This window comes from Solea solea, chromosome 6 (genome assembly GCF_958295425.1).
Source record: "Solea solea chromosome 6, fSolSol10.1, whole genome shotgun sequence".
Classification (NCBI taxonomy): domain Eukaryota; kingdom Metazoa; phylum Chordata; class Actinopteri; order Pleuronectiformes; family Soleidae; genus Solea; species Solea solea.
In genome coordinates, this window is record NC_081139.1 from 25,618,363 (window position 1) to 25,683,075 (window position 64,713).

The 64,713-nt window shown below is 41.0% G+C and overlaps 3 protein-coding genes across 23 annotated transcripts in view; 1 reads left to right on the plus strand and 2 right to left on the minus strand.

The window, feature by feature from the left end:
• pcsk1 (proprotein convertase subtilisin/kexin type 1) overlaps positions 1 to 818 on the minus strand; it is a 17,417-nt gene extending 16,599 nt beyond the window's left edge. Inside the window, exon 1 of the mRNA XM_058632790.1 lies at positions 273 to 818. Coding sequence (XP_058488773.1) covers positions 273 to 461 — 189 coding nt within the window. The 5' untranslated portion in view covers positions 462 to 818. The remainder of the gene's footprint in view (positions 1 to 272) is intronic.
• A 5,395-nt stretch (positions 819 to 6,213) lies between these two features.
• cast (calpastatin) lies at positions 6,214 to 58,093 on the plus strand. Of its 21 annotated transcripts, none has more exons than XM_058630661.1 (44): positions 8,741 to 8,901; positions 9,834 to 9,899; positions 32,826 to 32,894; positions 35,239 to 35,343; positions 35,698 to 35,808; positions 36,790 to 36,912; positions 37,324 to 37,455; positions 38,548 to 38,592; positions 38,672 to 38,773; positions 39,040 to 39,120; positions 40,177 to 40,215; positions 40,993 to 41,079; positions 42,185 to 42,250; positions 42,362 to 42,487; positions 43,094 to 43,156; positions 43,243 to 43,347; positions 43,451 to 43,567; positions 43,800 to 43,877; positions 43,970 to 44,071; positions 45,969 to 46,055; positions 46,134 to 46,238; positions 46,318 to 46,434; positions 46,522 to 46,599; positions 46,698 to 46,793; positions 47,914 to 47,994; positions 48,073 to 48,177; positions 48,257 to 48,373; positions 48,461 to 48,574; positions 49,431 to 49,538; positions 49,621 to 49,659; positions 50,076 to 50,162; positions 50,241 to 50,345; positions 50,425 to 50,541; positions 52,036 to 52,149; positions 52,927 to 52,989; positions 53,063 to 53,164; positions 53,310 to 53,435; positions 53,667 to 53,759; positions 53,870 to 53,905; positions 53,991 to 54,104; positions 54,556 to 54,642; positions 55,390 to 55,419; positions 55,686 to 55,795; positions 56,714 to 58,093. In XM_058630661.1, the coding sequence occupies exons 1-43, from the start codon at positions 8,872 to 8,874 to the stop codon at positions 55,785 to 55,787; spliced, it is 3,870 nt and encodes a 1,289-aa protein (XP_058486644.1). In that variant the 5' UTR covers positions 8,741 to 8,871; the 3' UTR covers positions 55,788 to 55,795; positions 56,714 to 58,093. The 21 variants fall into 21 exon arrangements, with proteins under 21 accessions (XP_058486647.1, XP_058486656.1, XP_058486661.1 ...); XM_058630658.1 differs by having other exon boundaries at positions 8,742 to 8,901; positions 53,988 to 54,104; XM_058630664.1 differs by lacking the exons at positions 8,741 to 8,901; positions 9,834 to 9,899 and adding an exon at positions 6,214 to 6,374 and having other exon boundaries at positions 53,988 to 54,104.
• Positions 58,094 to 58,365: 272 nt separating this feature from the next.
• cd8a (CD8a molecule) lies at positions 58,366 to 60,741 on the minus strand. Its single transcript, XM_058632109.1, has 6 exons — positions 60,505 to 60,741; positions 60,066 to 60,389; positions 59,889 to 59,984; positions 59,695 to 59,805; positions 59,509 to 59,548; positions 58,366 to 58,906 (listed from the first exon to the last, which is right to left on the minus strand). Exons 1-6 carry the CDS (start codon positions 60,551 to 60,553, stop codon positions 58,855 to 58,857), a joined length of 672 nt encoding a protein of 223 aa, XP_058488092.1. The 5' UTR covers positions 60,554 to 60,741; the 3' UTR covers positions 58,366 to 58,854.
• Between the last annotated feature and the right edge of the window lie 3,972 nt (positions 60,742 to 64,713).

A 64,713-nucleotide genomic window follows, 5' to 3' on the forward strand; every position in this document is an offset into this window, starting at 1 on the left:
TATATAGCGAGTTTAAAAACACCCACGGTACGTTTAGTAATATTAGAAATGTCATACCTCATACATGTACATATATAATCCAACATGTGTGCATATACTTTTGTACAGGCCTGTGTATTTATATATATGGACATTTTTAGAAGTGGACATTCAGTACTTTTGCGTATACTTTAATGAGATTATATCAAATGAAATGTGTCATTAGGAATATTAATTTCCGTTGCATCCCAGTGACACTGGTGATGGACGGGTGGGGTGTAGGCGCTGCTCACCTGTCGGACCAGCTGATAGTCCAGCTCTTTGGCGATGGCCTCTGCCACGGACTGTCCTCCGGGGATCTCCACTGCCCACTGGTTCACATACTGTCTGTCCGTGTAAGAGGAGGCGAGGGAGCGGGGCAGAGCTGAGCACAGGGCGGCGAGGACACAACACATCACCGCTGGACGACATCTCACTTCCATTTCAGAGACTCTGTGTGTGTGTGTGTGTGTGTGTGTGTGTGGTGACGCTGCTGCTGCTGCTGAGATGATGTTGATGATCCCGGGAGAGAGAGAGAGAGAGAACAGCAGAACAAGAACAGCCTCTCTCACACACACACGCTCTCTGTGTAAGTGTGATCAGAATAAACAAAAATCTCCCGGTTGATGCTGTTGTTGCTGTTGCTGTTGCTGTTGCTGTTGTTGTTGCTGTTGTTGCTGTTGTTGCTTATTCCTGAAGAAACAGCTGCTTCTGAAGGGGAAGCTGACGTGACAACTGCGCGGCTCTGCGCTGTGAGAGGAGATGATGCTGATTGGGAGGAGGGTTGGTGCTCTGTGAGCTGTGGGAGTGGGAGTGAGGGTGGGGTGGGGGTGTTCACACGTCAGGTTACTGGTGCTCTGACGTCAGTTCGGCGTCTACCTCTGTTGTAACGTGTTACTTTGAATCCCTGAAGGAGAAAGTCTAAACGGGAGGAGGAGGAGGAGAAGGAGAAGGGGACTAAAAATATTCCACTGTTCGTCTCAGGAAGAGAAGGAGGGAAAACAGAATCTATCTATCTATCTAGAGAGATAGAGAGAGAGGCTTCTTCAGCACCACGGACAGCTCCTCTCCTTTTTCTCATCATAAAATAACCCCTTGGCTCTGCCTGCAGCAGCAGCATCAGCAGCTGACGTCAGACCTACAGATATTTCAAGTTTTCACGTAGAAAAACACGTGTTCATTCGCTGTAACCGCTGATGAATATGGAAAATAATGTCGATGTTGTTTTAAAACCTATAAGACAAGACAGGGATCAGCACCTGACGTTCACAACCAGACACATGTCAGGAGAGGAGCCAAAATATAAGACCTGGCCTGTTACTTTATAAACGAATGACTGACTGAATGAATGAATAATAACAATATCATAATAGCTTTACTTATAGAAGAGCTTTTAAAGCCAGAGTTTACAAAGTGCTTTCACAGACTATGAAAGCCAAGTAAAATGACAGGCGAGAAACAAACACATGTGACAAGGAATAAAAAGCAGCACAGCAATAATGGAAATAAAAGATTCAAATGAATGATTTTTATTTTAAAAAACCCACAGAGATTTAGACGTGTAAAACAATAACAACGGTCAACACAAAAGCTAAGGATAACAAATAAATAAATACATGAAAAGACAAGGTCACAAGAGTGCCAGTCTATGGAACTGGCTTTTAAGGTGATAAATGGATGAATGGATGAATGGATGAATGAATGAGTGAAAATATATACAGAAAAAAACAGAAAGGAGCTTTTCACTTGGTTCCTGCTCATTTTCACCCTCTCACTACTTATTAATATAAACATTGATGCTACATATAACTCAACATAAATATAAACAATTAGATTTTAATTTGTGTAAATAAACAGCAAAACATGAGCTTTGAATCCTCTGTTTGCTTTCATTAACAATAACAAATGATGTGATATAATTACATTTTAGGCAGAAATGACATTCAGAATATAGATAAAATACCCAAATATCATTTTATCATTTCATAATGTATATTGTGCTAAATTAAAATATCTATACAGTGTAATCAAACAAAATGGTTCACAGCTGCACACCAGTGGTGTTAATGTCTTTAAATGAGATATGAATGACACATTCTATACAAATAAGTAAACATTAAACAGATCATAATTGATGACATTTGTCCCCCCCACGAGGATGATGCTGTAGCTTTAAATGAATGGATGGATGGACTGTTCTATTATTATTAGCAGAAAAAGATAAAAATCTATAAACAGATGTGTGGTGATGGACTGGAGGAGCAGTATCAGATGTGATTTTCCAGTGTTTACAGGCTGTGATTTATGGCGATGATATTGTCGCGCTGAGGTGCCGCTCACATGCTTCACTGACGGGAAGAGTGGGAGGTTTGCTCTGAATGAAGGTGAGCACAGTGATCCACAGATAAAGATGCTGGAAGTGAGGATGTTCTTTTGTTTTCCTCCGGTACACAATGATGGAGCAGTTCATGACTGACAACGTGGAAATAACAAATAACAGCACTACATCACACCAAACAACTCTCCACACACACACACACACACACACGCGGTGGAATAGTGAATCATTGTGACTGAAACTGTGTGTGAACTGATGATGTCTGAGGCCTTTGTTCATCTGGCCATGTGCAAACAGGTCTGTGCCAGATCTGTGCTATAATCCACCCTTACCTAGCAACAGCTGTTTGCTTTGACCAACATACACACACACGTATACACACACACTCTCAAGCTACACAGAATTATTTACAAGATGGACCGATCTGATGGAGGAGGAGGCTTCAAGATTGAATAAGATAGATGGAGAATAAGAAATAAGAAGGAGGAAGATAAAATTAAAGATAAATTAAAGCATAATTAGAGATATCAGCCGCTGTTAAGTGACCAAATGATAATGCACAGAAACGGATTCTATCTCTGTGATGTGTCAGTGTTCACTGTAGTGGACTGAGATCACTTATCCAGCACGCACACACACAGTCGAGGTCAGAGGTCCAACCGTGTTTGGTCAGCTAATTATTTTTCCAGCTGCACAGACGGACGGTGAAGGAAAAGCCACAGGATGACGCACATGAAGAACACCAACCACGAGAGAGTTCAGCTGCACTTCCTTGTTTAGTGGTTCAATGACTTGAAGAATTACATGTCCTGGTTTTGTTTGTATGATACTATAGTGTTTCATATTGTATATTTTTCATATAATATTTTTATTATAAATTAGAAATATTTGATATACAGAATAAACACTAATTACACTGCTACACCAATATCACAACGGAACACATTTCAAATTCTATGAAATTATAAAAATAAAAAAGTGGAGGTTAAAATGTTTTTCTATGGCTGCATTACAAATATCTACTATGAAAACTATCGCTCATCTTTTATCAAACATTCACCATGTGTAATATGCCAGTAAGCTCAATTAACCAGGTCTTAAACTGAGGCACAGTCTCTGATTTCCAGTGCCACAATCACCATTTTATACATAACAGTACCTGGACCAGGGTCAGACACACACACGGCCGTATACGTGTCAGAAAACCACTTATTGCACCAAAGGTTATACAACTTTGGACAAATCCAAAAGAGGTGGGTGAAAAAGTCCTCTGCAGACTTACAACAATCATATGAAAGTGAAAAAAAATGCTGTGTAACTTGGTTTTGGAATAGTAGAGTCTGTGCATAACCTTAAATTCAAATTAAATTAATCGCGCATGATGAAGTCATGTACCTCGTTCCTCTTCCAAGGCTTTTTCAAAGTTTGTGTCGTGTAGTTCACGTACAGAAAATATCGATCTGAGACATGAGAAGTGAAAACGTATTCTTCAACTGAGTAAATGATGCAACTTTGTTAATATGCAAATCTTTCAGTAACTATACACTTTGTTCTCTATCTGTCAAAGGACATACAATGGATGGAGGGAATGCATGATTACAATAGGCTGAGGCATAAATAGAAGTGTTAGATAATCTGCAGGATTATGTCACATACTGTATCTTCAATCGCGATAGCTAAACACTCCAAAACGTCTTTATTATTGGAGAAATAAACACCAATGGTTAAGACAGTATTTCATTCATTCATTCATTCATGTCATGTCATGTCATGTCATGTCGTGTCACCAGAGCTCAGTCAGTGGTATACAAATGTCACCTGTTATCAGAAGCTGTAAAAATGTCGCCGTGGTGTCACACTGATTGCCATCACTGTGCCAGTGATAGACCGATGTTCGTACTCTTATCAGGAAGTGGGAAGGTCACATGGACTGACGGGCATCAGAGGGACGCACACGCAGGCGAATGATTCACTTCCTCCGACCTGAATCACTGACAGCGGGGCCACCATGCAGTCGTGATCCACTTGAACTCACTTTCAGAGGTTTCTGGTGAAAACTTCATACTTCATACTTCCACTTACTTTATAAATGAAGTTGATTTTATTTTGAAGTTGTAGTTGACACCCGGTTAGCGCGAGGTCAACTAATCTGCACATGCTCATTTGAAATTTGTCATGGCAACCGGCTGCAACGGGGTTTCCCATGGGTTTTCCCAGGAGCTCCCTTCTCGAAAGTTTGGAAAGTTTGCGTCAGCGACTTGGCTAAGCGTAGATGAAATGTTGTATTGAACAACACTCTTGTTGTTATGTCTAGATTTGATGTATTTTAATAAATATGTCGTCTGGTCTTAATATTAATATTAAGATTAATATTGTATTAAAAACTGCTAATGTGGTATTGTGATGTATCAATCATTAAGTTAATTATTAATCATGATCCAAATTGGTAATTGGTAAAGTAATTAATATACTATAATGAATTAATTATTCATATTCAATATTCATAAACAATCACGTTGGTTTCCCCAACAACAGTGAGGTGTTGGTTAGTGTTATTCATGATCATCTTATATTGGCTCATGGACTATCATTTAAAAATGTATAGATGATTTAACAACAAACATGGTTGAGACTGACTTTAGATGTCAAAATAGTTGAATATTCAGCCATCAGGGGGATAGATGTGCAACATCTATCTAGGTATGAACACGCAAGGTGGCACTGGTGATTATTAATTGTTACAGTCCTTGATTTGAAAAGGTTAACACAGATTGAGAGGTTAGGAGGTTGGGAGATGTTAGGAAAATCATCAGTTGGGAGTGGTCATTAGATTAGATTAGAATTTATTGATACCTCACTAGGACAAAAAAGACAGAGAATAAAATAGAGCACAGTGAATAAATTAGAACAAAATTGCATAAAAAACAATATTAGTTGAGGCTTCTAGCCAATACATTCCTTAAAGGAAAGGGAACATGAAGAGAAAGGACAGATGAGTGTGGACAGGTAGTGAAAGAAAGAAATAAAGCTCTGAAAAACTTCAGAGAACTTCTGAAGAAGTTTTTTTAGACCTAATTTTCAGAACGTAATCATTTATAAACTAGCACAAGCAAAGGTATAGGGGAACAGGATTAAAAACAAAAGGGAAAGCTGTCTGATCCTGCATACACACACACACACACACACACACACACACCACATGTTGCCCACTATAAAAGATAGGCGTGTTTTGAAAATGTGATCTTGAGCAAGTGACACCTTTAAGCAGGTAAGCCACCAGGTGGTGCTGTTGTTAAGGACTGCTTTGTAAAATACTAAGAATGATTGGCACCAAAGAGACGAATGCATTCATCAGTTCGTGCACCGACGACAACCTGCATTGACCACTAGGGGGCAGCATGGTGCTTGATAATAAAGGCCGCTCAGCGAGAAGAAGGAAAAACATGATCGGTGACTCAACTCTTCCCTGAGTGTGTGTGGGGTGTGTCCTCCAAACTGTGGCAGGACTAAAAAAGAAACACTCTAGCCTTTTTTCACGATCAAGTTTTTCACGTCTGTTTGAAACACTAAACTATTTAAGTCTCTCTAAATAAACATGATGTGTTTGTGCAGTGTGACACTGGGTCTATGATGATGATGATAATGATGAAGAAGACTCTTCTGTGATGAAGTTAGAGTCAGATGTGTGATGCAAGAAGCTGGACCTGATCATAAAACATTGACCTGATAACTTAATGCAACTCTAAAAGTCTTAAAGACAGACACACACACACACAAACACACACACACGGAGTTAAGTATTTGCTCCTGGCATCAAAGCCAAAAAGTTTCTCTCAGCGGGAGGGGCAACGTATTTTGCTGCGGGGTGCAGATCGACAACTTTCTGACTCTGATTTGCAACAGACTGAGGACACACACGCAGCTGTGACATTCACCTTTGTTTGTTTTGAAGATGCCTCACAAGAAGAGAAGCCACGGTCACCATAAAAACACCAAGGAGGCGAAGGAGGCGGCGGAGGTAAGTGTCGTGTTTTACTGCATCTCAGTGTGCGCGGACTCAGGCAGACACAGCCACAACTCCGTGTCTGTGACGTGATTGTTCACATCAGCCGCTCTTCTGTTTATACCGCAGCTATGATGTTGTATAATGTCTGCGCCATTTACGCCGCGTTCCATCAGAGGCCAGAACGGCAAGTGACGTCACGCCCGAGTTGACGTCGCCAGTCTCGGGCTAGCCACTGTTAGCCATCGTTAGCCACTGTTCAGCCATCGTTAGCCACTGTTAGCCATTGTTAGCAATACCCGACACAAGCAGCACAGCAACATGTCACATTTAAAAATGAAACAAATACAAATAGAACAGAAGTGATATTAATGGTAATGGATATTAAAGTAACAGGAATGGAATGGTGTTAGCCATCTTGGAATGACACAGATCCCGTGTCCCATTTACATCGGAACTCGGAAGTCTGAGCTTTCAGTTCATAGCCTCTGAGCTTGTTGTGTTCCGGAGAGAAGTTGCTAAAAAAAAAATAACGGACAAAAACATATCTCGGGGTTAGCTCTCTTGTTCGCAACAGCAGGTAATAACAACATTCTACATGGTATTTTGTTTATATTATGTGTACGACTGATTTGCTGTGAACCACACCCAACAGAAGTCGCACAAATTACGTCAAGTTCATATGCGTGAACTTGTGAAATTCCGAGTTTGACCACAAATGGAATGCACCATTACATCACAACAGTCATGGAGCATAACGGTCACAGTGGCGATGGAATGTTGTCCACCCCTGATCTGTGCTCCCCATTCATTTTCAACACTTAGTCATGACTTTCTTATTCAGTCTAAATCAAATCATTCCTGCTTGAACCACATATTTTCATATCATTTGTCGGGCTTTTTCTGAAAGCTGTGGGACGAGTTTCACGACAACATTCGGGCCGGAGAGGAGGCCCGGGGAATATTGGTCGCTGCTGCTTTGATCTTTCACTAATGACAAAATGGTAATCCTGAAGGATTAATGAACAGGGAAAGATTAAGGATGAGAATGAAGGGCAACTTCGAGCAGTGTTAAAGAGATTTGAACTGTGATTGTGAACTTCAGACTGTGGAGGGCAGTATTGCACCTCTTAGTGTTCAGCCTGCCGGGAACTTATTGAATGAGAAAGAAGAAGAAGAAGAAGGTGAACTCTTAGTTGTGACCGCAGATTGTTTTGGGGCTGTTTTTGCAGGAGGGCACAACAGCATGTTGTTGCTCCAAAGAAATGATGTGAGATGCTGCAGCAACAGGCTGCTGGGGTTGTGTTGATCAAACCAATTGCTCATCTCTATAGAACAGCAAGTAACTGGTGACTGAGCACCACAGGGTGCGTGATGATCGTGACAGCAAGCGCAAATTGCAGCAGTTGCAGCTTAGAGCTGCATTCAGCGTGAGACACACGCATTTCAGTGACATGAAAATGTAAACCGGATGTTTTATTTTTCTACTTCCTGTCCTGAATTAATGTGGCTCTGCTGCGTCATCTGGCATCCTCACCATGGGGGTGTGGCTCGAGGAGGACAGTTGTAGATGAAGCACCGGGAAGAGCCAGCTAATATGAAAATTCAAGTTTAATGGGAGGTGTTTATCCAGAGAAGGCGGTACATGCACCCATTTTTAACTACCAACAGTTGGACCTGGATCAGTGAATAATATTACTAGATAACCATATACACTAGTTTCAACCTGACAAAAAGTGGTTTAAGGGTTAAGTTACTCTTTAAGTAAAAAAATGCTATGCTAAACTGTTCCAGAAAGAAATGATGGGTTAATCCTCAATCAAATCTCTGATACACAGGAGGCTGCAGTAGGATCACTCCCCTGACTATGGTCCACATTCCACATTTTACTCACTGCCAAAGGAGTCATCATTGCAAAATGATAACCCTTCCATGTAGGGCCCCACCCAAGTGCATGCCGCTCAGGGACACACAGTAGAGGTCCTTTTAAAATGCCTGTGGGAACATTGAAAGTGAGGAGAAGGAACCTCATCATGCTGCACTCCCCCGTACTGCTCTGTGGAAAAACTGAAACCATGACAGAGTTTATCCACTTCCTTCTTGGGAAGTCTCCCTCTCTTACTCTCTTCTCTCTCGAAGTGTGTGTGTGTGTGTGTGTGTGTGTGTGTGTGAGAGGCTGGTGGTTCACATACCGTATGTTGAGATCAGTACTTGAGGAAGAAGCAGTGATCCTGCTGGGAAAGAATGATTTCTTTTTTTGGGATGGTATTATTTCTATGAAGTGAGTAAGTGAGACATGGTGTCCTCCAGCACAGACATCATCTTTGTGTGATGTTGCTAATCACCTGAAGTGTGTGTGGGAGTGGCACACACACATACACACACACACACACACTGTTTGGAGAGGAATGACAGCAGAGATCGTGCAGTGAACACAGCGAGGGCAGGAGCGAGAGAGAGAGCGAGAGAGAAAGAGTGGAAGCGCTGTGTTTCTTCTCTGCTTTCTTCCCTCATGGCGTACGCAGCGTACTGGATGCACCTTGTAAGTACATGTGCTACTTTTCTTGTCTCCACCTCGACCCTCTGGCGATATTCATTAAGAACAGCTCGTAAATGACACTTTATAGACCAGCTGCATGTGTGTGTGTGTGTGTGTAACAACGCTGCACCCAACAAGCACAACTGGTGTGAGGGAGTCAGAGCTGTGCTGAGTGTGTGAGCCAATAACTGTGCAAAGGCTGCAGATATTTCAAGTTTTTGAATGAATTGATAGACTTTTTTCAAGGGCTTTGACCATATTCTGTCTCACGCCGTTTTTGCTGTAAACACGAGGGCGTGCGACTATTTGAACTGAGATAAGCTTTACACACACACACACACAGAGAGCTTTAAATGAAGGTTAGATGTAGACAACTCTGCAGCTTTTCATTCATTTCAAGCATTGTAAAACATTCACATGTACAGGGCTGCATCAATTAAGCGTCGATTAAGCTTCGTCAAACAAAAATGTAACATTCCTGCTTTTCTTAATCAAACAAACCAGGAAAGAAAACTATATTTTTAGTCTGTGGACAAAACATGACATTTGAGGAGGTGATTTTAAAGGTTTGGGAAAAATACATCCACATGTTTTTTGTGGCTAGTCGATAAATGAAGTAAATCATGGTCAGCTTGTTTGTTGCAGCCCCAGACATGTATTATTGCATAATGGCACACAGATTTAGAAGCATTACTAGATAGAAAGGCTTAAATACTAACATGTCAAAACAGGGGATTTAATCTTAAGTGTTAAAAAGTACTTGTGTAAGTGAGGTGTTCTTTTTTTGCAAGATGTTAAAGTAATTTACTCACACAATAGGTGGTAATCACTGCTTCCTGTTTCAGCCTTTCCATTGAATTTAATTCCAAAACGTGTGTGCAGCTTTCACTCTTACAATAACATGCGGGTGTGTGTGTGTGTGTTTGTGTGTGTAGTATAAAGGAGCAGTGGCCTACCTTCCCTACGCCAACTATCCCATTGTGGGCTACTACTATGTCAAGGTACAGACGTCCACTCTTCTATCTGTTTCACAACAAGAAGAAAAATCTACATGTTTTCCCTCCATTTATTTATTTAAAAAGCTTTCACCACTTCTCTTTGGTCCTTGTTCTTATCTTTCTACAGATTCTATCACATTATATAATAACCTGAGCCTCAGTTTCTCAACCTTGGACTCAGGGGTTAAAGCAGATAAAGGTTGTGGTATTTATGTCAAAGACAACCCTATGTGATGTATGTGCTTTTCATGTGTGTTGTTTTTCCAGCTTTAAAATGATAGCACGGGTCAGGAATGTGAAACAAGCTTGACGTTCACGGTGATGAGTGCATTATTGTCCCTATATGTGAAATGCCTGCGGGGAAGTTTGTGTTTGTCTCCCTCTGCTGGGCGCAGTCGTCTCTGCGCTCTCAGGCGTCAGATAATCAGAGCTGCTCGTCGGCCTGTGAGACCGTTGTTTGCTCTCACGCATGTTTATGAGAAAGTGAGAGACACACTAACACTCTGTGTGTTCACCTGCCATCATAGATCATCAATATGTCATATGGTTCATGTGAGTGAGTGAGGACGCTGCACAGTCTCATCTGCTGTTGTGCTCACTGAACCCTCATTGTAAATATAACCCTTTATCTTTACTTAGATTGAATGAGGATTATTATTACAGCTTTTTCCTCATCTATTTTAAACATTAATGAAAGTACATTTTTTTCTTCATTTTTCCTTTAGAGCAAAGTCGTATGAATGTTCATGAGCCAAAGACGTAACTGTGGTAGTATTAAAAGCAGGTGTCAAGTAGCAAAAATAGACAAGGATAGACTTTGACGGTTCTGAAACTGAAAACAGACAAACTTGTACTGCGAGCAATTTGCTCCACCATCTCAGCAAAAAATACGAGGACTATATGCGCCTAACAACCTGTTCTTTAAAATGTTCTGGGGGAGGACACTCAGCAAACCCCCCCCCCCTTCTCGTCTACACGAAAACGCAAGAGTGGGATTTTGAGATTTTCCCACTCTAGGACCTGTTTTCAAAAGAATAATGCTTCTGTGTGGATAAAATGCAGATACAATAAAAAAAAACCTTCATCTAGACTCATTGTCGTGTAGACAGTCCCTGAATTTGTCGTGCCGTCAGCTTAAAGAATCAGATATTTTGAAGTTAACAGATGGTAGAAAGACACAGGATGTCGTTCAACATTGTACCAAATAGCCACTTGCTAAAGGTGTTTTGGTCTGGCCCCAGTCACTTGGGATACTAACAAGCTGAAATGGGGCATATAGGAGCCGAATGTGTTTGATTGTGTTATGAGGTTTGGTGTAATTCACTCAATGTGTGTGTGGGGTCGCTGTGCTCTCAGAGGGGGGAGCTCAGGTGTATATAGCCAGCATTATCACTGTCATTGTCAGGTTTGTGAACCGGAAGGGCAAACGGTTTTCGACCGCTGTACCGCGGAGGCGCTTCTCATAACTGTTTTGGATTGTTTGATGGAATTTCATTATGCAAAGAAAACGCACAGCAATAAAACCAATATATTGCAACGAAACGAACAGCGTGGACATTCAATCAGAGTTCAAAAGAGCGATCGCCAAGGCAAAGCGCGTCAACAAGGTCATTCGGAGTCAGAAACCTCAGTAGCGGAAGTTTGAGGCTGAGCTGCTATAATAGGGCATATCGCCCCCTAGTGTAGCGGAGTTGGACACACTTCATTCAATCGATCAGTTCCCCGCTAGTACTCATCATATACTGGAACAAGGACAGTCGTCCACTTGTGTAGTGAGTGTAGGTGAAGCAGTGTGTCAGGTGGTGACGGGCAGAGTGTGTAGACGTCTTGAGTCAGTGTGTGGAGACAGTGGTGACTGTCGTATGACATGAGTCTAAATATAGAGACGAGCACCAGTTTAGCAGACGAGTCCAGTTACATATACATACTCCTGTTCATACACTGTTACACCTAACTAACCTGAACCCACATAGAATGTCCTCATTCATTTCCATGATACCAATGCATGCTTATAATTGCAAATGATGGATTAAAAAAACAAGCCATTTGCATCATAATGGTACAACCCCATGTCGAGCAATTCTTCAGAAGCTGTGGCACAAGACATTACTTGTTACCCATGGTGCACCAGCTGGTTTGACAGGCTGGGTGAGTTGATGCTTCACATTGCCAAAGGTGTGTCTTCGTCAGGGAATGTGCCTTAGATGGAAAGGACTGCGTGTACATGTGTGCACATATGTGCACTCAGGACCATTACATAAGAACACTGCAGCATGAACTGCACACATGCTGTAGAACCATGATGTTTGTGCTTGTACTGTACTCACGTTGTTTGTATTTCTCAAGCCGAGCGATGTGGGGAAGAAAAAGATATGGAAATACAGACTTGTAAGACTTCATTCCAGTGTGATGTGAGCGTAGTGATCTGATGTGACTGACACTGGGATCCTCCCATCACCTGAACTCCTAACGGCTGTAGACGTCTAATCTGATTCCATCACTGTATGTCCTCAGGTACTTTCACTAAACTCTCCCTCTGTGCGAAGAACCATCTTAAGACACAGATGCTTGGGGAAAATGTAAAAAAAAGCACTTAACAAAAAGCTCAGCTAATAAAATCAACACCCACTTAAGTCCACAATGTCTCGTGCATCATGTATCTTTTATGTTTGCTGCTTTTCTAAACGTTAACTTCCTGCACCAAAGTCCAAGGGGAAATCTAGCAATTTTACAACTTGGCACACATGACCTGTTGATCCACTGCTGCCTTCATCAATCAGTAAGTTTAAATGTGTTATTTTGTGACTTTGGTGTTTGAAAGTGACAGATTTTCATGGACTTTGGCACAGGACAATGACAGGTTTACAAACTTCTGTTTCCAGTTGGAAAGCAAGATACTGTGGCTGTAGAATTTATCCGATGAGCCTTTTGTAAAGTCTATTTATTATTGTGCCATGTTTTTCTGCACCGTTACTGACACGCCCCAAATAAAAAAGAGAAGTTAATAAAAGTATAGTCAGAGAGTGCCAGCAGCACTATATGCAAAGGAAAAGATGAGTTGTGTGAAGGTTTTACACAAATTGCAGCTATTAACTATGAAGGGTTTTAAAGTGAATTGCCCCCATGAGCTGTCACCACCATCATCGCTGCTGCTGCTGCTGCTGCTGCTGCTGCTGACTGTGATGGTGAGACGAAACAATGGCTCAAACTACAATATACTTTGTGCAACAGGTTTATAACCCTGATGTTTTCAGAACAACTTACACCTCAGGCTGTTTTCACCCTTCATCTCTCCTCCTGTCTGTAAAACCCTCATGAACTTTCATTTAGAAAACTCATGGAAAACAAAACAGGAGCTCATAACACTTACCTCAGCTAAATGCAGTGGTGAGTTTTTAAATCAAATCTATAAAATGTATATAAACTGCTTCTATAGTTTTGTATTATTGAGCTACAGGACAAGAATTCCTATTATGATAGCCTTTACTTATCCAAGTTCATTGGTAATAATAAGTGATGTATGAAATGTTTCCTGTCACAATTATCCTGCCCAAAATAACTCGGATTCACAATATTATGTTGATAATTTGTAAAATTAGATCCATTAACGCAGGGGCGTCAAACTCAAATGACCTGAGCGCCAATGAATGTCTAATCTAGTCAAGAGGGGGCGGTCTAGAGAGAAAAAGTGGGAAAACACAACTGTGGTGGGCAATATGAGCTAAGACTTAACAACCCAATATTCCATCATGATGTTGCAATAAAGATATTCGTGATGATATTTCACAGAATTTCAATGTAAAAGTGCAGCATAACGACATATTTATGATGCAAAATAAATCTATGAATATCAAAAACAGAGAAACAAATCTAAAATTAAGTCAATAATAACATGGACAACTGAAAGGCTTACAGTATATATATGTAATAAATAATAATGTAAAGGCAATGCATTTAATTCTGTGATAATTACAGGCACAAGTCTTATTATTACATAAAAATACTGCTAGCAAACATATTTAGTATTAAATTGTGCTTAAACACATGTTATTAGGTGGTGGGCCACATGTAATCGATGGGGGGGGGGGGGGGGGGGGGATGGGGGAGGCACATATGGCCCGCAGGCCGCCAGTTTGACACCACTGCATTAACAAAAATGGGCAGTAAAGTGTTACCAGTATGCGTTTTATCATCATGGCTCCCCCTTGTGGCACATTTTAACAATGTTTCACAATCACGATTTTCCTGCTAATGGAAATTCCTCAGGATCAACTTGTCAAGATAACACTGTATATTCTCCCTAACCCTAGTAAATAGTTGCATTGATTCAGCAGGTTTAAAGGGACAGTTTTCAGTTTGTGTGCTCTACAGACGGGAGTTTCACGTACGGCTGGTTTTGAACATTATTTTCATATTTTGCTGAGGTGTGCTATTCTATTAGTGAAAGGCTTGGCTGTCTTATTCCTCCACCGTGACTCACTATTGTTTGTTCACTCCACCCAGGAACGGCCCATAGAGAGACAGACACTACACCCAGGTCACGCCTGAACTGCAGCCTCGGCGATATGACTGCCTGCAGTTGCACTTCGCACTTGCTCTGCAATAACATGAAAACAAAGGGGGAAACATTAATAATAATAATGGTAATACAATGGCTCCAGTTGGGCATGACTTATATGCACACGTTTCCACACCATGTGATATTTCACATGTCATTAAAGTTTGGACGTGGATCAAATGAAGTTCAAAATCAAACATCTGTCTTGAACAAATGATTGTGGGTGAAGGTTGAGGAAGCCGACACCTTTGCCTTAACATGTGCAAATAAACACGCCCTACATTCCTGGCCATTAATTCACTTTTTGCTTTTGTTGCCCCGTCTGTTTTGATGCATGGATTCATTTTGAAATATTAGTGTCACCCATCGACGGCGTTTCTCCGGCCTCAGTCAGTGGCTATTGATCGATAATGAACATGTGACCACGTGTTGAAACAACCCACGCCTGGTCAATAATCTCTGTTATTTACCAGAAGAGTTTTTGTTACTGTCACAGAGAACTGGTGGTTGAGAGGGTTCAGCTTAGCCTGATCTGTCTTTGGCAGGAACAACTACAGTCTGCACTGGTTATTTTCAGAGTTTCAGAGTGTTGCTTCACTGCTGCGTGTAGATAAGAAGTGTGCAACTGTGTGTCTGTGTGCTCAAGGCCTGTTTTTCATCACAAATCAGGGTGTGTGCTTGTTGACAGTCAGTGCGCTTCCATGCACGGTTAACATGTAGCTCGATCCTTATCCCAGTATGCATGCACTGGTGGGGATTGATTCACTGAATTAAGGAGATTTGTCCCCGTCCAGCTTGGTTATTAGTATTATGCTGCTTTCCATTTGTAGCTGGAACTCAGAATCTCTCTGTGCCCGAAGAGGGATCGCCTCTGAACTTGGATTTCCAACTGGGAAACTCATACTCATGCTCCCTTGAGTTAGGACTCCACTGTACAAACACGGCTACTTTCACTGTTGATATCACATTTGTTTCACAGTAAATCATTGATGTGTAGACACTGTTAGTGTTGTTACTGACTTTTATTGCTCGGGATGAGCCGATATGAAACTATATTATCAGTATCAGTCTAAATCTCTGGATTGGATATTTACAGATTATAAAAATATAAAATCTGATACGATCCAAAGAAAACGTCACTCCCACTTCTGACTTCTGATGTAACAGGAACGCAGCTTTAGACCGAGTTACTTATCTTTAGCTGGTGGCTAGTTGATGCCATGTCGTGTGATATTCTGTGGTTTTATTATTATTTAGTATATTATATATACACAGGATGTCCTTCCTCTCCATGTACCGACACTAGGAGTACACTGGACGTGGCCCCAGTATTATTGAATGAATATTAATATTTCATTCTTTAAGATATGGATACATGAGACAAGATATGATCTTAGATTTTGGATATTGTTATGTAATTTTTCTGGATTTAGAGGCTGTTGTATTGATAATCATCATAATATATAATATTGAATACATATTATTACATTTTCATGATTAAAAAGTACATGGAATCGACACAATTATATATTTTTAAAAAGTCACTTAATAACGCTTCTTTAAATTGAAGCCTAATGATTTGTGCTATAGCAGAATTTGACCATATTTATAGTCAATTTAATTGTTTCTAACACACGTAAATATCCTTCATTTAAATTACAGCAGCTATCATTTGGAATGAAAGGCAATAAGTGTCACTTAAGCATGTGATACAGCTCTTAAACAGTAGATTTGTTATTTCAGAGTGTATTTACAATGAATTGTCCAGAGAAACAACCTGTGTGCAGCTTTATAATCCAGCCTTAGTTTAATCCCTAATCTTAATCAATCCAAAAATGTGCTGATTGTTGTTTTCTCCATGTTTTTCTCACTCTTCTGTGCACCGCCTTCTTTTCTTAATTCTGGGTCAAAGCCCGGGGGCAGGAGCTGTTCAACATGTGCAGAGCGTCTAAACCTGTTTGGGTCCAGTTGAACATTTGATTGCAATAGTCCATCAACTCCCAGCTGTATTATCTGGGTGTGTTAGTTTAAGAAATTCTACTTGGGTTTATTTCAGTTGGACTAACATGTTTACACGTATTATGTAAGAGTCTTTTTAATCGGACTAATTCAGTCATTAGATTTTTCCAACGTCAAAGTAAACACGATGACAGTCTCAGATTAAACTGAGACTGTTTTCCAAGACTTGCACTGTAAAAAAATGTTTCACTTGGGCCATATGTGCAGGTTTTTTTCATGCATACGTGTGTGTGTGTGTGTGTGTGTGAGAAGTGACTCAGATGTGTCCCCGTCATCAGGTGCACTGTCAGCTCACCTCTCCTTATAGCTCACTGAGTTTTATGGCCCTGCCTCTTGTCACTCCCTTTTCTGAGCCTTGCCCCTCTGCTCTGCTCCGCTTCCTGACCACACCCCCCTCCTTTCCTCCCTCTCTCTCTCTCTCTCTCTCTCCCTCTCTCTCCCTCTCCCTCCCTCCCGTGCTTGGTTGAAACATGCTGCAAGCAGACAGACAGAGCAGAGGCTGACACACATACACACACACACACACACACACACATACACAGTTGGAGGCACTTTTCAGCCAACATGGGCCAGATACTGAGCTGGATCCGAGGCCCTCGGGACTCCCCGACCCTGCATGATGTGGCTGTGGAGGAGCAGGTGTGTGCCAATGTGTGTGTGTGTGTGTGTGTGTGTGTGTGAGTGTGAGTGAGTGACAGAGGTACAGAAAGTGCTTGTGTGTGCTGAGCCACTGAGGAATTCACACGTGTGCTTTGTTTTCCATGTGAATATAAAGGTGGTTGCTTGCTGTCGGTCTTGTTATTCCCATATGTTAGAAGGGAAAGACAGATATGTAGGAAAACTGTGTTGGCTACAGTCCAATTTGACCTCTCACTCCCCCTCTCTGTCTCTCTCTCTCGCTCTCTCTGCTGGAATGTGAGTCTCCTGCGTGGTTAGTCTCTCGGAGTTCAGTGTGTGTGTTTTGGAGGAGTGAGACATTAAAGCGAGGCTGGGACAGTGTGTGCAGTGTTCGCTACCAGTCGCTACAAGCACCAAACCACAGGGAAAAGTCTGGCAGAAGAGTGTCGCTGGTGTTGTTTTGATGGTGGCAGGAGTGAGCTAAACAAAACAAAAAATGTTGAGCTTTGTGTCGGGAACATTTCACAGGAGGAGATTCTTTTCTGTCTCGCCCAAACAGCATTCTCCTGAGGTAATCTGCAGCCCGGAGAGCCTGACTGGGCGTGTGGCTGCAAATTATGTTAAAATAAAGTGTGTGATGAAGTGACGTGTAAGTCTGAGACACTCAGTGATCATGGCTGCCTCACATGGCTCACCAAATAAAATGTACCCCTGCTTAAGTCTATGATATCTTAAGAATATATTCATGCCATAGACAGACTTTTCTGACTGGAAACTGAAGTTTACAGATTTACACCAGGGTCATTTTTAGCCTGCGGGACACAGGAGCTACTGGTCTATTTCTGTGTCTTTTAGTACGTTAGTGTCACGCAGAGATTTCAAAACACTGAAGTTACAAAATAACCTATTTCAACGTACTGACGGAGGCAGCAATGATCAACAACTCCTGTGTCCCAATATGAACAATTGCAGATATCCTCAGTGAACTGAAGGTAAAGACGCCCTGATGACAGACTTATAATTGCATTATCTGAGTGTTTACATGTAGTCCATAATATTTCTAATGAGAGCGTGCATGTCGTCACATCCTGGAGCCTCAGCATCATTATATGTGGCTCCTGTTTCTCGTCTGGCACAGACAGTGACTGCGTGTGATTCGTATCAGGTCAACAATTGCTGTTGCGATGCCCTTACTTTGCTATCAGGGCTGTTAGTTAGTGCTCTGAGTCATTTTATCTGCGAAAGGTTCAATGGAAAATGTGTGTGTGTTTGGGTGGAGCAGACCCCCCCCCCCCAACAAGCTCATCTTGCTCCACAGTCCTGAGGGGAACAGGAAATGACTGCAGGGATGAGAACAATCTTGAATGCCGATGCTTGTCCATCAGAACACAATGGCTGAACATGTACACATACTTCCAGTACACTTCCTCACACACACACACACACACACACATCCATTAAGAACTATAGTACAGATCATTGTTTACAGCTCGAGAGCAATACTCCTGCTGAAGTGGTTTATTATTTATGTTTTAGGTTCAGTAGTGACAACTTGAGTGTTGAAGATACAGACTCCCAACATTATGTGTAAGTACATTCAATACGGCTGAAGCAATAAACTGCTCAAAGTCGCTATATATATATATATGTGTATGTGTATATGTACATATACACATATACAGTATATATCATCTGCCATCAATAATGGCAATAATTCTGACAAAATATTTTTCAATTCTTAAGGAAATACATCATACAAGTACATGTATGTACAGCAAATATAAAAGGTTAACAGGAAGTATGACACAATATCTTAAATTAAATAAAATAAGTTTGCCTGTGTCTTGCTGTTAGAGAGACATTGAGATCGTCTTACGAACCACTCAACGTCAGATTCCAAAGTCCATAGAAAATAATCTGCTTTTAAAGAGCTGCTGCTCTGCTGCTGCATTGTTTGCTAAGTTTGTGCGACTTAACAAAAGATATTAAACACCAAAGCTGTAAAATGACACATCTGAACTCACTGGTGGACTAAAATCACAGAATTTCTCTCTGGACTTTGGTGCAGGGAGTGAGCGCTTTATAAAGTGTCACAAATGTCAGTTTCCAGTCAATAAAGGGTGTGCAACTGTCTATATATATAGCAGTGGCTTTTTCATAGGTGAAAATTGAGTTGTGTGGCTTGAATGTGTTTTTCCTTTACTTTGACTTATGTTTGGACATTTTGTAGAACAACTAATCGATTAATTGCAAAACTAACGGGCAGAGGAATAATAATGAGTTGCAGTCGTACTTATTTCATTATTCACTTATTAGTTGAATGCATGCAGGTCATTGTTGCAGCTGGAAGGTGGGACACATTTGGCTTATTCTCACTGTGTTTTCTCCCGTGTGTTGTTGTGTTCAAAGACTACAGACATGATGACATCAGCTGTATTGATGAAGCTTGGTCACGTGGAACAAACCCTCCGGCTCTATGTGTGTGTGTGTGTTTGAGGGTGAGCAAGTCGGTCATAAATACACAGTTGTTTAATGTTGACACTTCCTACACAGCTAATATTACCCTCCCACTCCCTGTTAGAAGTGTTTTTTTTAATGTTGGTGTTCATCCCGTTGGCAGGCTGTGTGATATTTCCCAGCTCTCAGTGGGATTTGTGCTGTCAGATTCCACACCTCACTCTGACTTTGGCTTCAGCTCCACTCATTATCCTGTCAGTTATGGCCCTTTTCCTCGCCTCGCCTCGCCTCGACTTGGCACGGCACGGTTTAGGTTGCATCTCCACTAAAGTTTTGCGGCTGCGTGAAACAGCAGTGTCTTTGTTTTACACACACTATATTTAGATTTTAGACATTTCTCTGGTAATTGTTGGAGATTAAGCCACAGTTTTAGGATTGTTAAGGATTGATCTACAGTTCGGCATTGTTCGGCTTGATTTTTGTGCCGGACGTCTCTTCCTGTGACGACACTCTGACGACGTCACGCCTCGTACCTGCTCAGCACGCTTTGAACCTCGCCGTGGTGAGGCGAGTGGAGCCTGTGTTATAAAGTAAATCTGGATATAAAGTATCTGTGATGACTTTTCCTGGTTTTGATAGTTGGTGCATTGATAATCATCATATTCATCATGTTGAATACATTCTGAAAATACAGTAAATATAATATATTGATTAAACAACATGAAATTGGCACGAATGATATGTAAAAAGTCACTTTAAATTGTCATTGTTTGTAACACACGTATATCCTTCAACAAGCCAAATAAATAAACCAGGTATTATGTGAACTGACAAAAAACTGTATGTTAAGATCCTGTAATACAGACCATAAACAGTATAGATGCTTTATTTTGCCGTGTCTTTTCACACAAACATCTCAAAAGAAAATGTTTATTGAAAAACTGCCTAAAAATATTGAGATTGCCTAGCCTAACAGAAATAGTCATGTGATTTATATTGTGATATACAGTATATAGATATTGAATAATATAAAAATGCATTAAGATATTTTCCCCTGCATATCGTCCAGCCCGATCATCGACCTATTACATCACAAACTGAAAATATACAGAGCATAAAGTCATCTTATCATGTTTTTCTCTACAGTTTGGGTGGATGTGTTAGTCTGACTTTAAACATTTATCTTAGTACAGTTGCACTTGGACTAACACGTCTACATGTCAAACATGCTGATGCTCGTTGCCTCATGATGTTTACATACAGGTAATAAAGACCAAAAAGCCCCACGGTTACTGGCAACTGTAACGTTATATAACGAATCTGGTTCTTCGTAACGGCACATGAGCTTGTTAAAAGTTGAAGTTGAAGGTAGTGATGACATAATATGGGCTAAAGAAAGTGTGGGAAACACTGTGCTAGACACAGTGTGATGACGTGCAGTGCTAAGTGTAGCGATGACCAGACGAGCAGCAGAGTGAAGGGTATCTATAGACCCTTTCATTGTATACCAACATTCCAAGCCTAGCGAGAATGCGTGCACAGTTTGGGGTCAGAAGACGTCACAACAGATAAGCGAATAGCATGTATGTCCACAGTCCTCCACCGAATAATTCTGAATATGTTCTTTCGTTGCTGATTAAAGACCGCTAACAATGCATGGAGACAAATTTGGGCTCAGCTGTCAGGGTTAACTCTCAGTGCTCATGCGGATCTGTGCGCAGGTTCATGTTTTTTTACATCTTCTTATGTGTTGTTGAGTCAAAGTTATGATTCATTTTATATCGCATTTTTAGTCGTGATATAAAGTAGCAATAATTGTGCAGAAGTCACAAAATAGAGCGTTTTTCTTTTCTTTTTGTTCATAAAAAACGAGCCAAGTTAACTTTGAACTGTCACATGTTTCCAAATTTCACTAATTAAATCCGATGTTAAACATTTTGAGTACTTTTTGCTCAGGTGTGTTTATATAGTTGAAAATGAAATTCTTTTTTCATCAGATTGCCTCTAGTTTGTGCTGAATAAAATGATTTAAGACACCCTATATTACACATTCTTATAGCCTCTGTATATACTGTATCTAAACATAGTAATGGATAAAGCTAAAGTGTTGTAAGGGTTAATAAAAGTGAACTGTGTGAACCAGCAGAGGCTGATTAAAGTTCAGCACAAGTTCACAAAGTTTCCCATTTTTCAACCATCCAACAATTTTGTGAGCTGGACTTTGGTGTTTGACGAGCGTGACATAAACATGACTTAAAGGTCCAGCGCGTAAAACATTTGGTGAAAAGGATAAAGCGGTAGAAGGTGACTGACTGACTGACTTTTTCATTTGGCAGAAAATGAAGATAAAATACTTTTTTATTTATTGTACCCCGTGGTTGGGGTCAATGGGAATTGGGTACCTTGCTCACAGGTACCCCGGCCCTTGCCCTGTTGGGATTTAAATCTGCATACAAGCCAAGTTCCCTTTCCACTGAGCCCTGGGCTGCCCAGATGACATGATGTCACATCACATAAGTCACATATGTCAGTAACATGAACTATCCCTTTAACATATGAACGTAACCCATTCAGAAAGTTATTCCTTTCACAGAGACTTCAGTTCAGTTTAGTCATTCATTCATTCATTCATTCATTCATTTGACTTCTTTCATGTTTCTTGGCAGCTGCTAAATATGAGTCCTTGTACACGTCTCTTCTTTTTGCTTCACTTCCTGGATGATAAGCAGTGTAGCCACCGTAGCACCTTTTCATAGACCTTCTTTATGCAGAGCAGGTGCAGTTAAACAGCCAATAGGAGCAATACCTCTCTCTCTCTCTCTCTCTCTCTCTCTCTCTCTCTCTGAACTGCTGTGTGATTGGTCAAAACCTGCCGTGATGTTACAGATTTAGTGGAGAGGCGGTTTTTAGGTCTATATAACACTGCTTTTTCACTGGTGCACCACACATGCAGAAGGCTTAGCTGTAGATGTGAGTGTGGTAGTAACTGCAGCAATGAGCACTTTACTCCGGCAACTTAGCAGCAAGCACGTATTAGAGATGCAATAATAAACATCCTGCTTACTGTACCTTTAATTAGTTTTCACTGTGTGTGGTCTCAGTTCTGGTCCTCAGTCTGGAACTCTCCACAAACACAAAGACTTTATATGATCAGTAACAGCTGTGCTTCACCTATGACAGGTGTCAAAGGTCACATTGACTGTGTTTTATCTTGTTTAATAGCTGCTCTCTTTGTTTCCTTGTGGCCAAGTCTACCCAGTTTACTGTTTATTATATGTCAGGCACTCCTCTCTAACCCTCACTGTTTACAGCTTCAGAGTTCAGATAGGGAGCTCACACGGCCAGAGGGTGGGTGGGTCTGATTTAGCTCAGTAGTTGTCAGCAAAGATAAGTGTTGCCACGGGTTACCAAGGAAGGCATTTGGATGCAGCCAAGCACAAAGTCACACAAAGCAGAGGAAAGACACTGTTGTATTGTGGAGTCAAAGGAGATTTATTTTGAAAGAAAAACAGACATGGATTTATTTATTTTTTTACCAAGGAGACGCTGGGGTAAAGAGAGCAGCAGCTAACCTTTACGTCAAAGATATTATTAGTAAGAAGCTTTGTCAGATAGGAAAACAGAAAATACTTGCTGTGACAATCCTGTGTGGTAATCATCCTGTTTAGCAAGTTTATTCATGTCTAGTGCTTCCAAGAGGAAAAACACAGTACAGTATACTGGAGTTCACTGTAAACTAACTTGTCCTAAGTGCAGGATTTTCAGCTGCCTTATTTTCTACTAAATATAGAGCAAAACAAGCTTAAACCTCGCTTTTCTAAACAGTTATGTCTTCTTTGTTCATTGTAACTTAAAATCAGAACTAAAAATCATTTTTTACACACGTGTAGAGTTATGCAGCATAAAACAACACAGCGAGCTGTCACATGACTCACTTTTCCATTATCACTCAAGTGCTATGAGTATTTTAGGACACAGGGGGGTGCTGTTTCACAAAGGTCCCCACCTTCACATGTTTCTCATGGTTTTGGGAGTGGACTTATCAACCTCAGTGCTCTGTGTGTTTGTGTGTGTGTGTTCCTGTATTTGTTGCCTCTCTAGGACCTGTAGTCCTCATCGAGACCAAAACCTGGTCCAAATGAAGCAGTTTACTAACTTACTCTCACTTTCCTGGATGACTCTGCCATCATGATCCATGTCTACACGAGGGTCGCAGGGTCTCAGCTGACATAGGGGGAAAGGCAAAGGCGGCAAAATAATATAACTGACTATTTTATACTGCTATAGTAACACCTTATTTACATTATTTTGGTAATAGGTAAAGCAGATCTGTGGATCCTGAGCCAGTGTCTGTGAATGACCATAGACCATTAAACACTGAGCAAAGGGAACAGAACATTGCTGTTTGATACAACTTCAGACATGTGCAACCATATTTCTGACCTAAAGCTGCTACTATTCATTTTTATTATCGATTAATCTGTTGATTGTTTTCTTGGTTTCTTCAGTATTTGTTCCATAAAATGTCAGAACTTGTTTTTCTATTAACAAACAAATATTGAGTTTGGTTTATGAAGGAGCAAAGAAACCAGAGCATATTCATATTTAAACGAACAATGACTTTCAGCATAACAACAATGTATTATTTTCTCAGTGAATGAGTTGGTTAGTTGTTTGGACCATAAACTGTGTAAAAATGTTGATCAGCGTTTACCAAACCTCGAAATGATGACGTTCTCAAATGTTTTGTTTTGTCCACAAACCAAAAGAATTTGCTATATGAAGCAAAGAAACCAGGAAATATTTACATTTAAGAAGATGAACCTTTTGAGAGCTTGTTTTAATTATGGGCCACACGGGTGGTGTAGTGGTAAGCACTCTTGCCTTTGCAGCAAGAAGAGGGTCTTTCTGCATGGAGTTTGCATGTTCTCCCCGTGTGTGCGTGGGTTTTCTCCCACAGTCCAAAAACATGCAATATGGGGATTAGGTAAACTGGACGCTCTAAATCAGGGCTGTCAAACTCAATAACAGAGGGGGCTGAAATGATTTATTATTTATTATTTCAACCAGTAAAATGTATTTTACTTGATAAGTGCGATACTAATCATTGAGTCAGTGGGAAAAAAAGCTAGAAAGAAATAACGTCATTATCTCGCTGGCTGAATACAATTGCATGGCGGGCCGGATGTGTCCCGCGGGCCTTCAGTTTGACACCTGTGCTCTAAATTGACCATAGGTGTGAGAATGGTTGTTTGTGTGTGTCCCTGCGATGGTCTGGCGATCTGTGCAGAGTGTGACTCCGCCTATTGTCCTCTGTCAGCTGAGATTGACACAGCAGCCCCCTGTGACCCTCCTGTGGAGGATAAAGTGGTAGAAAATGAATGGATGAATGTTTTAATTATAAGAATTGCAGCTCATGTCCAGTGTGTAAGAATTAGTGACATTTAATGTTGTTGACTGCTCCTCTCGCGTCAGAGAACTACGGTGGCCTTCGCAGACCAGAAAGGAGGCCGTTCACACACTCTGGCTGGTTTTTCCATTCAACCGCTGTGGAAAAAAATAAAAGAATGTGGCTGCTGTAAAGTGACACTTACACAAACAGGTTAAACACTGGAGCTTTAATAAGCCGAAATAACAGAAATGTTTTTTTTCACTCGCTCATTGGCTCCTGCATTATCCTCCATATGAGGGTCACAGGGGAGCTGGAGCCTATCCCAGCTGACACAGGGTGAAAGGCAAGGGTCACATCCTGGACCATCACATGTGTAATGTTCAACCACATTACACATGTGATTATCCTAATGGTTTAAAAGAAAAACATGAACAACTCAGTGTTTGAAAAGCTTTTTATTCTTACATAAGCTCTGGCTGTTGTCCAGAGTGTGTGTTTCCTGTCTGCTCCTCTGAAGGGTAAAAGCCACACAGAGATCTGCCTGAACTTGTGTTGATGACCAACTTCCTTCCTACTAAACCTTTTTTAAATGCACACTCTTTCTTTCTTCTCTGCTAGTTTTTGGGTGTGCTGTGACCTCCCTCCCTAACTTCTTTTCTTTCCCGACAAACATTGTGTCGGCTGTCCCAGTGCCTCTCATGTCCAGATTCCTGAGCAGTGAGACTTTAAGACACACCCAGACTGTGCCTAATAACACCACTGCAGCAAATCCACCTCAACGGCTTGACGCTTAACCTCTGCCTCAAACCTCTTGCTGTGGGTCGTCTTATCTGTTATCGAGCGGCAGCGAACCCTGCTCACCAAGTCTGACCCAGCCCAACAACTCTTTCCCCCTGGCAGTCGTTGAGGAGTGGGTGTGTCTTTGCGTGTCTGTCTGTCCAATATCACTGAGCCTGCTCTGTTGCCTTGTGACTGAAGAGGAGGAGCCTGAGGAGGAGGAGCCTGAACAGCTCAGACTTGTTGTGCCTCTTCCAGGAGGGCGGGGCAGCTTGTCAAGTTTTTCACTGCTGGGTGTGTGTTTGTGTGTGTGTGTGTGTGCCTGCATGTTTACATGTGTGCGTGCGTGTTTGTGTTTCCACAGTGGGAAGTTTAAGGTGTATTGGCCTCACGAAAGCATACTGGTAGTATTACAGCGCATAGAGAGGATACACACTCACAAGCAAACCTATGGTATGTATCTGTGCTGTGTGCTGGTACTGTGTGTGGCAGTGCTTCCTGTTTGATACCTGTGTGTGTGGCAGAGACAGTCAGACGACACCGACGTGCTCTAGTGTGTAAACGAATGTTCAGCTGGAACTTTGTGTGAGTCAAGTTCAGCAAAGTTAGCAGAGCGACCGGGGGAGTGCTGTGTTACTGCCTGTGCTACATTTATGGACCACAGGCTTTTGTTATGGTCACAACAAAAGCATGCTTAAGTTAATGATTCTGCTTTAATCTGAAACCATTCAGACGTGTGTAAAGTGAGTTATTGTAGCTAAAACAATCAACATATGTGACTCTCTGCACTAATACAGGCAAAATACAAGATCCAGCTGGTGTCTATCTGTGTCTGAACAACTTGGTAATAGGTTTAAAACAGCATATATATATATATATATATATAATAACCTTCTGTAGAATGAGGAAGACTCTTATATTGTGGTTGACAAGCATTTTTTGACGTTACCCAGCTGTTTGTGTGTGTGTGTGTGTTCATGAAATGTTCCCCACAGCGATGTTATTCCTCCTCATGCAGCTCAACAAACTGCAGTTGCACAACAGCAAGTAAAGCTCTGTTGCTAATTTTAAACTCCTGCTTCATAGTCACCTCTAACTCTTTGTATCACAGACTGGTCATTTCTGTTGGTCTGATATCATCATCGTCGAGTCAAGTCCACCTCTTGAAGGCTGCTAGTTAAAAGCACTGGATGCAGCTAACTTTGGAAGCCATTTTCAGCCACATTTGTGGTTTTTTGGGGTGTGGCCCAGTATTAGTCATGACTTTTCACAGCAGACACAAGCTGCTGCTGCTGCTTTACACACTCGCTCGCGGATGAGTCCTGCATGTGCTCCGTGGTTCTCTAAGACTTGGCGGACAGATACGCTGTGAGATTCTGATGTGCAGGCATCATGCTTTTGCTAAATCAGGGACACATCAGCAGTTTGTGTCATGCTGAAAGACACATGGCACCTTTCAGTGCCACATTACCTCACAGTCACAGGTGCTTCCAGTCATATGCGTGGCTTAAAAAGGAAGTGTGTCTGCTTCTGCCAGGATGATCACAATGTTGATATCAGTGTCATGTCAGTCAGGCTGAGGGTTAGCCCTCAGTGGAAACTGTGGTCAAGCATCAACATAGGAGGAACTTGATTGTGGTAAATGTTGCGATTATTTTTGTCTTGATGGTCGTGACATGAGATTTTCACATCGCCACGTAACATTTAAAGCCAGGCTGACAAATCTGTGTGGATTCTCACACTTATCTATGTCAAACTGTCAAGTTGTGAAGCAGGACAAGACAATACAGTGAGATTCATGGTGACGGGGCAGGGTGGATGGAAAGCATTATGCGTGACTCCAGGTTCTCCAGGTTCTCCAGGTTCCCTCCCACAGTCTAAAACAATGTAGAGGTTAATCCAAACTGCCCGTAAGTGTGAATGTGAGAGTGAATGGTTGTTCGTCTGTCCAGGGTGTGAATATATAAATATATATGTATATATGTATATATATATATATATATATATATATATATATATGTATGTATATATATATATATATATATATATATACACATATATGTACATATATGTGTATATATATTTCATTTTTAGGCAAAGTCCTTTTACAGATGAGTTTGTTTTTTGTCAAGCAAAAACATTGAGATTTCAATAAAATCACAATATGGAGGCACAATATTTGTTAAAGCATGTTGAAATACCACTGCCCTGACCTACACATCCTACACTATTACTGTTCTATATTCTATAAAACATCTTTGTTTTGCACAGATTTGCTCACACAGTAGTCATTTTAAATAATATGAGAACAATTATGTAAAGATAACCATTCCCTCTAGTATTGTGATACCATACCACAACTGCAATTTCAGTCTAAACAATCACAAGTAGATATTTATTTAAAGGACAGCTGCTGCTGTCGGTTTATGATTAATAAATGTAGATGTATCAAATGTAGACCTGCTTACATCTATGATATCTTAAAGATATGTTCACTGCCTTTTCTGACTGGAAACATGCTGCTGACTCTCCTGTACCACAGTCTATAGTGAAAATCTGCGTTTTTATCCATCCATGTGCCGCTGATTCTCTCTGTGGAGAATGAAACGGTGACAAACTTCAGTTTCTAATAGGAAAAGGCTGCAAATATGTTCATAAGATAACATAACGTCGACTTTGTTGAGGATTTTTTTGGTGTCAGTGTATGTGTATGTAGGACAGGCGTGCACACGACCTGATGCCACTTCAGTCCTCTAATGACCGTTAACAGATTTAATTAGAATCAGGACGACGTTGACTCTCTCTGGAATAATCTGCTCTCGGCTCCTTCGTTATATTCTTCTCCGTGGATTTAAAGTGACAGTGAACTGGGACAGGTTGAGTCCAGAACTAGTACGGTTCATTAGAAACCACATCACGTGACACGTGGAGCTCCATTGTTTGCTTTAATAGATTGTGACTGATTAAGCAGTGGTTGGTGTGTGGTTCACTGGGTGGTTATTTTGTGCAGACTAGCCTGTCCTGGTCTGTGTAAATGTGAATGTAATTATTGAGCGCTTTGTTTTGTCGTGAGACTCGGACGAATGTTGTTTTTACATGATGCTTTAGATGCTTCAGATACCTGCTTTTTTTTCCACTGTCCCTTTAAAGAATGTCAGTGTTGCACCTGAGGACTGGGTGTGAATGTTGTTGTATGTTGTTGTTTGTTTGTGTTGATAATGATGTCCTCGTGAGTAACTATGTAACTGTGAGACGTGTTTTTAGCGAAACAACAAAACACTAATGCATAAAATGAAACGTGCTCATTCCTCTGCTGACGACTCGTCATGTCTGTACTGTGAATGCGAGGCGACGGCAGCTCAGTGGTAGAGCGAGTCGTCTTTCCACTGGAAAGTTGTGGGTTTGATTCCCGGCTCTGCTAGTCTACATGCTGTTGCAAGACACTTTACCCCATGTTGCTACGGACGGCTGTGCCGGCAGCGTGTGAACGGATATGAACACATACACCATGGACCCTCTGTTGGGCTGGTTCTGGCCCGCAGGCCGTACGTTTGACACCCCTGCTGTAGTGTAAAGCAGCTTTGAGAAAGGCTTGATGTAAATACATTTACCATTCTTTCACCATTCATTTACAGAATATGAAATACAGAAGTTTCTGAGCATAATTCAAAACTGACCATTTAGCTTCACACTTTGTGTCATTAAAAACACTTTCTTTATTTTTGTCACATGCACATCCATCTCATTTACATGTTTCATTGATTAATAAAGGAATACAACAGCAGTTATTGCAGTATTGCAGGAGCAGAGTGACTTCCCCTGTTGCAGGAGGATGACCTCACTGCCTGTGACCTCACTCTCCCCTCACTTCTTCCTCCTTCTATCGAAACAACACTGTTGACTCGCTCAACTCTCTCAGTCAGATCAATAGCTCTACCTAAACTAAGATGTTTCAAATAAACCCTGAGGGTTTCATGAACAGCTTTTATGGCGGAGGATTAGAAGCAGAAGAAGAAGCTTCACTTCCGCTTCTGCAGTAAATGAACGCTGCTGTGTCCCCTCACTGTCCCCTGTCCGTCTCATTCTCCTCCTCTTCTGTGTCCGCTCGTCCCCTCACTGTCCACTGTCCGTCTCATTCTCCTCCTCTTAAATGATAGATAATAACGACATGAAATAACATTATTGAGTCAAATGAATTGTCTTTTGCATGTAAACGCAGGTCAAAGGCTGTTTATAGATAGGTATGGCACAATGTCCGATACCGATATCACATATTTGAGTGTCTACATGACCAAGATCAGTCCATTGCCGTCATTTATGACCTTTCAACACATTGTGCAGATGCGTTTACCGCCATCATTCTCCAACTGAGAAATAAAGAAGAAATAAACACACAACATGACTCAGCTAAAATGTGCATTGTAAAATAATTATGTGTAAAATATAAGGGAAAAAAAATGAATTTGGGAAAAACACACAAAAAAAAACAAAGATAAGATAAATGTAGATCAATGTAACACCAGCGCGTTTGTCAATCAGTAATGGTGATGAGCCTGCAGTCATTTCTTAAGTCAGATATTCCCAAATTGCAATAGCAGGTCAAAGTGGTGAAACGCAGCATGTCCATGTGTTTCTGTGTCTCGTCCTCTTCTTCACTCACTCCAGTCTTTCAAAGACAAGTGTCCAGTTCATCCAGCTCACTCAGCATGATTGTAAACCACAGCTGCTTTCACTGTTTCACTCCCTCAGAGGCTTATACAGTAGGTGCTCAGACGTGCCAGAATGATAATCATGGGACTTTATGGTTTCTGTCAGTGAGGCTTTGAATAATCAACATTTACTAATCATGTGTGAAAATGTGTGGAGTAGTTTACATTAATGTGAAGAGTAAATCACGTCGCTTAACAAACCCTTGAAATCTGATCTGATTACTTTCTATTAAGTGACCCCGGGTGACCTGACAGTCGACTAACAAGCAGAGGGAAGTTCCCAAACAGGCTTTACAAAGATACCACAGCGTACAATGCAATGGGCTGGATGTGAAACCAGCAGCAGTGACAGGGTGTCAGTGGGGTGGAGGCACCTGAAAGAGCAGGGCTGGGCTCCACAGGTAAATAAGGATTGATTTACAAGACAGTGTATTACTGTGTGTCACCTTCAGACTGGACACGCGTTAGGATATCCCACAGTGCACATGCAGCGGACAAGCAGTGGAGTGAGTACTTGCACTTTGGATTCCACTTGTCATTCTGGTTTTTTAGGGTTTCTAAGTGTATTTATTAACTGTTTGATATCAGGACAGTGGAAATTAGCGTGTTTTTCTGCAGGAAATCCTGAGTGATGAGACAATGTACGATATTATCGCTCACTGTGATGAAAAGCACTCACAATAAGTTAATCATCGTGAATTTCTATTCTCCTGATCATCGTGAATGGAGAAAAACATGAATAATATTTCACGTGAGTGATTTAAAACTGCCAACGTTACACCTGTTTCACTTTAAGAAGCATATTCAGTCATGGCAATAATATGAAAATGTTATATTATCCAATGACTGATCCTCCTGGAACTGAGCAGGCTGTGACGAATGATGAACATGGAATAAGTGGTTTATGTGTGTGACACCTGAGGAGGTGCTGAAAACATGGACACAAGCAAAAGCACATTTTACGTCTTGATGTCTTAAGAATATGTTTCCTATTTGACCATTGAAGTAGAGCAGCAACTAACTATTATTCCTGTTCTTGATTAATCTGTAGATTATTTTCTTGATTAGATGTTTGGTCCAAATATTAGCAAACCTGAAAATGATCTTCTTAAACGTCAAAAATGAATGATTTCTTTGTGATATGGAGCAAAGAAACCAGAGCATTTAAGAAGCTCAACAATCCGTGAACTTGTTTGAATTATTAAAACACATTCAAACCTGTTATCACAAATAGTTGGCCATCAGTTCAGTCATCGATTAATAATGTCTGTAAATAATAAGGATACACAGACAGTCGCAGTTAGTGGTCCAGTGTGTAAGAATTAGTGACATCTAGTGGTGAGACTGCAGCTTACTCTCCCATGTTGTCTCATGACTGCATAGTGGTGGGCATATAAATATAGAGTTAAAGGCTTTCTTTAAGGCTACCAAAACCAAACCATTTTTTATTCTTACATGTTTAAAAGTCTTTACTTTATACTATACTCTATATAAACACAGTTATGTGTCGTGTGTTTCGTTAATAATGCCCGTAAACTCGACAACACTGTACATCATCTACCACTTTAGTCACTATGGTTAAAATTTACAACACCATCCTTGTGTTTACATGCAGACAACCAATCAACTACTTTAGGGAAACCATGGTGTCATAATCCCACCTCAGCATTCGCTGTCGCTCTGTTTGTCGTTGTTTGTCGTCGTTTGTCGTCTTCCTCTTCTTGAGTTTGGAGATTGTTTGGTCTGTTCTCTTTTATTTTATTTTCCTGGTCACCCTGACTTGTACATTGTAATGTGCACTTGTCTGAATAAAGCTTTATTTTTAATTAAGCACGTGATCAGCATTTTGGTGTTGTGGCGTCACAGTGCCACACACAGGCCTGGCATATGCACTACAGTGTTCAGAGTGGTTTTGTGCGGATGAAGAAGTTACCTGACACAATGTCATGTTTAAACTTTTTTCAAAACAGCAAAGAAGAGGTTTGTTTAGTCTAGATTGTGTCCTGACTGTCAGAATCAAAGGCTGTGGTCTCCTGGGTCTCCATGGCAACTGAAAGGATGTCAGTGTCTCCTCTACAGTCTGTGATGTCAGCTTCTGTACACTTTTGTTTGCTGTCACTGCTGTCAGTTGCCGTGGTGACCACAGACACTCCACTGAAGCACAGCAGTCACACCCATTCATGTGGAATGCAGTGTTTTAAAGCAGGACCTCTGACTGTGGTGTGAGGGACCAGTGACACTGTGACACCACCAGTCTTTCCTCTTGTGAAAGCAAGACTTTATTTCCCCTATGTGAATCTTGAAATGATTATGATTTTGGTTTCTTGTTTGATTTTTTTTTTTCTTACTGCACATGTGTGACTCACTCTGTGACTCACTCTCTCTCTCTCTCTCTGCAGTCGCTGCCAGGCCAGGCTACACCCAAACCAGCAGCTCAGGTCTCCACTGGAAACCCTGCACAGTTTGAGGTATTTATCATTCCTCTGTTAAATCACATCATTCCTCCTCTCTCTCCCCCCCCCCCCCCCCCCCCCCCTCTCTCTGGTCCTGAAGAAACTCATTTGTTCACTTCCTATGTCTGGGTGAACCCCTGATGCGTGTCATGTCATAGTCACATACACAGAAAAGAAAACTTCTCTTCCTTCCATTCAAACTCAGAGGTAACACCCAGTTTCTTAGTGTGCTCCCAAACAATGGATCAAAGTGAATGTTTGTTTATCACTACATGGCTGTTTTTCTGGTTTATTTTAAAGGGATAGTTCAGGATTTTTGAAGTGTATGAGGTACTGACACACAGGGGCCCTCAGGAGTGTGTGTGTGTGTGTGTGTATCCACACAGAGCCGGTGTTTTGATAGTGCTGAAATGCTATTTTTATGTATACAGTGGTCCCTCGTTTATCGCGGGGGTTACGTTCTAAAAATAACGTGCAACAGGCGAAATCCGCAAAGTAGTCAGCTTTATTTTTCATAATTATTGTATATGATTTAAGGCCGTAAAACCCCTCACCACACACTTTATACACTTTTCTCAGACAGACATGAACCTTTTTCTCACATTTCTCACTAGTTTAAACACTCTCAAAGTTCAAACCTTCGTAATCAAAACTTAACTTGTTTTCAGGCTCAAACATTTGTTTGAGAAATAAAAATATAAACGTTTTCCTAGCTATTAGAAATAACAAATTTAATTTTAATGATCAACCTACGAGGACACGTAAGAAATTATTAATAGTGACTCATGCGTATTTCACAGTTCCTCTGACGGTGTCAGAGCACAATGCGCGTTAGTACATTTTTAAAAAATGTATTGTAAAAAAAGCATGCAAAATTGTACTAAAAAAAAATTAACAAAACGAAAGGTGAACCGCATTTTAGTGAGGGACTACTGTACAACCAATATTATATTAATCACTGTCGACCTCTTGTGTTTGGGGATTTTTTGCTTTGTGATAACTTTCATTTCATTTCCATAGTCGCCCTAGTTGTTTTCTGTGACAGTATACATTGTAATGTATACTTATTCAAATAAAGCTTTATTTAAAAACAAAAACAAAAACAAAACAACCACAAACAAACCAATGCCATTAATGCCAGCTATGCCATTAAAGGTCTTTATGGTCCATAATGGTCCATGGTGTCCAGGTTAGTCCTCTTCACTTCCACAATAATGTTTTCTGGACTTTTATCCTCTTCTGTTAGTGAACGTGTTCTTCTTGGTTAAAACATTGTCTTTGCCTTGTCAGTGTTTGCAGTTCAGAGCCTGTTGCAGCTTTAGGTTCAGACACTGAACAAACCAACAGTGTCAGCTCGAGGACTTTTCATCACCTGTCTATTTTGGTGTCTGCTCTTCAGAGAAAGGCTTTAGTGTGATATTTGGAAGCAGCTGTGTACAAAAAAAATAGGTCTAATAATATTGAAAATAGTAAGTCAATCCTTTTTTAATAGTTGCTCATGTATTTATAGAGCAGATTGTGAGGGGCTCTTGTTAGCAGCTGACCTTGGTGACCCTTCTTTAGGTTAACTAGCTTTGCCACAACTGGCAACAGCTCCTCAAGTTTCAGTGGCAGTGTAAAGTGAAGTGCAGCAGTGCTGTATATATGCACACAGTGTCGTGTTCCAATGGTCAAAGTGTTGTGTGCTGCATGGCTTTCACTCCTATATAATTATACGGTATAATATGAAGGGTATCTCATGTATAATAAGGAACCTCAGATGAGTTTGTACTCACGTACTCACGCTGTGAGTCATCAGCAATTACAAGCACTGGATGCAATTGTAACTATCATAATTATTATTATCTTTATTATTTACGCCAAAGAGGCTGTGTTATCATCATTGTTGGTTTATCTGTAAGTTTGTCCTTCTCGTAGCGACTTCCTGTTTACTCTTTTTCATCTTATATATATTTATGTATATATATATATATATATATATATATATATATATATAGATACATATATATATATATATATATATATATACACATATATATATATATATATATATATAAATATATATATATATACATATATAAGATAACATAAACTTTATTTGGTATTAGCTCTCATAGACAAATCATGGTAATGAACAATGCGATCATTCAGCTCTCACACACCAGGATGAGCTGGACTGACAGGTGATGGCCTGTCATGCAAGTGACATCACTGCCCCTCCCTGCCACCCACACTCTCTTCTTCCTAATGGTGTAGAAAGTCTCCAGATGTCTCCAGTGATGTCACTGTGATGTCATCACCGTCTCAGCTCGGCCGAGAAAACATGACTTCTCCTAATGCTGAGTAAACTGCGTTGCAGAAGGCATCTGCTGGATCCACCATGGCTGCAAAGTCCACAGCAGGAAGGGGCGGCACAGGAAGTGCTTCAGCGGGGACAGCAGGAAGTGCAGCACCTAAAGCAGAGGTAGAGGGACTCAGAGTGGTGGAGGCTTTTAGTGGCTGTTTGGTGTCATGTGACATGAATCACAGTTTCCCTCTTTTGGAAGCGTCGCTCTTGGGTGTGTGTGTGCGTGCGCTCGACATGAAGCAGCTCACACTTGTTCTCCACTGGCTTCATGGAAGCTCTCTGCCTCCGTTGTTCACCTCTGTTTCCCTGACTCGGGCCTGCTCTCATGTGGATCTGACAAATGGACAGTTCTGTCCACAGCTGTCGCTTCAATAAGCTCTTTGCTCTTCACAGACTGTGGAATAAGTCATCTCATGAATAACCAGTAACCTTCTCACGGCTTTCTCTAAACACGTGCTCCTTGGTTTGTAGACTAACAGCGCGCTGGCAGCTGCTACTGTTATTGACATGTCGTCCGCTGGTGCTACTGTTATTGACATGACATCAACAGGTGTGTGGGGCGGTCCTAAACAGATGCCACAGGTAATGATGTCCTCATGGTGGAAGCATGCTGTTTGTTTTTGTTTACATCACTTTCATATAAAAACCAGCCAGCTCGGCACAAATATTCCTCACACTGAGGTGTGTTGAGATTGTGCTAACATTTTGGAACATCACTGGTCAGGGAAACACGCGCTGTTTTTTAAATATTATATAATATATTAAATATATTATATAATAAATATCAGCTGCTCAACAGCAACCTACACACTCACATTCCCATTCCAGTCAGGACTTACTTTTACAGTCAGAGAGATTCAGGTTTATTGAACGTGGTTGTATGAGGTATTGGCACATATAGTGAGTGCTGACTGTGTTGTCTGTGCGTGTGTGTGTGTGTGTGTGTGTGTGTGTGCCCCTGTTTGGGCAACGTGAACACACACACTGACACAAGGAGAAACTCATTTAAGACCTTTTCAACTATGAAGCTGTTAACACTTCGCACTTGTGTCATTTCAAGTTACTTCAATTACATAATTCACCAACTATATAACAAATATTCTTCTCCCATAAAGAAGAAATAAGGATAAAAGCGTCTGCTAAATGACATGTAATGTAATGTAATGTAATGTGAAAGAAATAAACTGCGTACAGTGAAGCATGCCATATATAGGATTTTTACATTTTTATCTGACCGACTCATACCGACACCAAGTATGATGTCATCCCTGCAGGCAGTGATACTGTGTTCTGCAAGTAGTTTAATGGTGGTTAAATAATCTGTGTGTTGAGCGACCCTCATGCAACCTCACCTAACACCTAATACCAGCACTGACACAATGATCAGTGGTGAGATGAGTCCAGAATGTGACCAGTGGTCATTGTACAGCTAGAATGTTCCTTTTTCACTTACACTGTCAACATTACTCTTCACACGTCGTGGTTTGTCCACTGCTGTAAACGGGCAGTGTGTGTGTCGTCGTCACTGTGTGTGTGAATAATGCTCTGGCTGCATGTCTGTAGACGACACCCGTCTCCCAAGTCAGAGCCACTGCCACAGCTCCCGCTCCCGCTCCTGCCGCCGCTGCTGCTGCTGCTGGAGCAGCTGCAGCCTCTGCTGTCACCAAACCTAAAGACACCGCCAAGGTAGAGCTGGACACTTTGAAGTCGCTGCTTGACCTTTCCCTTCTTCTTCTGTGGAAATGACCTTTTGGGAAGAACAGAGGAGTGTTCTGTGTTTTGCATCAGCACATTTACGCCTGACATAAAGAAGAAGACACAGGTGGAGAGGAGAAGGCGACAGTGTGACACTAAGTTCTTATGGTGGTGGAGGTTTTCGTCAGCTTGTATTTCAGTGTTTGGTTTGGTTTCATTTACATGTTTACGGTCTGTGTGCAATAGTGAAGCATGAAATATACGGGATGATAGGATTGTCTCTGATTTTACATCTTTATCTGTCCGATATCTGATCATCTATTTGCCGTCTTTCGTCTGAGTATTTTGTTATGTTTTACTTGTACTTCAGGGTTAAGAGAGTAAATCGTTGTTGTGTTTTAGAGCACCACTGCCACCACAACGCTCAAAGCTGGCGTGTCCAAAGCTGCTCCTGCCAAAACGCCGGTTCCAGCTGCAGCAGGAAGTGCGTCCATGCAGGGGAGGAAAGAAGAAGCTAAATCGACACAAGCAAAGGTAGAGGAGCCTGAAACCAAGCAAGGTGGAAGCTATCTGGACCTCTTTTTTCTATCTCATGGTGCTTGCCGTCATTCTCTGTGGTCTTCCTCTTTTCCTGCTGCTCAGCAGCTCCATCTTCAACATCCTTTGTCCAATATAATCTCCTCTTCCTCTGCACGTGACCAAACCATCTCAACCTTGCCTCTCTTACTTTATTTCCAAACATTTAACCTGAGCTGTCCCTGGAATATGTTCATTTCTAATCCTGTCCATGCGGCTCACTCAGCATCTCCAGCTCCGCCTCCTGTTTTTCAGACAGATCCACTGTCTCCGAGCCAAACATCACTTGTAGACCTTCTCTTTCACTCCTTCTGCTCTCCTTGTGTCACACATCAGCCCTGACACTCGTCTTCATCTCTTGTGCACTGTCCATTGTTTTAGATTCTTGACTCCAGGTATTTCAAGTCCACAGTCCACTGTCTCTAGCTCTACTCGTTACATCTTCACCGTACCACCTGTCTCACTGTCATTCGAGTGACATTAAATGATTTTTATCGTACGTTGCGATAAAAAGCACCCACAATAAATTGATTATTCATCATAAATTGATTTTGGAAGATCTTTAATGTTTAATGTGACTCACAGGAGCTGATTATTTACCATGATCTTTACTCTGTATCTGTAGGTTTTTAGAAGCACAAATAAGGACATATGTCCCTACATGTACCAGTTAATTATGTTTTATTAATTTTCTTCTTTCTTTCTTTCTTTCTCTTTGTGTTATTACAGGGTTTCTCAATTCTGGTCCTGGGCCCCTCTGCCATGCATGTTTTAGATGTTTCCCTGCTCTAAGACAGCCTGATAATGACCCTGATATTTGAATTAGGTGTCTCTGGGGCAGAGAAACATCTAAAACATGCATCTCAGTGGGTCCCAGGACCAGGATTGAGAAACCCTGCTTTATTACTTTGTGACATGAAATGTTCACATTGGCCCAAAACTAAAACATATAGCAGAAATGTAACCTTTTTGTACTCGTGGTGTTTGAACCACAGGTTAATTCCACTGTGTTACATGAACATTGTGAGCTGATGTTGGTCTGTTTTTCAGGTGCAAGTGGAGGTTCCTTCCATTGCAGTGAAAGGAGCCAAAGAGGTAAAAACTAAAGCAGTTTTACGTTGCTGTGAAAAGCATGTCGCTTGCTCTCGTGTGCTGAATTGTGTTACATGCACAGGCTCCTGCAGTTGATCCATTTGATGCCCTGGCCAGCAGTCTGCCATCAGTGGATCCTGTCTTGCCTCCACAGCCAGTGTACACTGGGCCAGAGGTCCAAGAGGTAGAGCACAGCCACTGTGTGCATGTGTGAGGGCTGGGTGATGTGGGGAAATCTCATAACAATCTATTTTATGATATACTCTATATCAGGATATAAATCCAGAAAGCTAATGTGATGATATCCAAAATCTAAGACCATATCTTGTCTCATGTCACCATATAGATATAATATTGATATATTGCCCAGCCCTAGTCTTGTGTAGGTTTGTGGTTGCACTAAGCTGAAGCATGGACCTGGTGTGAGTGACTGTGTTGCATGTGTCACAGCATGACGTCACCGCTGAGAAGGGTCAGAAGTGTGGAGAAAGAGAGGACACGCTGCCTCCAGGATACAGATTCACTGATATGGTCAGTTCTCCCTTATGTCCCTTACGATCCCTTACATATATATATATATATATATGGTAAATAATCAAGTGTCTGTAAAGAGGTGAGTCCAGTCGCTTCACTTATAACTTCTGCATAAATATAAGGCCATCAGTTGTTGCTAAGGGGAATGTCAGACCTTGTAAGGTAACAACGATTAAAAATGTTTACATTGTCTTTTAGTCGTTAGTCCTGAGGGATTCAACGTGGCCTATAATGGAAAAGGTGTTTTTAAGCACAGAGCACTGCTGCTTCCACTCAATTCTGTAATTCCTTGCTAAACACTCTTGATAACTTCTGCAGACACTGACTGCAGAACATCTCTGCATCTATGGCTCACAGCTTACTGCAAATAGTCAGGCTGGTTTTAGGGAAGAGAACATGCACATAGCCAACAGTTTTCAACTAGTAATGTCAAAAAAATGCAATGGACAAATCAACAAATCCTGCAGTTGATGCAGCTCATTTGACACATGTTCATATTCTTATGTCTCCAGGTTTTCATCCATTATCGTTAAACATTTGAGTTCAATCTCTGTAGGGATTGAACTGAAGTTTGACTATCGTTTAGCCTTGTTCTCTTTCCACCAGTCCACAGGATTGACATCCAGTGGAGAGGACGTTTGATTTTAAAAACTTCTTAAAAGGAAGTGATCTACCACGAGCAGTCACCACCTCTGCACAGAGGCTGCAAACTCAATCAAAATACTGATCTTCTTCTTCCAGCTTCTTCCTTTAGGAGTATACAATATACTAATAAATGTTTTATTTCTTAATTAAAACGCATTCATTTAAGAATTCTTTACTGTAGTTTACCAACTGACGGTTAATAGTTGACATCCCCAGTTTGGAGCGTAGAGCATCAAAAACAGATCAAAATGGCCTTCGTTTAAATTAAAGCTTTTTCAGTGTTTCTTTTTTTTTGTTAGTTTTAATTATTCAAACTTTGTGCGTTTGCCTGTTTTCAGAGGGATCTTAAATCACAGAAACATGAATCTAAAACTATCTTCACAGTAACATTTATTGTGTGTTTTCCAGGCTCCAGTTCCTGCAGATGTAAAACCTAAGGATGTTCCTGTAAGTGAAGCTTTCTTTCTTAACTCCCATGTTGTGATGAGCTCAAGTTTAGACTGAGGCTCCATTTGAACTTGCTCTTGTGTCAGCAGAATGAACTAACATCACACACAGACACACACAGGAAGCTGTTTGCCTGTGATATGCTGCTTCCTCTACAGGGGGGAATGTTGTATTGCGTTGCAGTGGGTGTTGTCTGAGCAAACATGAACCACCGTCTCTGCTCCGACTCGTTTGCTCATGTTCTGCCAGTGCAGCAACACAAAGACACACACACACACACACACAAGAATGCACTGATACATCTGTCGCACACTTCGATGTCCACCCATATGCTGGTTACTGTTTACTCACACTGAACACACCCACATTAGCCCCCCTCCCTCTTTGCTGTCTAACGAGTCTTCTTTGCTTTTGTCTCATGATCTGTTTCCACACTTTTCTCCAGCGAGAGGTTTGTGTTTTAAAGGTTTCATATTTTGGCTGAATGGAATTAGATTTATGCGTCTGTATCATTTTTGAGGATTTTATTTATAGTTTTTTGTCTCCATGGAATGCTTCAGGGTGTGTCTGTACTTTTCCTTCACTTTTGGTACATGCCATCTGGTTTACAGTGTTTTGCCCACTTTTGTTTGCTGTATGGCTTGGCCTGGCACGCCATCTAGTGGAGGATCATGCAGCTGATAGTGTAGTAATTGAAGGTTTTAGTCAGAGAAACACAGATCTGATGAGAGCAGGTTGTCTGTGGTTTTCTGACGTGATGTTTTTTCTTCTTCTCAGAAACCACTGAGCACAGACGAGGCCTTGGATTCCCTTTCAGCTGGATTCATGACTTCCACGGTTCCAGCTGCAGCCAAGAAGCCAGAGGTTAGAGTCTGCAAGACAAATATGACAAGCATGTCGCCTTAAGAGGTGCATAGTTAAAGTTTGGCCTGTCTAATCATCGATGTACAAGCCCTTCATCTGAGTTCTGATATGGCTACCATGCACATGCACACCACAGTCACAGTATCGGCTAACCAGCTGTTGCTGAAAGTCTGAGGTGACCAAGCCTTTGAGGCGGCAGTCCCTCGACTTTGGAATGGCCTGACCCGGCACATCAGATGTGTCCTTAAAAACGTAACCTTTCTCCTTGGCCTTTAAATCAAGTTTAGCCGGTCTCCTGCCAGCAACTCCTCTCTTTATGGCGTTTTTCCACCGGCGCGCCACACCTCGCCTCAGCACAGCACGGTTAAGTTGTGTTTCCACTGGCATAGAACCTGGTACCAGGTACTTTTGTAGTGCCTGCTCAGTTACACGGAAAACAACTGCTCTACAAGTCACTAGTCACTCGCTTGTGTGTGTCTTACCGCAGTTTCACACAGCTGTGCAGTGAAGACTCCGCCCCCGTTGAGTAGGTACCTTTTTTTTTTAAGTGGAGATGTGACCTAAACTGTGCCGTGCCGTGCCGTGCCGAGGCGAGCTGGGACCATGGTGGAAAAGGGCCGTTAGTCTCAGGAAATTATTGAGAATTCAGAATATTTATAATGTATTGTTTAATATTTTCATGGACCTAATTTAAGATTAACACCCGATTGAGTATTTGTGGGGCCAAAGGAAAAGAGACAGACAATAAAGGCTACGGAGTGACTTTAGATGCTGATCTTGATTTTATTATCCATTTCAGCAAAGTCACAATATGTCATTTTATGAAGCACTTTCAAAATGATACTGTTATTTACTCAGAATGATATGGAAATGCTAATACATGCTGTTATAACTAACTGTTATTTGCTTGAATAAAAACCACAAGTTAAGTTACAGTTACTTCAAAAAGCTCTTTCTGTTTGATTGCCTTTGTGTTTTTATTTTGTCTGTTTAAAGCACCTTGGTTTGCATTTTGCCCTAAAAGTGCTATATATTCATTAAGATTCTTATATTAAACCTGCTCTAACCAATTCCCACTTTATTCTGTTCTCCATGAAATCTAAAGCAAAGAGATCATGTGGTCAGTGCCTCATCTGCTGGCCCTGCTAACTTTGCACCTCCTCCTGTTAAGGTAAACCAAAAAGGAAATAAATAAATACAAATCTCTTGAGTTTCTGTGATAATGTGAAAGTGACTTAAGAGACACTAAGACTTTGATGTCCGTCTGTCGTCTGTGTTGCAGAAGGGAACTTCTGCAGCCGTCCCACCTGTGAATGTGTCTCCTGCTCCTCCTGCTGATAAGAAAGCCAAGATGGACGTCTCAGATGATTTCTCTCTGGCCGCCGGACTTCCCTCTGTAACTGCCCCGGTACTTTTCACGCAACAGTGTGTCGGCTCAGAATTTACACTTCATTTACAACTTACATTATCTCAAGGTCAAGACCTTACAACTAGTAGAGGTTGCCTAAGAATGTTTGAGTCTGTGTTGCACCTCTACATTAATAACATTTAATTTAGTGGACTACAGCCAGACTTTTATTGTGAAAGAGTCATAGGAAAGTTAATGTATCAATGAGGTTACATTATTACAGCATTATACTGTACAAACTGTGGAGGAAACCCTGCAGCAGGCAGCTGTACTGTCTGACATCTTCTTTTAATTACCATCACTTAACTGTGTGACGTGTGTGACATTCAAGCGGAACTCGTAATTATGTCACACGCAGCACAAACCTGAACTATAAGCTTTCAGTACAACTTGGAGGACAGGTTTTGAATACGACAGGGTTGTGTTTCAATGTTTTTATTTCATGAAACACAGTCGACAAACACAATGTGAACAATCTGAGACTGTGTGTTGTCATTCTCTGCCTGAGAATGTTGCGTATTGGACCTTTAACTGAAGCATCAGTCTTTATACTGTATACGCGTGGACGTGTACAGCGTTAAGTGTCTTCTCTGCTGGCTGTTGTAGAAAACCGTTCCCCCTGTGGCGAAGGATCCTGCACTTCCTGCTGAGAAAAAAGCTAAGATGGAGGTACTGGATATAAAGTGGACAGTATTCTAACGTTCTTATTTAGGTTAGGTTAAAGGATAGTTGATGAGTTCCTCTCTTCTCTTCAGGGCGCCTCCATGTCTCTGGATGCTCTCAGTGCTCTTGGTGACACGTTAGCAGCAGACGAACCAAAACCTGAACCCCCCAAACTCAGGCCTGAAGACATCGTATCGGTGAGAGCGCCATCGATGTCGCCGCCTCGCTTTCTTACAGCTTTTGATGGCGTCTCCCGTGGAAATGTCCTGTTTCCTCAAATGTCACTTTTTTTTTTTGTAGGAGGACAAGTTCAAGAAGGAGAAGGGTGTGTTTGTGGGAGAGAGGGACGACACGCTTCCTCCAGAGTACAGGTTCAACAAAGAGGAACTGGAAAAGCTGCCTGCTGCTAAACCTGAGGTGAGACTTGGAGCGATACATTTGAATGATCTTTAAGTCATCGTTCAGACTGCACTGAGTATGTAGTTAATATTTGATAAAATCTACTTACATTTAAGTCTGTAATGTCTTCTCTGATTGGAAACTTACATTTGCAACACACTCACGCTCCTGCACCAAAGTCCATAGAGAAGCCAATGTGTTAGTATTAATGTGATTCTAAATGTCCTCTATGTTCCTCTATCTCCTGCAGCCCACCATGGGCACAGGTGACGCTCTGGACTTCTTGTCTGGAGACTTCCTGAGCTCCTCAGCAGCTCCTGTTGTCCAGGTACACTGTGGATCTATAACTGATCAAATGATACACTCACAGGTCGTTTGTCCAATATTTCATCTAAACAACATTTGTGCTGACGGTTGCAGATCGCCCCTGCAGCTCCTACTTTGTGTGTGTGTCCTCCTGCTCCCGAGATAGAGATTATGGATTTCTCTCTGGAGGATGTAGTTTCATCTTCTGCTGCCAAGGTACAGCACAGCAGCGTCACAGTGGTTTGTTAGAGCTCTTACTTTACCAGAGATGAAGTCTGGGACCAGTAAACGTGCATGTTTTCATGCTCATGGTAAATAGTAAATGGTCTGTATTTTTTTTTTGTAGTTTTGATGCTCACTCAAAGTTGCTTCACACTCCAGTTTTGCCATTCACCCATTCATTCACTCACACATTCATACAGTGCATCTATGTGCAGCACAAAGTCTATGACAGACTCGTTCACATGCTGCCAACACAGCTGTCAGGAGCGACTTGGGGTTAAATATGGTGGCCTGGAAGTGCCATATATAAACAAGTTTACAAAATGCAAAACACTTTTACAAATCCTCAAACAAATTTACAAAAGCCACAGTCCTTAGGGGAATGCCCTGTGGACAGTTTTATAGGTGTATATTTTACATATTATATTACTGTTACAAAGACGTAAACATGACAAAACCTCAGTCGGTCACAAGTATCCATTCTTATGACACACATGAGTCACCAACTGAGCGATCACGGTATCATTTCCGGGTCTCTCGCAGCAATTGGGACATTCCCTTTCCGTAAGGACTGTGGCTTTTGGAAATTTGTTCCAGGATTTGTAAAATTTGTTTTAACTTTTGTTCATTTGTTTTGGTATTTGTAAAAGTGTTTTGCATGTGTGTGTTTTATTCTTTTTGTATTTGCTTTGTCTGTGGCAATCACCATGAAATGTGTTTATTTCTGTCAATGATTATTATTATTATTACCCTCTTGTGCCCGAAGGTCTGTGCAGCCTATTTTGGATAAGGATCGCAAAAAAAGTGAATTTTGAACAAATATTTTGAAGCTGGGCATCAAAATTGTCAGCGAAATCTGGGCTACAAAGCTGTAAAAACCTATTTTAAATGTAACAAACACAGCTCAATAACACCTAAATGAAAAACTACATGTCAAACTTTGTAAATAAAAATGATTGCGCATTTCGCTTCATTTCTGGAGCTGACGCTCGGCCATCTTGTCCAACACATACAAAGATGAAAGCTGCGACTCTGCTGTGTACGCCAAAGCAGTATCTATTGGCTGTAAGGAAGCCAATGAGATGTCATCCATTCATGTTGTCCATTCCCTCGCTGAGATACAGGCCAGCAGAGACAAGTCTCAATGGAAAACATATTAAAGTCTGCAGGAACTTTGAAACAATGCCATCAATTGTTTTATTTAACAATACTAGTTATATAAAAGTAAAGAAAGTAGTTTAATACATGGTTTAAATACAAATGGCACAGATGTTTCCAAAATGTGGCAAATGAGTCCTTGCCTGTAATTTATGCACTAAAATCTCTCTCATTTTGTTCTGCTTCACTTGATCAAAGTCAAACTTTGCAGAGATTATGTTCACAGGTTGTACTTTGGTTTGAGTGAGTTCAGAGCTGATTCTCCATCATTCCAGAGACATATTCATCCTTATTCATTTATTTATTTCAGGCAAAGCTGAATTATTTAAATTTTTTTTGTGTGCCATCTTCATTTACTCTTCACCACTAAGCCCGGCCACGGCCGCACTTCCAAACGGTGCGGTGTTCAAACAATATGGTGGAATTAACCGTTAGTCTGTAGGTCTCTCTGGCTTTATTCACAAAATGAAGCTGTGGGACTGGGGCTGTGCTGATGTGTGGAAGCCATGCTGTTTAACAGTGATCTGCTGATGTTTACTTTTGACTATAAACACTTCAGTAATAATACATAGAAATAAACACGTGTTACAATACAGGTGATTGTCTTTCTGGGTGTGTCATGTGTTGGGACCTTATGTTTCCTGAAGCACTTTGTAACGTGTGTTTATTTTCTTACTCAACAAGGCTTTCGGTCATTTCTGTGATGTTTCTTCATCTGTGTCGTTTGGTGTAGAAAGTTGAATCCTCTGCAGCTCCCCCTGCTGGTAAGAAAGCACCTGCTAAAACAGACACCGCTGATGGCAAGCCCAAGACGACACAGGTGAGATATTTGGCTCTGTTTTTATTGTCACGTTTCCACTGTTGCTTTGTGTGAACTCCTCCGCTGCTCTCTCCTCAGGGTGCCTCCATGTCTCTGGATGCTCTCGGTGCTCTCGGCGACTTGCTGCCCGCAGACGTACCAAAACCTGAATCCCCCAAACTCAGACCTGAGGACATTGTCTCGGTACGAGTCAGAAAGTCTGCTGTTGTTATCTCTCAGTCGCACTTTTGTTCTTATTTCCTCGTCTTCTGTGTTGTCACAGGAGAACAAGCTCAATGAGGAGAAGGGTGTTCTTGTAGGAGAGAGGGACGACACACTTCCTCCAGAGTACAGGTTTAATAAAGAGGAGCTGGAAAAGCTGCCTGCTCCTAAACCTGAGGTGAGACTGCGTTTAATTCAATGTAAGGCTTTAAAATGACCCTTGATGGTGATTGATGATTGATCTGTCTCTTGTCTCCTCCTGCAGCCCACCATGGGCACAGGTGACGCTCTGGACTTCTTGTCTGGAGACTTCCTGAGCTCCTCAGCAGCTCCTGTTGTCCAGGTACACTGTGGATCTATAATGATCAAATGATACACTCACAGGTCATTATATATAGGCCCAATATTTCATCTAAACAACATTTGTGCTGACGGTTGCAGATCGCCCCTGCAGCTCCGACCTTGTGTGTGTGTCCTCCTGCTCCCGAGATAAAGATTATCTCTCTGGAGGATGTAGTTTCATCTTCTACTGCCAAGGTACAGCACAGCAGCGTCACAGTGGTTTGTTAGAGCTCTTACTTTACCAGAGATGAAGTCTGGGACCAGTGAACGTGCACGTGACATTTCCAAGAGAACTTATTTTTAAATCTCTTGCGTTTTTAGTCACAGCTTCAAAGGCAGCTGTGGCTCAGTTGGTCGACTGTGTCGTCCACTAACATAAACTGAGGGCTTTGATTCCTACAACCTTTTGTTTTCATGCTCATGGTGAATAGTAACAGGTCTGTATTCAGATAGTGCTTTTATAGTTTTGATGAGCAGTCAAAGCTCGCCCTGCTAATGCCAGACTGAAAGGGTGTAGTTACCTCCCCCTTTTAAGAGGTGTGACCAATGGATGTAGAGCTGAAACAATCGATTATTAATCAATTACTAAATTAATCGACAACTATTTTGATCATCGAGGAATCGGTTTGAAGCTTTTTTCATGATTAAAACAAGATTTCCGATTGTTTAAGCTTCTTAAATGCAAGTATTTTCTTCATTTCTTTGCTCTGGATAACAAAGAAATCATTCAAAGTGAATCATTTTGGTTTGTGGACAAAACAAGACATTTGAGAACATCATCATTTCCAGGTTTGACAAACACCGATCAACATTTTTTAAGGTTTTCTGCTATTTTATGGACCAAACGATTCATCGAGAAAATAATCGACAGATTAATGGATTAAGAAAATAATCGTTAATTGCAGCTCTAAATGGATGTAGATCAAAATGCCTCAGTACACAACTGGACAGACCTACAACCAATGCAGAGCGATGGAAAACCTGTCAACACACGTGCTCGTTGTAGTTTTCTAGGAGCGACAGTGATCGAGTCACGACGTCCGACGACTTCTGTCCACAAGAGCTCTGTGAATCAAGTCACCGACAATGGAAGCAGCAGCCAAATCAAACTGAGAGTATAGTGTAAAGTAGCTTTGAGTCATCAAGGCTAGAAAAGTGATAGATAAATACAAACCAGAGTCTGTTTGTATTTGCTGTGTCTTTCTAAATGTGTCACGTGTTTCCTGAAGCACTTTGTAACGTGTGTTTATTTTCTTACTCAACAAGGCTATCGGTCATTTCCGTAATGTTTCTTCATCTGTGTCGTTTGGTGTAGAAAGTTGAATCCTCTGCAGCTCCCCCTGCTGGTAAGAAAGCGCCTGCTAAAAAAGACACCGCCAAGCCCAAGACGACACAGGTGAGATATTTGGCTCTGTTTTTATTGTCACGTTTCCACTGTTGCTTTGTGTGAACTCCTCCGCTGCTCTCTCCTCAGGGTGCCTCCATGTCTCTGGATGCTCTCGGTGCTCTCGGCGACTTGCTGCCCGCAGACGTACCAAAACCTGAATCCCCCAAACTCAGACCTGAGGACATTGTCTCGGTACGAGTCAGAAAGTCTGCTGTTGTTATCTATCAGTCGCACTTTTGTTCTTATTTCCTCGTCTTCTGTGTTGTCACAGGAGAACAAGCTCAATAAGGAGAAGGGTGTTCTTGTAGGAGAGAGGGACGACACACTTCCTCCAGAGTACAGGTTTAATAAAGAGGAGCTGGACAAGCTGCCTGCTCCTAAACCTGAGGTGAGACTGCGTTTAATTCAATGTAAGGCTTTAAAATGACCCTTGATGGTGATTGATGATTGATCTGTCTCTTGTCTCCTCCTGCAGCCCACCATGGGCACAGGTGACGCTCTGGACTTCTTGTCTGGAGACTTCCTGAGCTCCTCAGCAGCTCCTGTTGTCAAGGCTCCTGTTGTCACTCCCTCAGCTCCTGTTATACAGGTACACTGTGGATCTGTGTTTAACTACCTGCAGATTTATCTTATTGTTTTCGGCCCCTGTCCAAAACTATGCACGCTCTCTCTCTCTCTCTCTCTCTCTTGGGTCCATATTGAAAGTAATAGTTTTTTGAAGTGTGGTGTGTTCCCCCTGCACCAAGACACAGTGAGAACATGAATGCTTGTGGAGACACAAGGAGAAACTGATTTTAGCCTCTCAACAAAATGCTCACCTAATAAAATCCAAACCTGCTTCAGTCCTGGATATCTGAATATATATGTGGCTTTATCTGACCATTAGATGGCCTCTCCCAATCAGAAACTTAAACTTGTAAACTCCTGTTTCAAACACTGAAGTCACAAAATAAGACATGTGAACTGACATGTGGAGGCAGCAGTGGATCAACAGCTCCCCTGTGCTGTGTTGTAAAATCCCAGATCTTTTCTCTGGACTTTGGTTTGGTGAGGAAATCGTTTACAAAGTGACACAAACTTCACTTTTCATTCAGGAAAAGTCAAACACCGACACAAAGCTGCTGAAATCTTAACACACGTTATCATAGACAGGCTGGCGGAGCTTTTATCAGGCGAGTCTTTTGTTAAGGGGCTAAAATGTGTTTTCACTGAGAGCGGGCGCTTGTGTCTGCTGCTGGCTCTCAGTGCAGGGCATGTGCCGGCTGCAGTCAGCACTGATTGTGTGGTAGTACCTCACACAACCACACTTCAAACACGTCTCAACCATCCCATAAATGTAGCCTAAAGTGAGGGAGTGTTGGCAGAAACAAACGTGACTGTTTTTTCTTTTTAGTTCATATGAAACTCTTAATGAAACACTAACTCAGGTTGTTTCTATTCTCCAGGTCGAAGTAGAGGATTTGTCAGCTCTAGATTTGCTCTCTGAAGATTTTGTGGCGCCAACTCAAGCTTCTGGAGTTCAGGCTCCGGTCCCGACCATGAAGGAGCCAGAGGTAAAGGTCCAGCTGTGTTTCACTGTCATGAGGCTCATGTCCTCTTATGTCTGTTTAAATCTGTGTCCCTGTTTTTCCACAGATTGCAGTTTGTACGTTTGGGCTCCCCCAGACTGTGACGGTAACCATGACGATACTGAAATGTTTTCATTTGATTGTACATTTTTGTTCTTTGACAATCACAGTTTAGACCTGAAGAGTTAAGAAGAATTAAACTTAATGTGTTACATTAGCTCCACGCATCTCTATTCTTATACTTCCTTCTCTTGTTTTTTTATGACTTTTATAAAACAACAGTTTGTCTACATTATTTTATGAAAAAGATGACATGACTCCATGATCCTGCTTTATATCTGCAGTATTTAATCCAAAGACCTGACACCTTGTTAGTTACGGCACAAACTCACATCAGATCATTTTTCTAATCGTATGTGTCACGTGTTTCCTGAAGCACTTTGTAACGTGTGTTTATTTTCTTACTCAAAAAGGCTTTTGGTCATTTCTGTGATGTTTCTTCATCTGTGTCGTTTGGTGTAGAAAGTTGAATCCTCTGCAGCTCCCCCTGCTGGTAAGAAAGCGCCTGCTAAAACAGACACCGCTGATGGCAAGCCCAAGACCACACAGGTGAGATATTTGGCTCAGTTTTTATTGTCACGTTTCCACTGTTGCTTTGTGTGAACTCCTCCGCTGCTCTCTCCTCAGGGTGCCTCCATGTCTCTGGATGCTCTCGGTGCTCTCGGCGACTTGCTGCCCGCAGACGTACCAAAACCTGAATCCCCCAAACTCAGACCTGAGGACATTGTCTCGGTACGAGTCAGAAAGTCTGCTGTTGTTATCTATCAGTCGCACTTTTGTTCTTATTTCCTCGTCTTCTGTGTTGTCACAGGAGAACAAGCTCAATGAGGAGAAGGGTGTTCTTGTAGGAGAGAGGGACGACACACTTCCTCCAGAGTACAGGTTTAATAAAGAGGAGCTGGACAAGCTGCCTGCTCCTAAACCTGAGGTGAGACTGCGTTTAATTCAATTGTTGGGATTAGGGGCGTGATTGGTTATGAATTTAGAATATTAATAATTGATTAATTATGGAATAATTAATTTATTATAAAAAGTTGAGTCAAACTCAAATCGGGGCACCACTCCTCTCAAACAGAGGAGAACAATCGGTTCTGAATGAACCATTAATTCATAACCTCCAAAAACAGTCTCATAAATTAAGCGACTACCAATTTGGATTATGATTAATAATTAACTTAATAATTGATAAATCACAATACTACATCAATAGTTAGGTGAATTGAAGGATTGGAATTCTACAGGGAAGAGGTTGGCAATATACACACTTGTGCAATATTAATCAGACCAGACTGTATATTTATAAAACATTTATTAAAAAGACATCAAAGATATAAACAAGAATATTTACTAAATGTAACAATATACAGTGTATGTGTGTGGAAAAGAGAGAGTCTGTGTGTATGCAGGTCAAATGGTCAAGTCAGATAGAGGTAGACTACAAATCAAGATGGCGGTTGACAAAGAAACTACAACAAGATGGCGGAATCAAAGATGGCTTCTTGACCGCATGGCTGCTGTGTTTCTTGGTTAACTACTTTTCTAAAGTGAGATGTCAGGTTAGATGAGAGGTTAGAAGCATGCACATCTAGAGCTGAGAGCTAAGAAGCATGGACATCACTAACATCATATTAACCTAAATCTAGGCATTACAACAACACTTTATGTGAGCAAGTAAGCTCAGTATAACATTTCATCTATGCTTAGCCAAGTAGTGTAATGCTATGCTAGGCCCAGTTACGTTACCAAGTCCTTAAAAGATGCAAAAGTGTCCTTTTGAGGTGCTGTCTGTTGGTCCAGGAACAGTAGATGGTTGACTGTGTTTCTGGTGTCTGTGGCTCAGGTTCCTCCTCACAAAGTTAGCTAGTTGGAGCTAACTTGGCTCTGGATCCTTGGTTGATCCTTAGGCAGGCTCTGGTGTCGCTGCCTCTGATGGGAGGATAGTAGGCTGCTGTGAGCGGGCCTGCTCGAAGATCAGCAGAGAGGGTCTCTTGCTGCTGGAAGCTTGTTAAGCTCTGTGCTGAAGGGTCTTCAGTCGAAGAGCTGAGGTCTGTGTCCTTCCTGCACCCAGAAGGGCAGGGGAGAGCAGAGGAGCCTGTGTCCTCCGGTGAGATGGAGACGAGAAGAGCGAAGAAGAAAGGCGAAAAAAGGAGGGGAAACCTGGCTTTTGTATTGCCTGTTACATGGGGGTCACATGTCCAAAAGTGACCACTGAGGTGGGTTTCCCACTGATGTGTGGAAGATAAGGGATCTTTATTGACTGAGTTTTATGACACTCTTTGTCTCTGAGCAAGGGGCCATGTGTTCTCCATCCAAGATGCATGTGACTCCATCTTGAATGAGCTGATCCCCAACACAATGTAAGGCTTTAAAATGACCCTTGATGGTGATTGATGATTGATCTGTCTCTTGTCTCCTCCTGCAGCCCACCATGGACACAGGTGACGCTCTGGACTTCTTGTCTGGAGACTTCCTGAGCTCCTCAGCAGCTCCTGTTGTTCAGGCTCCTGTTGTCACTCCCTCAGCTCCTGTTATACAGGTACACTGTGGATCAGTGTTTAACGACACTGTACCCGCAGCCACAAAGCACGGCTGCACTTAACTCTCAATTTAAATGTAGCAAATGTACATTTTATATCTGTTGTTATTGTGTGTAAAAGCAACATGATAAAGTTTATCCAGGTACTTTTGCCTGTGGACAGAGCAAAGCTTTGTGCTAAGCTATGTTAGCTCTCTAGTAGTTTCATATATATATATATATATATACATATATATATATATATATATTCATGTATATATATATATGTGTATATATATATATATATATATATACATAAACTTAAGCTGAAATAGAAACAAACATGTTTATTTACAAGACTATCAAATTTAGGTTTTAAGACAATATGAATGCAGATAATGTCATTTATAGGCTGTTTTTATTATTATTATGAGGATGAATTAGATTTTTTGTGTCTTGTGGTTTATCAGCAGTAGGGCTACAACGATTTAATTAATGGTCAGCTATTAAATGTGTTTTTTTATTAAATAAATAAATAAATAAATAAATAAAGCTCTAAATGTGAATATTTTCTAATGATCAAAACTGGACATTTGAGAACATCATCATTTTGAGGTTTTGGAAAGACTGATCAACATTTACTGACATTTCATGGACCGACCAGTGAACTGATTCATGGTGAAAAGTAATCGACAGGTCCATCAATAATGAAAATAAGCGTTAGTCGCCGCCCTAATCAGCAGCAATAATCTTAAAAACTAAAAACATTTCCTCTTCTCCATGTCCGTCCACCTGCAGACCAGCTCAGCAGCTCCGACCGTCAAGGCTCCCGTCGTCTCCCCGTCAGCTCCTCCTGCAAAGGTACGCTATACAGTAGATATATGGTGATGATGATGATAGTATAATAATTCTGTCCTTCTGCTCCCTCCCTCAGCCATCTACTGATTTTGCTCTGAATGCCTTGGCAGAGGAATTTGTTTCCTCCTCTTCCGCTTCTGCGGTGAAGTCTGCTGCTCCCTCCGTGCCTGACCCACAGGTGAATGCTTTTTGTTTTTTGTTGAATAAAGTAGTCACAGATTCTGCAATCAGCAACAACAAGAGGAGACAAAGAAAACCAAATTCACAAAGATGGACTGTCGGTGTTTATTTATGGTGGTGTTTGCCTGCGTTCCTGTGCTCAGGTGGTGCCAGGAGCAGACAGTGCTCTGGATGCTCTGGGTGCTCTGGATGCTCTGTCTGACACACTGGCAGACATCACACCCACCCCTCACCAGCCCAGCCCAGTCCCTGCCAAAGACGTCGTCAAGGTAATGCAGAGCCGTTTTCAACAAATACCAAAAGAAACTAAGTTCTGAGAAGTCCTACATTAGATAAACAACCGAACAGAGGAGAAATGCAGCATGGTCAGGGAAATCTTCACAAATAGAAGAAAATAGAAATGTGCCAGCACGTGCAAAACTTCAGACACACAGCCAGTATTCTTTTGGACACTGGATTTTCTTCAGAAAACAAAGTTGTGATTTGTTTTGTTGCTGCAGGAGAAAAAGATTGTTGAAGAGAGGCTGATTAAGATGGGAGAGAGAGATGACACACTGCCACCAGAGTACAGACCCACTGAGGAGGATCTCAAGGTAAACTGTGTGTGTGCTGTTATAGCAGAATGTAACTGGGCCTCTATGCCTTCATGTTTCCCTCCAAAATAATTACAACTGATCTAATAAGCATTGATTTTATTTTAAAGAAAATGGCAGAAGTAAAGCCTGCAGCACCTAAGGAGGTAAGTCTGTCACAGAATGCACTAACGACACTCGAAAAGTGTGCAGCTGGTGTTTAATGTCCCGTGTTTCTCTTGCCCGTAGAAGACCATGGATGATGATAAAGCCTTGGACCTGCTGTCCAGTGATTTCACCGCTGTTCCTACACCTGTCGCACCAGTCACAGCATCTGCAGACACGACCAAGCAGAAGCCTCTGAAGGTAGCACAGAAGCTCAACAGCAACACAGTCAGGAGTGTGTGTGTGTGTGAGTGTGTTGTGGGGATTGATTGTGAATCAGGGCCACACGGTGGAGCGCTGTGGTGGTTTGTATGTTCTCCCTGTGTGTCCGTGGGTTTTTTCCTGGTTCTCCGGTTTCCTCCCACAGTCCAAAGACATGCAGAGGTTAACTGGACACTCTAAAGTGTGAGTCTGACTGGCTGTTTGTTTGCCATGTATGAGTTGTTCATTTCAAGAAGTTGGTTCCAGCTCCTCATGTGACCTCAGTAAAGGACACGCAGTAGATGGAGGATGGATGAGGATAATATTAACATTAACAGTAATAGTAACAGTCATTGAGCTGTGGCGTCGTGTCTGGAAGTAGAGACCCCTGCAAAATAAGAACACGAAGGTTGGGAGTGATGAAATGTGAGTTGTTGTTTTTCTTTCGTAGCCAATGGCAGGTCCTGTTATGGAATCTTTGGCCAGCACGCTGCTCCCAGACGCCCCAGAGTTCAAACCCAAAACAGACAAACCCAAGGTAAGAAGAACATTTGTCTTACATCCCTTCCCATCATGCACCACTCTTTCACATCAAGAAAAGACCAGGACTTCTACAGAAACCAATAAGAACTGAACCGCACAAGTGACCCAAACGTACTGAACATGTGCAGCAAGTAGAGCATCAACGACTAACAAGATAAAGCAACATACCGATAAAGGATTTAAGAATATTATTCTTAAATCATCACCTAGATTTTATCAGGTGAGCCTTTTATTAAAAGAATACTTCACCGATTAGCATTAAGCTTTGTATTACTAGAAAAGGGCTAGTATTTTTGAAAAGTTGTGCTTCCAAACCTCAGTTTCCCCTGAGTCGAGGAAATACCTTCATTCTTTTCTTTGTTACGTGTCCACCAGTGACACTTGGTCCGAGGCTTGAAACCACGACGCTAACTCAGCCTCATTCCCAGAATGTAAACAGTGTCGGCCATCTTTGCTAACAGTTACGCTAACAGGACCAAGTGTCACTGGTGGGCACGAAACAAAGAAAACAATGAAGAGAGAGAGAGAGAGAGCTAAATGCTAAATGCGACACTGACTCTTTTACTATTGTGTCATATTTGTACACACAGTGCTGTTATTGACTGAAATTGCTAGCAATAGCTAACACCTAGCTAGCCTGAGACACGTAGCAGGCTCACACACAGCAGCAGCAGCAGTACAGACCGACTGTCCGAGCAACGTGGGACAGTTGCACTTAACCAAGGTGTCAACTTTGTTACAGGGCAAGAGCAAGTCAAAGTCAAAGTCTAAAGTAAGCAAACTACTGTTCCTGCTGCATGAAGACCTGCCACCAGCTGGACAAATGAATCAGTGCACTGAAATTCTAATTCACAATCAATGATTGAGGCTCGTGCTGCATGTGAATCACACTGTCTGTCTTTGCTTTGCCTCATGTTTAATCACAGACCTGTTGTAATCACTGCATGCAGAGCTGCTGCAGCTGCTGCTGCTGATGATGATGATGATTCTTCTCTTCCTCCATGTGTTTGTAAGTGAAACCTTGTTTTGTGTTTTCAGAAACATCATGCAGAGGAGCAGCCGTCTGCCGCTGAGCAGCTCTCAGCTCAGCTCAGCACAGACGTCGTGCCAAAGTCCACAAAGAAGGGAGGCAAGAGCTAGACCGCGAGGTGAGATGACTTCTCCTCCTCCTCCTGCTCCTCCTGCTCCTCTTTTTTGACTAAAGATGACAATAAATGGCCTTGATATTTTTTACTGTCTGTGCTGCTGTAAAACCTTAAATGTCTCTGTTATGGCACTAATAATAATGAAGTACATTATATGATATAATATATATACAGACAGATAGACCGACCGATAGATAGATAGATAGATAGATAGATAGATAGATAGATAGATAGAGAGATAACTTTATTTATCCCGAGGGGAAATTGGGTAAAGTATACTGTATACATATAATAATGAAGTGCATTATAATATATATATATATATATATATATATATATACTAATATAAATTTATATACATATATGAATATAAATTAGTACAGTTTCTGTTTCAGTTCACTTCCTGTATGTACTTTCGATTCACCCATTCTGTTTATATTTTCACTAACATTGCGGTCAGATCTCTTACAAAAACAGGATATTTTTCTTCTGTAGACAGATGTTAAAAATCATACAAAAAAAAATATATATATAAAACATATTTTTGTAATGTTTACATTCCATGTTAATGTATATATTTTATCTGTTGCAAATTTTCTTAATTGTATTCCTATTATTTTAATTCTGAAGGAGCAAATTTTTCAAACGTATCCAATTTCCCCAATATATATGTATATATATGTATATATATACATACTATGTGTATATATATATATATATATACACATATATATATATGTATATATATACACATATATATATGTGTATATATATATATATATATATACTCATTTTAGCTGAGTCATGTTGTGGGCTGGTGAATTCGTCCTTGTTACACAGTGAGAGAATGATGTCTTTGAAGTTCAGACACGTGGAGCCATTCCTCAGTATAACATGTTATTATTATTAATGTCCTTGCAGGTTGTCCTGGAGGCCACAGGGACGCACAAGCTGCTCTCTGGATGATGATTCTATTTTTCTAAATCCTCAAGAATGTATATTGGATGAAAGACACACCTAGACATGCCCATCAACACACACACACACACACAAACACACACACACGTATATACACAAACACACAAACACACACACACACACTGCGTGCAACGCCGTCCTTTCTCATGTCTCTGTGGATGAGGAGCTTTCAGTTTCTGTGGGTTTCTGAGAAAGACTTTTTGAAACAAGATGGATGTGAAGAAAGTGATGAGAACAGACAAAGAAAGAAAAGAAAGGAGGGAAAAGTTTGAGAGACGTGTAAAAAACATGTTCTTCTGGTTGCTGACGGCAGGAAGGAAGGCGTTGCATGAACATCCATCTCATCTTTCTAATTTTCCAGTGTGGTGACTGACAGCTTGTGTGTGGGAGCGGCGTGGACCGGGTGTATAGTATCGGGAAGTTTGTGCAATCTTCATGTACACGAAAATAAATAGTTCCTTTATCACGATGTGGTCAGACGCTGTTAAGACACTAGTGTACAGCTCCGTGTGCTCGTGTTTTGGACTGCTCGTTGTTTACATGATTAAATATGTGGAGGATTGTCAGGAGGTGTTCCGCTTTGTTCTGAATCTGAGAGCTCCTTGCAAGTGCCTTGTTTTTGTTTTCTTTCTGTAGAGAAATATCTGTCAAGAGAAGGGTTTATGTAGTGTTTGACCTTTACTGGTGTCTGCAAGTGCACTTCGTAAGCCAAGATGGTTGCAAACTGCCATTTTGTATACTGTAAAAAAATCTATTTTTGCAATATATAAGACAACACTGTATAATTTACATCAGGCTTTTCATCCGTGAAGTAAAATCTCTTGGATTTTTACCCAAGTTTTCTCTTTTTTTTTTTTTTCATGCCAATTTGTGTGCGGGTGTGAGTCAAAAAGATATGAATAATAAAAAGTTAAATGTGTCAAGAAGAAATCAGTATATTCAATTTGAAAATCAATAAACCTTTCAAGAGAAATGTGTTTGTATTCAAGTGAACAGGAGCAGAATCTTCAGAAAAGTCTAATCTTCCTGAAAAATGAAATCATTCATCATGAATTTGAAGATGTGAGGAGAAACAAACAATATAAAGAAAAGTCCCCAGCAGGAACTGTAAAAAATAGTTTTGCAATATTTAAGACAACACTGTATCATCTATATCTAAGTCAATTCACGTGATTTCTCCTCAACTTTCCTGTCGTCTTTTCTTTCATGTCAAAGGTTTTTGTTGTTGTTGTTGTGGGTGAATTAACGAAAGCTAAATATGTCAAGAAAATGACGTGAAAATAATTATATTCAACATAAAAATCAATAAACTCTACATGAGAATTGTGTTTGTCTTCAAGTGAACGGGAACGGAATCTCGAGTGGAAATCATTTTGCTCTCGCTTCGACGCCACGGTTGTTGTTTTTCACATGTGCAGATGTAGCAGCCACTTCCTCTTCACTCAGGGCAGGGGGCTTCACAATCTCACTATACATATAATATATGTATATATCTATATATATATATATATATATATATATATATATATAATTGTGTGACCCTGAATAACTGATGTGAATACAAACGAGTGGGATGTGTGAGAAACACAAATAAACGCAAACACACGTCATTGCAAAAACCAATAATGCTTTTATTTTTTATTTTATTTTTTACAATATTTAAAGTCACAACAAATTAGAGACTGTACATGCGTTTGAAAAAGGGAAACAATGTAAAGACGATGAAAATAACGTCTCCTAGTTTTTAAATGTTTTTTTTTTTTTAAATGAGCATAAATCAAATCTATATAATAAAAAAAAGCTCAAATAAATATAAACATTTCTTTTCACAAATTAAACAGGATATGCCAGGTTTTAATTTGTTTACTATGATCCACAGTCACTGGTTGTTGTGTGATACTGAAGAGCGTGACGGAGCGGCAACACTCGACTAAATCTGAAGAGCTTTTCAAGTTTATGATGCAGCAAATACCTGAAAATAACCTTTTTATGCATTAATTCCCAGCAAATAATTTGACTGTGAATTGGAAGATGTGAAGATAAGCAAACACTGTGAACTGCACTCTGGTTTAAAGACGTTTAGATTAAACGTGCCGGTTGGTCATCATTTGTTTCTGAGGAGCCATCATCCGCGCTCTACACAAAACACACGACATCAACATCATTTTAAAATCAATATTCAGACAAAACACAAAATAATATCATTTATTAATATAGAATTCATCTTCTTAATCAGCATCAAAGCTTTTGTGTTCAGAAAATAACGCGAAATAACTCAAACGAAGCATTTATAAACCATTATTAATTAATGTTCCTTGTGAGCGTTAATAAACATTAACAATGGTAATAAACGCTTAATTACAGTTATGTCAATGACAAGTACCAGAAAAAGAGGATGTTATTCACAGATTTTACATGAACAGTAATCTGAGTTCACTATTTTGAATTTGTGAGCAATTATTTAATTTGTAATATATGACATTTACAGTATATGTTAGTGTATTATTCTTCTGAAAATATGAAGATTACAGGTTTAAAAAAGTAAATGAAAGAGTATACGACAATTATTCACTCATATATGAGTTCTGAGGAGTGTCCTTGGATTAACACGTCTAATATAATTAACACGTCACAATATAATATATAATCAGGAAAAATTTTATATTTAGAAATGTTTGGATGATTGAAACTACTACTGTTTTTCTAAATGTAAAGAAAAAGGGAAATAAATGACTTACTTTCGTTTGTGATGGTGTGGGCATCTGCGTGTCCTTATTCCTACAATGTTATCAATAACAGTGCTTACATTTATAATTACATATTACAATACATAAATGCAAAAGAATCAAGAAAAAAAAAAAAGACCTAAACTGTGAGGGGTCAGGGGTCAGCTTTTAAAATCATGTGATGCAGACTGGACTTACGGTTGCAGTAGAGGACGGCGATGATGAGGAGCAGGATCAGAAGGCCACAGCCTCCGGCCGCCGGGCCCAGAATGAGCGGAGAGCAAAACTGCGACAAAGTGGTTTTCTCTTCTGCAGAAAAACGTCGTCATTGAGCAGCTGCTCACAAACACTTTGTACAAATACTCCGAGTTAGTGAGAGCTTCATGTTTTACCTTTGTTGTTTGGACAAAGACAGGCCGTGGTGGTCGTGGGGGGGTTCCTCTGGGTGGTGGCGACGGCCACTGCAGTCACAACTTCCGCTTTCTTTTCTGAGACCAAGGAGTGGAGTGCGGTGTGAAAAAGTCAATCCATCTCATGTCCTACTTTCAGAAACAAACAAAAACACTCACCTCCAGTCAGTTTGGTCACTTTGCCAAACTTGAGCTCGTTGCTTCTAATGCTGGCACAGCTGTAAGTGCCACTGTCTCGATCTCTGCTGAACGACTTCACTGTCAGGATGTGTTGGTCCATCTTTGAGTGACCAAAGAATGAGGCGAAAGACTCCGGTTTGCTCTTTAAGCTGCCAGTGTTGGAGAAAGAGCCGATAAACTCCATCCCTGATTCCTCCACTACTCGGAACCAGATGACCATGCTGCCGACTTCAGCGGGCTGGCACTTGATTTCAACTTTCTCCCCTTCTTTGACGACTGTGGCGACAGCTCCACGAGCCATTTCTGAACACAAATGTGGTGAAATCAACCTTCAACCTTCAACATCACTTACCCTAAAGCAAAGCACAGGAAATGGATGGAGGATACAGCGGTCAGAAGAGTCATTCAGTGGACTTACTTTGATAAAACGCCAGAATCAGCAGAATCTGAATCCACTTTTGGTCCATTTTAATGTCACCGATGACAAAAAGCTGCAAAGCGAGTCTCTGCGGTGCCTGCTGGAGTCTGCACACACAGATAATTCAGTGAGATATCAAACCACGCCCCACCTGTAACCTTCTTCTCTGCTTCTCTTTGCAGCAGAGCGGTGCAGAGGCCTCGTGCAGCACAGTCGTGGTCTGCCACATGTCGTCAAGTGGAGCCCACCCGTGTGCACCCTGAGACACACACACACACACACACACACACTGTCCACAGGTTACAGTGTGTGACACACTGTCACGTTCAAAGGTAAGACACACACACACACACACACAGAGCACATATGATAATGTAAGGTGTGTAAAGCTCACGTCTCACAAATACGCTCTCACCTGTTCTTTATCAACAGTGTTGTTGTTTCAAATGATCGTTTATGAATGTTATTCAGGTTCAAAGGTCATTTTAAATTACATTCAACTTTATTGTCACTGTAAACTACAGAAGTTGTAATTTGGCATTCAACCTGAAATGCACCTGAAACCACACTTTATATAAATAAATGATAAATAATGATGAATGTATATACGGTACACACGTCATGTACACATACGGTGGCATTTACAAATGAAACACACAGTGATGAATAAAATACACAGTGATTACATGTATCCAGTGTTTGATTGTTGTTGTTTTTGTCTTCGTCAGTGAGGAGCAGTGAGTATTTACTGATGTTATTGACATTATTGTGAAGTGTTGTGGACATTAACGTGAAAGTGTGTCTGCGACAATTATAACACTTGATGAGAGGAGACGACAACTACTAACTGTTACTGACTGTTCACTTTATGTGTATGTTTGTGTATTAGCGCAGGGCTCTGTACACAGTAAGACACAAATAAGTGTCAGAAACAGGTGGAGATGAAAGTGAAAGTGTGTTTGTGAATTATATCATTTGATGAGAGGAGACGACAGCGTGACAATAAAGGAGCTTAATTATACACTGAGAGCGATGAAGAGAGCGTTAACCTGATTTCAAGTTTCCTGTGATACTTCCCTGATGTCGTCTGTCCCCGTGGGTGTGGTCTGTCCCCGTGGGTGTGGCCTGAGTGAAATTCATTCATTTATGAAAATTGATTTTCAGATCAGAGGAGATGGTCGTCTCCTCTGAATGAAATGAGATGAACAGTCAGTAACAGTTAGTAGTTGTTAAGTGTTATAATTGTCCATTGGTGATTGAACACAGACACACTTTCACTTTAATGTCCACAACACTTCACAATAATGTCAATAACATCAGTAAATACTCACTGCTAATTCATGTTTTATTATTATTATTATTATTATTATTATTGTAATAACTATTATTATTATAATATTATTATTATTATTATAGTAACTATTATTATTATTACCATCGTTATTATTATTATTGTTATTATTATTGCTATTATTGTCATCATTATTATTGTTCTTATTATTATCATTATTATCATTTACAGGTTTGTAAAATGACTGGTAACATCAGTTAATAACTGTTAATAAACATTACTTCAAACATTTATTATCCATTGTTAATGTTTATTAAAGCTCCAACGACACAGATACTAAACATGTGTGTCTTTGATGTTTCTCACTTTAAAATAAGGCTCACAAAGATTAACATCAACAAAGGTGAATAATGTTTAATAAATACTTCATTACAGTTAAGTCATGTTTATTCTGTACTCCCATACATTTATGAAGTCATAGTTAAAGGATGCATGTTTTACACTTTACAATAATGGACATAAATTAAGTTTCACTTTAAGGGAAACAGATGTTCAACTTTACAGACACAGAATCCTTTAATAAATGTAAACTAAAGACAGACATTTACACTTACTTTAATCTTTTAATGTCATTTTTAACTCTCAGTGCAGAGCAGTTATTACTGACATTAACAGCAGCTTTATACTCTTGTTTATTTGTTGGTTAGTTTGCAGTGGCTCTGCTGATGGTCTGCTGCTGCCTCGTGTGGTCACTTTGTGTCACTGAGGCATCATTGATGGGTAAGTGATTTAAATGTTGGTGCATCAGACTTTGAGTCGCATTATCCAGGTATGTTAGTCCGACTAAGACTAGCTCCATTTTAGTCAGACTAATGTGTTTACATGACATTGAGAAAACTGAATTATTGTCTTAATCCAAGTAAAACTGGACTTTTAACATGCATGTTTGTTTATATAGTAATTTACAGTAAAGTGCTTCACATACAATACATAATAAAATAAACAGGAATAAAAAAACAACAAAAATACAAGAATAATTTTCAGGGCCTCACCTCCAGCATTCAGGGCCTCACCTACAGTGTTCAGGGCCTCACCTCCAGCATTCAGGGCCTCACCTACAGTGTTCAGGGCCTCACCTCAAGCATTCAGGGCCTCATCTCCAGCATTCAGGACCTCACCTACAGTGTTCAGGGCCTCACCTCCAGCATTCAGGGCCTCACCTCCAGAGTTCAGGGTCTCACCTCCAGCATTCAGGGCCTCACCTCAAGAGTTCAGGGTCTCACCTCCAGCGCTCAGGGCCTCACCTCCAGCGTTCAGGGCCTCCCCTCCAGAGTTCAGGGTCTCACCTCCAGCATTCAGGGCCTCACCTCCAGAGTTCAGGGTCTCACCTCCACGCTCAGGGCCTCACCTTCAGCATTCAGGGCCTCATCTCCAGCATTCAGGGCCTCACCTACACAGTTCAGGGTCTCACCTCCAGGGTCTCACCTCCAGCACTCAGGGCCTCACCTCCAGCGCTCAGGGCCTCACCTCCAGCGTTCAGGGCCTCCCCTCCAGCGTTCAGGGTCTCACCTCCAGTTTCCTGTTCACTGATGGAAAGTCAACACAACTCTTAATAATGGGCAACAACTGCTGACATTTGTGTGTAGGCGATGTATCTGTTCCACTGGTGGGTGGAACAAGACCGAGACGTATGTAATTATCTGATGCAGAAGAACACAACTCCCTCCCTCTGACTGCAGATGTTAATATGAACTTCATTTTCTTTCTTTATTGGTGACATTTATTGCAAATGAAACCATGATTGGAAACCAAGCTGGTTTCAGGTTTCATGCATCATTTTCAGTAAGCAGGGGAATCTGTTGATGCTTTTAATCTAAGAGGGGACACCCAGTCAAACCGCTCTCAGTGAGCCCACTCCAGCTTCCACACCGGTGATTCAGCTTTGACTCACCCACAAACACACACCTGCTGCATGGGCTTCCCTGTCTTAGTCACACGAGGGGGATCCAACCTGAAACCAGGTGTGTGTGTGTGTGTGTGTGAGAATCGTAGAGTCACACAAGGTGAAATTAGATTGCAGTCAGAGAAGCAGCAGCAGCAGCAGCAGCAGCAGCAGCCTGTGGACAGTGCAGGTCATCAGTCCTTCACCTCTCTGTCCTGTTGCTGCTCTGGTAGTTTCAGGAATTGTGGGATTTGGAGTTGTTAAATGAAACCAAGCGCAACAAGGAGGGTGAGTATGTAGACATGAAGGAACCAATCTCAAGCAGAAGCCTTTGGTTGCTGGGACCATGCGTGTGTGATGTTTACAGTAAATACCTCTGGTAACTATTTGAATTGTGGTGATTCCTGTTCTGTAAAATGTCAATAATGTAATTTCAAAAATATGATTTTCCACTGTGTCTTAGTTTGACTATAATATGTCAAAAATACACCAGTCAGCGACTCTAAACTCTGTCGTTTTCATTGTATTGTATGGATATGGTTTACATACACACGATTCATGTGTGTGTTCTAAACAACATGCATGAATTTTTAATTATTTTTCAAACTTCTCTCTCTCATATTTCAAAATGATTCAGCATTTCAAATGATATTAGGTGGACGTGGCTGTCTGTAATATGCACATTTATATATGTTGTTTTAAATTACTCAGTTATTTTATTCAAAATTGTAAGAATCCCTTCACAACTATAAATTCAAGTTTATTTTTATTCAGTTTACAAAATACAAAGAACAATTTAAATCAAATCAATATTTGGTGTTAAAAAAAAGTATTAACTTATTATATACATATACTTTAACAGTCACTCCTGTTGCTTTTGGTTCCCATCTGCCAGTGTTTAGGGGGGAAGCTATTAAAGGTTGAACGGCTGTTGTTGAACATGTGCAGTTGACTGTGATGCCGTTGACTTCTGTTA

Bases quoted from the DNA above. Each gene is read 5' to 3' on its own strand.
- cast (XM_058630658.1), top strand. From the start codon at position 8,872: ATGGCGTACGCAGCGTACTGGATGCACCTT. The intron at 32,895-35,238 runs GTATTTATCATT...ACTGCGTTGCAG, and splicing joins GAAACCCTGCACAGTTTGAG to AAGGCATCTGCTGGATCCAC. The intron at 48,178-48,256 runs GTACGAGTCAGA...GTGTTGTCACAG, and splicing joins GACCTGAGGACATTGTCTCG to GAGAACAAGCTCAATAAGGA.
- cd8a (XM_058632109.1), bottom strand. From the start codon at position 60,553: ATGGACCAAAAGTGGATTCAGATTCTGCTGATTCTGGCGTTTTATCAA. The intron at 59,985-60,065 runs GTGAGTGTTTTT...CCTTGGTCTCAG, and splicing joins AGTGACCAAACTGACTGGAG to AAAAGAAAGCGGAAGTTGTG. The intron at 59,806-59,888 runs GTAAAACATGAA...GTTTTTCTGCAG, and splicing joins TCTTTGTCCAAACAACAAAG to AAGAGAAAACCACTTTGTCG.